Source organism: Argopecten irradians, chromosome 11, assembly GCF_041381155.1.
Source record: "Argopecten irradians isolate NY chromosome 11, Ai_NY, whole genome shotgun sequence".
In the NCBI taxonomy this organism is placed as follows: domain Eukaryota; kingdom Metazoa; phylum Mollusca; class Bivalvia; order Pectinida; family Pectinidae; genus Argopecten; species Argopecten irradians.
The window spans coordinates 28027226-28088173 of record NC_091144.1 but is presented as its reverse complement, the minus strand read 5'-3'; the positions used below and the strand labels follow the sequence as shown (position 1 = coordinate 28088173).

Here is a 60948-nt window from a genome sequence, read left to right as displayed (position 1 = left end):
GTATACACTGAATAACTAAGGTAGATAGTATTACCCATTTCCATTTTATCGTCACGATTTTTGACACAAAATAACATTCAGTGAGATATAAAATGGGCAGGTTTCCAATGTAACATGGTAACACATCACTGACATAACCAACATACCACATTCTTACAAACAATGACGAGGTTTACCTATTTTACACTGAATTCCTCTAAAGCGACGACACAATTCCAACAGCTATAGTATGCTTTTCATTCCATACACCTCAGTATAAAGAATTGATTACTCAAATTGTCGCTCGTTTTTAAGGTGCTCCACCGCTGACAAATAATATTTGTTTGCTATCGAAAAACAGGAGCAGACGAATTCGTATTTTGTGTCAGTTACAAAAGTTACTTACTTTACATCATTACCAGCATTGAACAGTTTGATCTTCTAGTTTTACTTCAAGATAAAAATATTTAAGATAATTAATTGCTTCACGACATGAAAAACTTTTTTGATATGAGTTTGGGGTTTTGTTTTCATTTAACATTATGGTGAGTGTAGTACATGTAGTTCCTTCATTTCTGCTGATTTCTTGATATTAAAATTATTTACAAAAACGGGTCAACATGAAAGTAAAATTCATCAATTTTACAAATTACTAGTTAAAATACGGCTGTACGCGGAATTTGTGATTTAATATTTACATTTCCGTTTTCTCTTTGCTATATAACCTTACCAACTGCGAAATCGTTTACACTTGCGCAAACGCAGTGATTGCCGCACAAGAATACACCCACAGGAACACTGACTTCCGCAAGTAATGTGAATGCGCATCCAGTTAGGCTTATTGTATCTGTATGAAAAATCTTCAATATATCACATTTATGAATGTAATGTAAATTTTAAATTGTATGTCAGCAAATCCAAAATTAACAAATTTTGTGTAAATGGGATGAAAAAAGATAAAGTTAATGTGGAACTATATTCTGTGTACTCCCTGAATTTGACAACATTTCCCGCCAAATAGAAGCCAGCTGTTCCTATTCTATCAATTGACCAGCTGTTTCAACAATCGTATAACATTTGGAAAGAAACAGAGTTTTATTTTATTTGAACACTTAATTTAAATGAAATGGTCGGTCGAAATGTAAATATAAGGAATGATTTTCATTGTTTGTTGTTTACTGGTGTATTTACTGCATTTTTTGTACAAATACTATAACATGACGCGCTAACGTTCTGTTATCAATGCCTTTCATCATACATTGACGCGGAATACGTCGCAGAAGACGACCGACTCTACTTCCCGTGTCCAGTGTGCGAGACTCCGATACTTCACGATAACGTCAATGCTGTCTAAGTACAGACTGTAACGAGAAGCTCTGTGAAGAGTGCAGAACCCACCACGAACGCAACAAAGCCTCGGCCTTGTATTACATTGTCTCTATGTCTGGAGACGTTGGTCTGCTCCCTGATGTTACCGTCTACGAACGTTGCCACCGACACTGTGGGAGACCGTTTGAAGTCTACTGTGTCGACCATCACGCCATGAGTTGTAGTACCTGTACGCTGGTGACTCACAGACAATGTAACAAAGCCGGTGGAGGAGGTGATTCAGAAGACTACGGCTACACCGAGTATTGTTGAGGTTGAATTGAAGGAGCTGACAGTAGAAACCAAGAAATGGTGGATGAAGTCGATGTAGGAATAACGGAACCAAACACAAAAGAAAAATAAATTTTAACTAATATTTCAGATAGAGTACAGGAAATCAAAGACAAGTCTAGTGGTATCAAGGCAATATCCCAATCGGAGATCGCTGATAAGTTCAGAAAGTGTAGGGAACAGCTTTTGTGTCGACGGAAGTGTATCAACGCATTCCACATCAATGTTGCAAATTCGGATACGTTGTTGTCATGTCAAGAACAGTTATTAGAGCGTCATCAATTTTGTCTGAGGGAACAAACGAAAACTCGGATATCGAGTCATTATCGTCGTATGAACCAAAATACCAAAAAAGAACCAAAAAGGTTTGATATTAGTCTGAAGCTAGAAGCGGTGATTGATGAAATCATGAAAATGACAATAATTAGCAATTTTGACGTCACCGCTTCACTTTCACCAGCGTCGCAGAATGCAAGTAGCTGTATAGATTCATTAATTGGATGTTTGCTGTCAACACCTCCAGCCACCAACTTCGAAGACTCGACGTCGACTTCTGACTTGGCGGGTTCTTTAGAGCGTGTAACAGTCCAGACTACAGAAGTAACGCCAGCGGTGGATGTATGGACCGGCTCGGTATCCTGTGTACATACAGTTAACGCCAGCACACTTGGAGGAGTGGATATACCTTACATATCAGGAGGCATCTTTACTGACAACAATGATTTACTTATCACAGATAACGCTAACAACAGACTCCTACTGTTTGATGACCAGTTTACTTATCAGAGAATACAAAGTTGACGGTAAACCTACAGATATAACAAGTGGACTTACCGCTGACGAGATATTTGTAAATCTACAAGATAAGTGCATATTGAGATGTACATTACGGAATGGGCAGGTTTCCGTTACCCACTTGATTAACAGTCCACATAATACCTGAGGTATATCAGTACTCAAAGAGAACATCCTGACTGGTACTCCTGACAGTGTGCATGTCATGCCTGTCGATGGGGAGGTCATCAAGTCTATAAAGAAACGTGGATACGGTACATTTCTCGCCGTATCTACGACTAGGTGTACAGGTTCTGTGATAACAAGTAGACACTTCTACAGATGGCATCTTCACATAAGAAATAGTTCCGGGAGCCGTTCATTGTAGTTACAGTTTACTGTCATAATTATAATGTAGCAATATGTGAGCTACAGAAAAAGAGGAGGGAGTATATATAATACTGATGTGTACAGGTCTAACCTGTACTATTTCTTTATACCTGTATATCAAAGTGTTGAGATGAAATTCAACACAGTTAATTTTCTCAAACTGTGTTTGCCATATATAAGCATATTGCTTGTAATCATGTAATTGTTTATCCGTTTAAATTATATTCGTTAGCAAACGTTATCTTTTGTTATTCGTATTATACATTTAGATTTAATTTTACACATTTTCACTCTGTTTTCACATATATGTTAAATATGAAGTGGATTTAAGCAATCTACAACAACTGACATTAGTTTGCTTGCCTTTTAATGCCCATATGTATACGCACTCTATTAATGATTTTTATGCTTGAAGGTGACTTTTTATTTGTGTATTTAACGGGCATAGGGCCCGAGAGCAGTTCTAGCGTATCTCTGTACCACTGGATATATGTGATCTATGTATTATCATTCAGCTGCTTTATTGTATGAGTATATGATTACAAAATTACATCCATAAACAGTGATATTTGGTATATCTTTAGTTTCTTTTTGTTTTTATTAAGAATGTAAAACCAACTCTCTTTTGCTACTGATCATTCGTATGTATGTATACGACATAGCAGTCAGATTAGGATATTTATTATATATAACATATATATATACGCTTATAATTACTGTAATAGATATATATACTTCATTCGAATAGATATTCTCTCTGAATAGATATGTTTACCTGTCGGGGTTGGATATCTGTTCTCTCTGACATAGATATCTGTACTTGTCAGGATAGGATAGTTATTCTTTCTGCCATAGATATCTGTACTTGTCAGAGTGGGAGAGCTATTCTCTCTCTGATATAAATAAATGTGCTCGTCCGGATAGAATAATTATTCTCTCTCTGACATAGATATCTGTACTTGTTTGGGTAGGATAACTACTCTCTGACACAGATATCTATACTTGAAATGGTAGAATAGCTATTATCTCTGATACAGATTTCTCTATATAACATAGTAGAATAGCTATTCTCCCTGACATAGATACCAGTACTTGTCATTGTGGGCTAACTATTCTCTCTGACACAGATGTCTCTACTTATCAGTAGGATAGTTATTCACTCTGACATAGATATTTGTTCTTGTCAGTAGAATAGTTATTCTCTCTGACATAGATATCTGTACTTGTCAGTAGGATAGTTATTCTCTCGGACATAGATATCTGTACTTGTCAGTAGGATAGTTATTCTCTCTGACATAGATATCTGTTCTTGTCAGTAGGATAGTTATTCTCTCTGACATAGATATCTGTACTTGTCAGTAGGATAGTTATTCTCTCTGACATAGATATCTGTACTTGTCAGTAGGATAGTTATTCTCTCTGACACAGATATCTGTACTTGTCAGTAGGATAGTTATTCTCTCTGACATAGATATCTGTACTTGTCAGTAGGATAGTTATTCTCTCTGACATAGATATCTGTACTTGTCAGTAGGATAGTTATTCTCTCTGACATAGATATCTGTACTTGTCAGTAGGATAGTTATTCTCTCTGACATAGATATCTGTACTTGTCAGTAGGATAGTTATTCTCTCTGACACAGATATCTGTACTTGTCAGTAGGATAGTTATTCTCTCTGACATAGATATCTGTACTTGTCAGTAGGATAGTTATTTTCTCTGACATAGATATCTGTTCTTGTCAGTAGGATAGTTATTCTCTCTGACACAGATATCTGTACTTGTCAGTAGGATAGTTATTCTCTCTGACACTGATATCTGTACTTGTCAGTAGGATAGTTATTCTCTCTGACACAGATATCTGTACTTGTCAGTAGGATAGTTATTTTCTCTGACATAGATATCTGTTCTTGTCAGTAGGATAGTTATTCTCTCGGACATCGATATTTGTACTTAACAGAGTAGGAAAGCTATTCCCTGTGACAAAGATATCTGTACAAGTCAAAGTTTGATAGCTATTCTCTCTCTGATATATATATTTATGTACTTATCAAAATAGGATAACTATTCTCTGTGACATAGATGTCTGTACTTGTCATTGTGTGATAGCTTTTCTCTCTGACATATATATCTGTATCTGTCAGAGTAGGATGCGTTCCAAGTTCGTGTTTTTTTTCCAGATTTCTTATTTCATTTAATATAAATAGCATATATTTGATAAAAATATCATCTGAATATAGACCTTTTAACGTCTGCGAATATTTAACAGACACTAATATATATCAAAATATTTGGGAAGTGTAAAAGAAATCTCGATTATATATATATATATATCCATGTAATGAAAGAACATAAATCATATTAACTAATTTTGGGGTCTCTGCATTAACATTGTTTGAGCTAGACGGGGAAAACCGCTTGTCAACGACGATTTAACCCTCGAGATGGCACATTCATTTTGACGTTGATCAGTTGATGTCACCACGTCAACATCAGTGACTTCATAAAGGTCACATTTTGGGTGTCAGTTATACCGTCATATACTTCACTTTGCCTTGGTTAGTTTATATAGTAGTAAAAGTGACAAGTAAATGTAAATTAAAAAAAAATATTGACCGTTTTTCGTTCAATCTTCTTTCGTATTTCTAACCCACCTAAAATACGTGTGAATGAAACTATAAGCTTAAGGACAAATCTCCCATGAAATGTTGGAACCGCAATGCACCCTGACCTGAGAGAGATTGTATAAAGCTGTGGTATATTGGTTTGTGTCTCCATATATAATGAATCTCAAGTCCTTTTTATAGTTCTATCTGGCTGAAGCATTATGACTTAGATAACAACATTCACATTTTTACAATTTGTGATCATATATGTAACTAAAGGGCCACATTGTTTGTTCCCCTGAATGATATTGTAGAATGGAAGGATTACAATTACTGCTCTTATCATATGATCCTATGACAAACAAAACTGTATTTTTACCTACAATGATAGTATCCTTCCCTAAAAAAGACTGCCTTGCATGGTTGAGTTTCCCACCACAGATGTTTTCACTGTATTTTACTGCTTTCTAAACAACAGCAAATCGTCAGTAAACTGTTACCGGATTGGGTGTGTTGTACGGTGTCTTTGGTAGCTTATTTGGTAAAGTTACATACAATGTATACCTCTACCAGAAGGAGACACATGCGCTCTACACATACAAGAATACTGATCTTAATTTCGGCCATGTTGATACATTACGATCTTAGGATTAAAGATATTTGCTATTGCTATAAGTGATTTCTCTTCAGTGTTTTGTGACTCTAAAACTGGAATTTCGAATCGTTCATATTTCTAACAAACAAAAATTCATGGAAAATTAATGGATTTTTTAAAAATTACAGAAGGTGACATTTTCTTATTAATTTTATTATACAATGTTTTACATAGGCTTACAATATTTGCTTTTTTGGAAGTGTTTAAATCTATCTTCAAATTTATTAGACAGCTTGCTTTGTAAACAAAATAACAGCTATGTAATTATGTCCACTCTTTGTAAAAACATTTGTAAAAAAATCGAGTTTTGCCCCATGGAGCCGCGATTTTCATGTGTAGTTTCGCGTGATGCATTAGGTATAGTTCTATGTTTCCCACAGGGGTACTTATCCAGCGATAACAATTTCGAATGTGGCAAAGATTGTCGATTAATTGGTAAATATCTGATCCAATCACTTATCGCAGTGAAAGGAATTTTTGATCTTGCTTCATAAATTGGATTGATGTTTCAAATGTAGTATGTTATCAGTGAGTAATTAATCTTATTTCCGGTATCAGTTTGATTTATTTTTATTTACACACGACTGTAACCAAAAACGTAAAATAAAGATCATAACAACATTAGAGCGATATAAACCAATAGAAACAGATAACAACTGATCCAATCTACAACCTATTTACTTAAAATGATCGTTTTATGATAAAATATTTAGTAAGAAACAACATTTATAGAATACAGATCAATCATAGTCCTGCCCAGTGCTCCGGATCAATTCATATATATCCATGCACACTTTCATTCGCGCGGTTTATAGGGCAGATATAGGGTTAATAGATGGGAAGTTTCATGTCCCACTTTAGACCATGTTTGCATTACAAACTTGTCCACTGTGACTGACGTATGGGGTATAGAAGACAAAACAGGACGGAAGCTTTGCCGATGCATCCATCTTTATCGAATTCTAGATCACAGGGACGCTTTCAATCAACGAGAACATTTGGTCAAGAGTGATTGGGTATGGCTAAGCCTTTGTGATAAAAACTCTTGTATGACTGATAGACAGGGCACGCACACGAACGCGCCTAGAACACACAATGCTGTATTCTACTGGGTTTGGGTCAATCAAATTAAGTGTTGTGTCCACACAATCTACATCACATCACTGCTATAATCACCCATACTTAACGCATTTTCAATTGACATACTTTACCAACAGTTGAATGTTAAATTTCGATCATTGCGGATTGATATTGATTTTGGGGGAAAAGAGAACGTCTAGTGGTTTTGCAGTACGTGAATCACTTTCAAATCGTTTTATTTAGTATCGAATCATGCACAGTGTACACAACACGCATTCCTAGAGTATTGCACTATTTAATGTACTGAAGATGTAGACGAAATTATATAATGTAGACTCTATAGCTGATTATTTGGTGAAAATGCTCGGGATTTTAACTAAAATTTGATTCGAGAAAAAAAATGAGAAATTGTTAAATCATATATATCCTATATGTCAGAGAACAAAAAATATAAATCACAAGAACAAGTTTTTCTCGTTTTTAATTAAAACCAGGAAGATTTTGACCTCTTAAACAACTGGCTTTCTATGTTTGTCAAACTGAAATGCGAAACTCGACATAAAAGAACTATAGTCTTTTCCCTGTCATTCGCTCTTGTATTCATTCAAATGGGACACACCAAGAGTTTACACAGGACAATTTCCTGCATTTGTTTCCTACCTTAAATCCTCTGGATAGTTGTTGAATGGGCTCATCTATACTATATTCTATACTATACTATTCTAAGACGAGTTTGTATCAATAATATCAAAACCTTTTATTATTCAAACATCTGTGAGGGGTGCCTGTTCAGTAGTTGGAAAATCAACTATTGAATGAAGGAGTCTTAATTCGGGTACAAATAATACATTCTATGCATCTACGCACTGGGCAATAAAATCACAGCGATACAATATGAATGACACAGAACCCAACATAAAGAAGACTGCCTAAAATTTATTAATGTACAGAAATCCGAATTATATCGTACAAACTTAGAAAAAATCATTTTGACAAAATGGGCCAATATGTGGCTAACAAAAAGCGCCGGAATGACATGAAGTTTTCCTTACTAAAGTTTGCAGTTCAATATTGTAGTCCTACTCCAATAGAACGACATGTACTGGGACAGGGACGGTTTTTGAAATTATTTTGTGAGCATAAAAAATCATATTCAAGATACTTGTGATTAAAAATTGATACATTTTTGATATCCTGATATTAATCGTACCACTTTTATTGTGTTTGTGTCTAATCATGTTTTAATATGATAAAGGGATTGATATCTACACCATTTGTATTTTTCTCTCAAACTTGAAAAGCAGTATACTATGCGACTTTGGAATTAATGGAACGAAAATGTGAAAAATGATACTCATCTGTATTCATTGTCGAGGTAGAACACGTTTTGTAGACTAGTTTCAGTCTCACTTTCCTCAGTTATTTCCCTTGCGGAAGCTACATAGAAAATTAACATGTGCTGTTTTCCTTTGCTTTCGGGTGTTTTTTTTTAATTAATGACATACCTGATCATTTTATATTGATTTCAGACTTATCACAGCATTAGCATGGACAAAGTCCTCATTGTAGGCCCATATCAAAATCTGCAGGTCCGTCAGGAACTATAATTGAAATATAAACGAAATAAGTGAGCGGAGCGCAACCTGGCGGAGGGGAGAGAACTAAGGGAAGAGAACTAGTACTGGTCTACACCCTTTGTGACCTATTTAAATTACAGGTGTTGATTGAGCACGTAAGCATTGCATCTCTGTTGTCTACATTGGAATGCTGCTTGTGCTCTAGTACACTTAGGTCAACTGTCAAACGACCCCAGACATAAAAATACCATTACTAAGGTGTTAAACACCATATGTATATACTTGTTTATGAAATGCTGCAGTAGACGTACTCACCTATCACCGGAAAATATCAGACATAAATTGAAGGCTATAGCAGCGATAACATATTATGATGAATCACTTCTGGTGTTAATGTTACGATAAAAAGATTTTAAAAATCGGTCGGTAATTATGTATATTGATTGGAAGAATTCTACATACTTTCTATTTATAGTTCCAATTATTTGTCAGTTCCTGACAGTCTGTCAATGGTAATCTCATAATTTTGAAGCGTTTTTACGTAAGTGAAGACATTTATTTTTTGATTGATTAGTTGGTTTACACGGCGTGCTCTTCGCGTTATTTGCAAGTGCCATATACTGCAAACTAGTTTTCTTAAGCGGCTTCTTTCAACATGCGAAAATTAGCACGCGGAATTTAAATTTTGAAAGGAAATTCCTATCAATATAGAGCTATAGATATAAACTCGCAAATATAAACTAAATAAAATTTTCTTTCGATATTAAAAAAGTAAGGATAATTTTACTTTTTATACTTTCGAAAATTTATTTTGGATTGCTAGTTTCGCGAAGGTAAATCGCTCACGAAGGACAGTTGGTTTACAGTAATGTGATGATCATGATATATCGAGATCAGTCTAAAGGAGATGGACACCTAGATCTGCCACTGTCCATTTATAATCTCTAACACATGGGTATTCTAAGTCAACAGATCGCTGCCATTGTCCATTTATAACCTCTAACACATGGGTATTCTAAGTAAACAGATATATTCAATTCGAGTCCATGGTTTTTCACTGGGAGGAATGCTTGAAATATTTGGTTTGATTAGTTTAACGTCCTATTAACAGCCAGGGTCATTTAAGGACGTGCCAGGTTTGTTGGTGGAGGAAAGCCGGAGTACCCGGAGAAAAACCACCGACCAGCGGTCAGTACCTGGCAACTGCCCCACAAGGGATTAGAACTCGCGACCCAGAGGTGGAGGGCATGTGGTAATATGTCGGTACATCTTAACCACTCGGCCACCGCGGCCCCAGCTTGAAATAAAAACCAAATAGACATATATATACCAAACAGAGAAAGTACGGCTCTAGCATGTAACTAGATATACTTACGATTTTCATTGAGATCCCCTGTCACTGAATGGAAGTGTCGTTATGCTGATTTGTAGAAATGAAGTGGTTTATTCTCCATAATCATTGCAATACTATGCATATAGATGAGCGTGCGACACAGGCCCTCTTTTACACTTATGATATATACGTAGATATATTTCAGAAAGACCAAATCCAACTTCAAATGTCATCTTATGATGGTATCATGTTAAGTACACGTATTCATCGTGTAGATTGTGTTTGTTTGGGAGACTGTGAGTGGTTTCAGAGAAACACATTTCGGGCCTGCAGAGATTTCCTTTGCAGATTACAGCTACGCAAAAGTCAAAACCACACAGTCAACCACAGTGTAACGTACGCGTTGCGTAATTGCTTTAATGTACATCACAGCACCACAACTACCTTCCCACTTCCTACAGTTGTGCTATGACATATTCCAGGGCAAGCTCTCCCATTGTTCATTGCGATCCCCACATTCACCTCTATCAACGGCTCATGGACTGACCGTCTTTTGATCTCGTGTCACAGAATATTTCATCATGGTGATTGTTAAATAAACTGTACATTGCAACCCACCCCCCCCCCCCCCCTTCCATTACATATGACGTCACAATGATTGTTTTTGAAACGATGGATGTCGTATGCAAATCGTGACTATTTATTTACTACAAGTAAATTTAGTATAACCGCAAAATAATCCATAACTGTTTTGTTTAATATTGAATGATGGAATTTTACTATTTCAAAGCTGACTGTCATTTGTGAGAAAATAATACAAAATGAAACTTAAAATATGTAATAAAAATTTTAACATGAGTCCGAAATACGTTTTTCAAGAATCTTGAAATTTCCGAGGGCCGTTTACAAAAGTGAAATGTAGGGTCCGCAATGCATCCTTGGAGAGATTGATTCCAGGGGTGAATATGGAGAGTGTTAGTAATCCATGGAGTATTAAGGATAATTATATCGATAACAATTGTATTTGTTTATCTAAGAAAAATGAACTGTAAATCTCTTAATTTCCGCGAATACAATATTTCACGTTTTTGTTATATGCGACATATCCGTAAAAACCTAAATTCGCAATAAATCCTGCAATAAAAAAATCAGTTTTATACAATTATTCGTGAAAAATTTGAATTACAAAATTGTTCGCCAAAACGAAACAATGGAATTCGCTCCTGAAATTACGCTAAAATTCGTATTTAGCAAAAATAATGTTGTTTACAGTAAATTTGTTTACTTTTCTCGTCATAAATATAGAACAGATAGGCCATGCTTGATTTCAAATCCTGTTGACATTTAAAATCTTGTCAAAACCAAATTGGGATATAAAAAAACTTATGTAAATGAAATACCAGGCAATTAAAATACCGACAATTGATGAACTTTATTTTCACCAGTACAGTACTGAGAGCCAAGAAAATGTCGAAACTGTCATTGCTTTCATTCAACAACAAACTCCGTTAGATAAACGTAGAAATAACAACAATTTTTCCGGCTTGATTTTGTCGTTGCCCTTACTGTGAAAAGGATAAAACGTCTGTTGCACATTTGGCATTGCTGATAAAAATGCATGAGTGCAAAAAGGAATCCGAAACGTTCGCGGATGATGTTCTTTAAAAGATATCTAAATGTAAAAGGGAGACTCGCGAAGTCTTGTTTCATTACTGACATGTGTTTGAATGTATCGTATATTTGTGTTTTGTAGCTTTTAACTGTTGCGTAATTGAAGACACATAGGATTAACTTTGACAGACAACTTAAAGGTTCTATCTAAAGCAAACAAAGTGTGTTGGTGAAAGGATTTAAACTGGCTTGCTTTATTTCTGAAGCAAAAATAAGATATAGCAGACGAACTTCACCAGTAAATCTGTTTCTAATGCCAGAGTGGCTTACAAGTAATTATCAGGTTAGATTGTTACAATTGTTCCGTACTGTAAACCATTCTTCTTGCTGTATTTCTAAATTTCCCGATTTTTAATTCAAAACAGGTTCGTAGAGATTAATTTTCATGAAAACTAATGAATGATAATTTATCAATATTGTAAATGTTAGGCTATTTTTGCGGAGACAAACTTTCGTCAGTTTATTTTATTTACGAAAGTAAATCGCACGCGAAAGAAGGTTGGTTTAAGAATTTAATCGGGATATATGTTAGTTGTCAATCAATTTATTCCAAAAATCAAATTTGTATAGAAATGTGTCTTGATAAAAAAGTCATCTTATTAATAGTATAAAATGAATTTGAAAAAACACCCTCACTATAGCGAAAACAAGAACTAATCAGTATCTTGAACTAAATTACAATAGGTTTGAGTTTGGTTAACTTGAGTTTTATTCACCAACTATATAATAATTGATATGGTTTTAACATATTTATTTTATGGTATTTGATTTTACAACTGAATTGGCAACAACCTATCACTTATGAAATGTTTTGCTCATTTGTTAATGAAACTATCCGGTTCATTATTCTAAAAGTGCTTTGATATATTTAACGAATGACAGGAAAGATGATTGAAAATTCATTGTGCATCATTATATGCGTTTTACAAATTCAAAATTGATTTACCAATACAGGTACCGAATCGTGTGTTTGATTGGATTTTTTTTTCTTGATATATAAAAAATAATTTTCTAAGCACATTACAAGTTTTTTGAATTACTTTGTCAGAGACAGTATCTCACATCTTGTGAGGGTCATCTTTTTTGTTTGCTTTTCAAGATATAACATTAGCTGGAGGCAATTTGAAATACATTCGTTATGAACAATGGCAGTTTTACTGTAATAAGAGTCCAATAATTGTTTTAAATATTTCGACTAGCTCTACATGTTATGCATAATCATCCAACCAGACATATTTATTAGATTAAACTATTGTAATATAAACCAATGTATTTTTGTTTGATGTCTTGGACGTTTAAAAATGATAAAAGTGGTATTTTTAAGATGATAAAAACGCAATTGAAAACGGCGATCATGTTCCGCAATATTGTCTTAGTACACTCTCGGACAATTATTTTTATTGAAAATTTCTATTCACAAGGTGAATTTAATCGACGCTTTCTTTTAAGGAACTTAACTTTATATCCCCGCTTCCATAATTATTCAAAAATGTATCCTTCTTTAACACTTTTAATGATATTGGCATTTTTCAAGTTGCTGTCAATTAATTATTCTGGGGCTTTTTATGAGAAGCATTTCATCGACGCTTACGTTAAGGAAAATTATTTCCCACCTCAAAAATAATTCCCCTTTAAATGATATCGATCACAAAATAGCAACTTCCTTATATAAATCTGTGATTTGGCTCTTTTGGTAGTCCCTCTGATTTGCCCCACTGCCGTGAACTATGCATCGCAAAAACAAATTCTTCAAAGTTAACGTCGATCGAGAAACTTAAAAAAAAATACAAGGAATCTAAATTTTAGGGAAAGCATTTTGTATTTTACATATGCACATACACAGAGTTAATGATGCGAACAAAATGTCCGAAGGCAGCGGAACAATAATGATGTTGAAAACTAAACATCGTGTTTCCGATAAACTACAATAACATAATCTTTATAATAAATACTTTATATATAAATGTTAATTTTATCTTGTTTCGTACATTGGAAAATGAACAGCAACATTATCATTATGATAGATAATGTAAATATTATAAACGTTGATTTTATCTTCTTTTGTCCGTTGAGAAAATGTACAGCAACGTATCATCCATATGATTTTTGAGAGTCTAATATCCATTATTTTCGTCAAGATATGTGTGGTAAGATATATGTATATGTGCTTAATATGAGCACAAAATAAACATTGGTACATCGTTGTCTGTTATGTAAACTTCGAATTCCAAAACATCCATTCCGAATGAAATGATGGACAGTTGCGCGTTAACAATGTCATCAGCTACTGTATAGACGTTGACTGCTCGAGGAGAAAATTTCGATTTCGTAGAAAGAAATGTTTAAGTATTTATCACTTTCTAAAAGAAATTAAATATATATGTTATCTTACTCATAATTTCCAATTGATTCGCAGGGATCTAATTTTGCGAAAATTCAAGTATAGTGAAATTTTATCCTCGCAAATAACAGCAACTATACAGTACTCAATTTAACGCAAAATCTCGTGCAATAAAGTTGTTGGTTTATCTGCGTCGGCACAACTCTTTCTTGAACACAATCTTATGAAAGGCGTTGCGAAATTCTCTGTTGAACACTGTGTATATGATAGGGTTTAGTGCCGAGTTGCAGTAGCCGGCCCAGAAACACACAATGAACACAGTTCGAGGTATGCATTTGCACAAAGAATCGATGATGTAAATTGTGAAGAACGGAAACCAGCACAATATAAAGGCCGCCATGACAAGTCCTAGAACAATTGTCGCACGTCTTTCTCTTGCTTTTGCTAATTTCTTTTTCTGTTTTTCCAGTTCGCTCATGACATCATTTTCCTTTTTCGGTGAGTCTTTCTTCGTCGGGACACTAAGTTTTCTAGCCTTGCTTTCTTGAACAGGTGGCTTACAAACCTCTGTTTTTGTCTCGCCGTTGTCAGTTCTTGTAACAGAAACCGCCTTTTCATTGCTCTGCTTATTCACAGTACCATTAATAACCACGTTGTCATCCTCACTGGGATTTCCATCATTTTTAGCTTGATTATCGTTAATTTCTACTGCGTTATTTCCTGGGATTAATTTCGTCATTTCGTCCGGATTAGATCCGTCTCCGTTCCCGTTGTTTGTTTTCTCCTTGTCGGCAGCATCATTCACAGGGATAGGCTTATCGTACATTGGCCAGGTGCTTTCGTCATCCGAATGCGCTGTTGCACATTCCATGATCATTTTGGTATCCGGTCGAACTGTCTCAATAGGACTCATCATGGGTTTTAGTTCTTGTTTATTCATTGTTTTCTCCTCTTTGACTGATTTCTTCTTCTTTTCTTTCTTTTTAGTATCTTTCTTGTTTCCACGTCGTGCTCTCAGCTTAGCTTTTCGATAAATTTGGAAGTAGACCATTACCATGATTACTGCTGGGATATAAAACGAACCCATTGCGGAATATATTATATATCCTATTTCCGAACTGACGTCACATAGGGGGTAATCTGTGACTTGAAGAGGATTTTTCCAGCCGATTAACGGTGGAACACAAATGACCGTTGACAAAAGCCATACTGAGGCAATCATGAGAACAGCTCGTGCTGGCGTTCTAAAATGTGTGTACGTGAGGGCACGAGTGATGCAGAAGTACCGGTCGATGCTGATGAGACATATGTTTAATATGGACGCTGTACACAAAAATACATCTATGATTTTCCACAGATCACACCACACGGGGCCAAAGTACCAATAGCCCATCACTTCATTCGCTAACGAAAACGGCATGATAACCAAACCGAGAAGTGAGTCGGCCAAAGCAAGTGACGCTATGAACCAATTTTGTATTGTCTTCAGGTTGCGATCTGTAAAAACGGCGACCACGACGAGAAGATTTCCAAAGATGATGAGGATAATGATGACGGAAATGATGAGCACAGTAACGATGAGATGAGGAAGGGCATAGCCTTGCGGTCCAATAAAATCCGACGAGTTCGTCGATGACAGGTTTACTGCAAACTGTTGAAGTTCCGAAATTAGAGGCATTGTCCTTGGTCTTAAATCAAAGCGAATAAATCTTCTTATCAAACAGTCGTATATCAATGCTGGTCATACGCAGAACCACAGTTCAGAAACACAAGAATTTTACTTCTTAAGTTTTAGGTTAATCAGAATACGTCTGTCAGCAGTTTGTTGCTGCTTACTTCATATTAATTGTTGTAATGGGGAAATAGCGCGGAACGAAATTCTTTAGACGTTATATCAAATCCTAAATCAGCTATATTACAACAGTCCGTAAACAACAGCAGATCACTAATGCAGTCAAGTGCGTCAGTTATCATGACTTACAATCAATCGGATTTCACTCCGGCGCTGTGTTCCATCTTTTCCAATTATCTCGCAGGAGCTTAAGGATGTTTTTGTGTAACAGAATGCTGATAGAATTAAAGGTCTTATTGCAGAGCGTATCCGATATTATTCGTAGCTTACAACTAATTCTGATGTTGGCAGGTGGTTCTTGATATATCCACAAATCTACCTAGCTGAACGTGTGTAAACTGCTGATATATAAATGTCTTTGATATCACATCAGACTAAACCCGTCAGGGGGCGATTGGTCCTTTTTAGTTCAGATAGTGATGCGCTTATGCCGTTGTTCGATAAAACAACACGTGGAAGGCTAAATATTCAGAGGCAAGGTTATCATGGATCTGCACAGTGGTACGATCTTCCACTAAATTTGTTTGTTGGCAAATACTTTTTCAAAGGCAATGTCCTTAACTCCCAACGCAAGCATCAATTTATAATAGGATCGTTCAGCTGATACTAGAACTTTAAGTGTTTTGTTGAAATACCAAAACGCTTTTAGATTTCTCGGTTGCCGGAAGATTTGTGTAACACTTTTAAAAATGTCGCTCCACGGTTTAAACAATTATTGTTCTAATTCCACAGCAGTTTTTTTAATTGCTGTGATTTCTTTTTGTTTTTCTCCCACGTCAACGAATACCAGACCTGAAACACCAAGATAAATCGTTCAGTTAAGTACGGCTATGAATTAGCTTTAATTTGGATCTGAACATGACAAACGCTTGATTACAACGAAGGTCGATCGTTAATTCACACCTCCGTAACTATCCTAACGCTTCTAAAAACAAGCGTATGATTTAAGATTATTTCACTTTAAAAACACTTTGTGATGGCAACATTAATTATTCTTTTTCGAACGTGTCAAGACAAGTTAGCGATAACGCTTATTCTCTGTAGCATTGTAAATACTGGACTTTTTATTTCACATATACTTATATGTACCTACCTCGCGTATGTATATATATATCCTTTTATCAAGGAGGGAGTCCCCTGTAAAACACAAAACCAAATATTAATAAACATCCATATCACTCTTTCTTAAGGTGGTGCATAGTTTAGAAGGAATATTAAACATTTTATGTGCCATAACAGGGTAAACATTTTGACATGTTATTTTTCATCGGTAATCGGTAGAAAAACATAAGTTTTGACGAATTGAGGTGTGAATTTCCAGTACACAGACAAACATGTAGAATATCTCGTCACTCTCTCTGAAGGTGGTGCATAGTTTTGAAGCTATTGGTGCCATAAGTACGCGGAACTTTTGACATGGTATTTTTTTAATCGGTAATCTATAGAAAATCATTAGTTTTGATGAATCAATCAGTGAAAATTATTGAAAGGCACAGACTAACAAGAAGTATACCTCATAGATAATACTAACGTAACAAAAGATGCGCTGTAAATATAAAAGTTTTCTCGTGTTCTATGAATAGTACGACGTCATTTTAAAATTACAAATAACACTGTATAAATGTAAAATTAATTTAAAATTTAGACCACAATTTGACTTCTTGGTTTGACCATGTGTACACGTTTCACCGCACTGTTGAGGTAAATAACGCATTGTTTTGACAATGATGACAATTTTCAGCTCCTATTCAATTGTTGTAAGTATTGCAATTTTCAAAATGTTGCGATTGCAATTTTATCAGTTTTCTTCAAAAACATGGGCCTAGCAAATGATCAGTGATATATCAAACCTCGTGTTGGCTGTCAACATTCGGATTTAATAGATAAAATTTTACACCAGGGACATCTGAACTATAACAGACCACATAAACTGGATTACATGCCTTAGTACCAATTCTCTCCGCTAGGCTGCGCTCATAAATACTATTTTGTAATTTCGGAGTGAAGCCAAGCGGAGAGAAATAAAACTACGGTATGTAATCCAGTCTACAGACAACACCACTACTCCAAAAAGCTTAATCGGATGAATATAGAATGATCATACACAGCCCGCATTTGGTAATTTAAATAATTCATATCGTATTTTATTTCCTCGTGGACATCAAAAAGTGCAATGACAATCCACAACAAAGAATCAATTAGCAGATTCAAGAGTCTGACAACAACAACAAAAAAGTCAAATTAATTTCAATCATGTCTGTCGCGACATAATACCAGTGATCAAAGAGATTTCCCTCAGCCCTGTACATAATACGTATGGATATAGACTTGTGTGTTTCTTTACAATGTTCTACGTCCTCCCGGTAGTAATCTAGTTGAAGCATGTCTGAGCCCATCTTAGTTTTGTAATTTCCTCTCTCCCGCAGTTCTGTTGGAACGATCGCGATATTTTGCTTTCCTCAGCCTTTGTTGTTATGGTCTCTACGACAAATCAGCGGCAGCAGACAAAATTATAATGCAAAGGCCATCACAAACTACAAGAGCAATTTAATATGTTTTTGCGTGATTTTAATACAAACCCCGTGAGATAGACTATTATAACTGCAGGTGCTAATACAACCGCTAATATATTTGTTCGTACCTGCATTGCACATTCAATAATCTCGCTGCCTAGCACGCAAACACAAAGTCTCATTCCTTCGCTCGACACATACTGCTCATGCATGGAAGATATCTAAAACGCGGAATACTGATGCGGATATTATGTAGACAACACATATCTTTTTTTCATGGTTTTATTGGGTAGTTAATTTATCGATGATAAACAAGATATCGAAACAAATTCCATGTCAGTAGTTCTTCAGCGTCTGTTTATTTCCACAAGTAACCTAAAAAATGGGTTAGCGTTGAAATGAGTTTAAAGTGAGATAATTACAAAAGAAGATGAAAAAATTACAAAATTCTGTTGTGATTGTTATTTGTCATTGTCTCCCAGCTCATCTCGTATCCATCCTCGTAACAGCTACTAAAAGCTCACAAATGGACCTCCATATGTGTAGTTATAATAATTGCTATCGGACTTAATTCTCTCTAGAGATGCTTTTAATAGTGTTGAATTATTTCTAGCATGTTTCTTCTCGACCTTGATAAACAATCATCTTATTTGCAATATTGGGCCTGTCATCGATAATGGTGTTTTTATTACAAGTTCTATGGAGAGAAAAATAATTACTAACATTACAATCAAATTATATTGATGGTAATAACCTCTCCATTGATGTAAAAACACAAAGGAATATTGAATTAAATACCAAGCAAACAACAAGGAAGGTATTATCCAATTTTTGTAATGTTTAAATTCGTGCGCCTTGTTGTGAGTGCAAACTCGATTTTTTTCAAGTGTAAAGACGTTTTCTTTGAAGGTTTTGTAACAATTACTCAGTGTCAAATATTTTAGATGATCCGTCATATCGTTCATTAATTGTACAGTTTGTTATAACGTTCGATTTTTTTGGCTGTTTAGTAATTTTTAAGCTGTTTTTTTAATTATATTTACTTAATTTCAATTTTTATTTTAATAAAGGAATTTCATAAATACAAGATCACCATAGAAATGCAATACAATAAGTTAAGAAAAACCCCTGAATATAAGATTTTCTATAAACACCTGTAATTGTTTCTATAGATAATTTTAAATCATGGAATTCATTGATTAAAGTTAAATAATGTTGAATGTTACAAAAAGAAATAATCAATTGATCTGTATTTAAGTTAAGAAATTCCATAAATTTAACGTTGATGAAATTGGGGCCCGGAGGTACACAGTCAGTTGTAGAATACCAGACACCTACATATTAGGCAGCCGGAACCAAGAGGTCGATGGCTCAAGAAATACGTCAAATGTTATACCAAGTCTAGGACCGCGACTTTTGACAAGGAAGGCTAAAGATAGAATGTCAGTCACCTCCACAATTTCGAAACCTTGGCCCAGAGATAGAGAGCTAGTGATAGAACGTCAGATATTTTACCCAGTCTAGAACCGCAATTTAGAGGGAGGCCATGGATAGAACGTCAACTGCTATACTCAATTTAGAGGAGGAAGATTCGTGATACAATGTCAGACGCATTAGCAATTTAGTATCCATGACCTAGAGAGAGAAGGCTAATGGTCGGGTATCAAATGCGGTACCTACATCACAACTGCGTCTGAGAAGTGGAAAGCTAACATTGCGTTACACAAAAATCACCGATACGCAAATAGTAATACTTTTAGGATATTTTGTACAAAACTTTTATTTTGAATTACAAACAAAAACTGTTCCGAACAAAATTATTTTGCTAATTAGTAACTTTGAAGATTTTTACATTTTACATGCCCTTTCCATCACTATTGTCTAATACCTTCACTTAGATATGGAAATATTGAAATGATCAAACAACTCCGGGAAATGACGTGCGATAACTCTTAAAACACATTATGCTTTAAAACAACAAAATGTTATTGTAAGCCTATAATTAATGAAACGATGTTGCAATTATCCTTCAACCAATTCAATTATTAAGTATCATGTCTTGATATTTATGCAATCACAATATATTTTGGAAGTGATCAACTCGGGTACTTTGATCTACTGAAACACTCATGTTATTGCTAAATTAGCACTTCAGCATGCTCCTAGCCTAGAATCGGAACATCTCAGCTCGCCGAATAATTAGCTCACTATATTTGCAAGGCGTCACCATTGTCATTATACAATACTAGTAGTGTATAGCTTGTATTAACATGTTAACATGGTCTTTCTTGGAACGATGAAAATGGTCAATAGTCTAGTTGTATTTGATCTTGATAACTAAGGCGATTCTGTAAGCGTGTTTATGAAAGTTTCCCGTTATCACGATGAACTGCGCTGTCTGACTTTTGATTCAGTAACAACATGCAACAAATCGACACATGAATAGCGTCATCAGCTGATAGTTTCCGGTGACAAGAGGGATCGCGAGATTTCGCTCCTCTCATCAGTAACATCAGCTGTAATGCCAGCGAATTATCGACCGCTCAAACGTCCCAATATCATTTGTTCTCAACAGGGGTTCGTCAACCTGCAACGTCATTTCCGGTATCTGATCTGACAAGCGCTTCTGTAAATGAATTATCGCTAACACTGTCTGTAATCCTGCCTAGATACAGAGAGTAAAACGGTATATCAACACTCAACGTTTGGATAAGACACAGTCGATCTCATGTAATGTTAGTTTGGTAATTCATATAAATCGCTTCCAGCGAATACAATGTATCAAGATTTGGTACCTCTGCTGTAGCCCGATGTTGAGGAAGATATAATGTCCTTTGTAAGAAATTTAAGGTAGATTAAGATTGGTATTTGGTTAACTTTATCATATAAGAAATTTTCCTTGCAAATCAGCCAAGATAGGTCAGGAATTTTGCATTAACGTCAAAATCACCTGGAATTGTTTTATCGGCTTTCACCATTTCGCTCCTGTAATGCGGAGCCAAAACCGGTAAAAATATCTTTATCAGGATTTTACGTTTCGGACATACTTCCGTACCAATGTAAATTCAGTGATCTTAACAAGACATTCTTTTTCTTTTCAGGATATACACCTCTGAGAAGTCAAAATTTTCTTCTATTAAACTTTTTTTCTCATATAGATTTTTGGAAATAGGAGTTCATACCATACAAGAAAATGGAAGAAAACACATATGTCGGTGTGCTTGCTTTTGAGCTATTGTCACTCAAAGATACCAAGTTGACAAAATCTTAGATTTTTGGGGAATTTTGCCGTTTTGACCATATACACAAGAGTTTAAAGCCATAATTTCCTAATGAGATGTTTGATATGTATGGAAGTTTGAAGTATTTATTTTCCTGTAGTCTTCTTTAAAAAATATACAAGTTTTGATTAATAAGACTCATATTTTCTCTCAGAATAACAACATATGCTACCCCTACCCCTTAATTTTGAGCTACAAAATACACCATTTTCAGCCATTTTTGCCAAATTTAACCCTTTATAGAAACAGTTGTGGTATTAAAATTTTGTTAATATTTTGCATATCAATAGGGAATGGGTTGTTCTTTCTAAATTAGGCAGAAAAATAGGGGTCAGTGTGCTTACTTTTTTGCCCCATTTGAATATGTGTTATTTTTCAGTATTTTAGAGTAAAAAATAAAAGTGCTCAAATTACCATTAAATGTAAAAATAAAGTGATAAAAGCGTATCACTTCACGCAATAATGCTCAATATTTTCATAACCACGAACCTAGTAAAGATTTACAGCAAAAATTAGCTCGATACAGCTAAAAATGCTGGTGCAGTGATGATTTCAGTAAAAACAATTTCAATAAAAAATGGTTAAACTATGGCTCTACTAAAAGAGGAAAAAGACACGATTTCAAAATGGCCGCCAAATGAGCCATTTCTTAAAATCCCTGTATAAAATAATCTACTGAATATAGAAATGTAATTTTTCGACAAAATTTGCATCTGGCAACTTGCTACAGATATTGATAAAATATATTTGAAAATCTCATAACTTCTTTGATCTTTGTCGAAACGAGACTTCAACGGGACTGAAACCTCATAAAATACATCCTTAAATGATAAATCGATGCCTATTTAGTTCCATTACATAATTCTCCTGATATCCGATGGTTTTTTCACTAATGTTATGTTACCTGGAGCGCTATGCATTGGCTGGGAATTCATTGTAACGTCATGACTTGGCGGCAGTAACAATGACGTCAGAACCTTCGCAGTCGTAGTTAAAGCGCAATTAAATCGACGTTAATAATCAATGTAATAGTTTTGGGGGCATATTTCACTAATGTAGTATAAACTGGAGCGCTATGCATTGGCTGGAAATTCATTGTAACGTCTTCATTGTAAAGACTTGGCGGCAGTAAAAATGACGCCAGAATCTCCGCAGTCGTAATTGAGAAATTAAATCAACGTTAAAAATACCGAAATAATGAAAACCGCGAAGATGAGTTGGTTTACAGTAATACTAAAACAAAACTCTGATGTTTTCAAGCGGATAGAACCAATGAAGGCTTAAACAAAATGTCATATATCTGTTTTCGGTGGCTTTGTATGAGGTTCGCTTGCCTGTTTCTCAACCAACAAAACAAATCCCTCGTCGACTGAACTGCAATAGACGTTCATTGCTGTCGAACATCTGTCCAAAAGCATCTAACATAATGATAATACCCTTAGGGATATCGTTTGTTAATCAGACTCACTCGTTATTCCACTGTCTTGTAGGCACTTTGAAAATGTATCATTTATACGATATACAACAGACAGTTAGTCAATAATTGACATTTTGTGGGAGATTATTAACCAGGAAGGAAGTTGAAGTTTTGTGGTGAAGATCATCAATTATTCTACCGACAGTAATGGAGTTTTAATAACTCTACTGAGTGATTTGTCGGATGCATAGTTCAAAACACCAATGAATTAAAAAGATTGATAAATTTATCAAGAAACCATAATCAATATGCCGTAACAGAATGACCTAATTTATTTTATACAGATTTTATTTTTTATTTATTGTTTTTTAAGGTTTTTTTTTTCTTTTTTTTTTTTTTTTTTTTTTTTTTTGGGGGGGGGGGGGTTGCAGACCTAACTTTGGTAAAACTGTGCTTTATATAGGTACTGTTAAGAAATTTTTTGGCGGCTTCTAAATTTAGCGATTTCTGTTTTCAAGACAAGAGTGCGATGGTTAGTATTCGCGGATTTAAAGATTGAATGTACATCATTAGCAATATACTTGATATAAATATCAGTTTACGTAGATAAACTTAAGTGAATTCACTTTGATCGTAAGATTTGCTAAAGTAAATCGCACGTAAAGTGAAGTTGGTTATTTCTGTGATTTTTTTTTGAGTATTCGATTGCTGTAATGTTAAATTGATGGCTGTTCATAGCCATCAATTATATGACTAGATAAGCATTCAGATATGAAAACAAAGCTACAAGCATTAAGAACCTAGAATAAATCTCACACAAATTGCTAGAAGTTTCAATACCAGTAAAATTATTCAGAGTTATTTAGATTAAAGAAAAATGAGATGATTCTTAAGCCAAATAGATTATTGAATAAATTTGCAGGCGTGTGAGTGTTAGCGATAATCTTAAACATAGTAACATTTCTTTGATAAAAAGGTTTAGGATTATAAACACATTATAGATAAACAGACAACACTTTTGTTTGATAGATATGGATATTTGTGTCGATAAAACATGCATATCTTTTTACTGCTGAGACAAAGCCTAAGCATTTATATTGTATGTTGTAAATCATCGATATTTAAAAATAAACGTTTAAACTCTAAAGATATTTGTCATTCATAAAATGAAAAGGGAAAATTAAGCTACCACCATCATTGCATACTTGTTAGGCACTGATAGTTATCTATGAATTGTGAATATTATAATGAATGTTTTAAGACTCTTTCATATGTGGATATTAAGAATAGAGATATTCTATCCGGGGGTCACAAAATGTTGAACCCTATGTTTATAATTTCTAAAATATCAGCAAAAAGAAAAGAGCTCATTTTAAGAGACAGATGATTCACAAACGACAACGAAAACAAAAGAGCTCATTTAAATAGACAGATGAATCGGTCTAGTAAAACACCAGACGTGCCGAAAGTTTCTCAACATTTTGTGATCCCGAGTAATTTTCTCTCATACCTAGACGTTTTAGTACAATATTACAATGATTTTTACTCATAAATTTTAAGAAACATGGATATTGCATACTATGCTATATATAACAAATTCTTATGGGATTTGATATCATTACAAATACCGTTCGTTGGTAACCTCATTTACCAAATTACCTCTATCTAATACGATACACACTATAAAGGAAAATTATCTATTTTCTTGTGGAAACTAATTGATCACTGACACAGTATCCATCAGAGATATAAGATCATCGTATGCTAACGTTGGGGATGATTTACAGTTTCGGATAAATAAGCCGTGTAGCTGACACCGTTTGAGCTTAAATGTGATAAATGCAGCGAGAGCAATGAGCAAGTAACGCTACCAAGTGAACATCGTTGGCCACAAGGGTCGGCCGGCGGACTTTGTTAATACTGATCAATGTCAGTGGTCATTCTCGGACGTGGTATTGAAAGAACTAACCAATTATAGGATAAATACGGAATCAAAATTATTGGGGCGCCTCTTGAATCAACAAGGCTACCCTCAACATGACCTCAGTGTAAACTCTAGCATGACACCTACATTCTGAAATCTACATTTATATGGAGGTAGGCTTATCCCATCAAACGTCAAAAGCAAATATTAGTGCCAAAACGATGTACATAAAAATGTTCAGAAAAACACGTTTATAATGAACGCGCCTTCAACTGATATTCATTTCATGTACATGTAAAAGTTCCTGTAATATATTTGTAATATACGTATAACGAATTATATATATATGCTTGTAACGAAGTAATGTCGTTGGTTCCTGGAATTTCTTTATCATCTTGTTTTGCTGTATGTCGGCAACGAATAGGCGATCTTATAATCTCGAAGTTTGAAAAGCTATAGATAATGTCGGAATAATTGTTGTGAGAACATCGCTTCATATTAAAGTAGGCATTTAAAAAAATCAGACATGTATTTATTTTACTACGATATTTAGTGGCAATATTTTGCAAAGACAATTGACAGACTTGTTTTTATTGCTAAACAGCTTATCAACAGCAAAAGTTATTTTGCAATAACCTTTTGTGCAATGTTTGATTTGCCTGTGTTCTGGAGGCTTTAGATAATTCGCATTGTGTCTCCATGTGATAATGGAAACTCGCTTATCTGACAGTGTTACATGCATGTACTTGATATTGCTATACTGGATACGATATACCACACTGGGTCAACTATCTGCGATAAGCTATGATAGGAGTAGAAAAAGTCCGTTTAAAAAACAGACTTTCCTCATGTCGATAATTCTAGATAAGTTATTAGGAGACAAGGGAATGAGCATTGCGTAACCTAATCGTAAAGCTGTCAGTTCTCTGCAACAGCGTTTATACATTTTACATGTGTACTAGATTCCCTCAAAAATGAGAAGGGAACTTTCTTTACTTTAAAGAGGAAATATACACAGGTTTACTACAACCTTTATTCAACTAAACTATTGACGCGTAGGTTTTGTTTTGTAGAATCCGGCTTAATTTGAATATATTCATCTTTGACGGATCCTATATATGTGCGGTACAGAGCTGTGAAGAGAAATTAGTAAAGGCATTTGTGTTTTGTATGTCGTTTGTAGTATTACATCTTGAAATGTCCATTTGAATAGTTCAGACGAATATTTCCGGACTAGAATCATCGATACAACCCGTCGATTGCTAAATGCTAATACCAACACTTTGAAAATGGCCCACGAACGAATAAAGCAAAAAAAAACATTTCCATCAATTCATTTTATGACTATGTTATTTCGTTGGATGTAGTTTTCATTTACGAAATAGATTGCCCTGATCATGAAAGCAGTCATTATCCCTTAGCTGCTAAAGGTTGTGATAGCTAAGTACGGAGTAATGCTGCTGCCAAAACGGAATTACAGGGTCGTGGAATATATGAGATGGAATGAAGCACGCCTTATTGCCGCGGCCTATATAGACAGTACCGTCAGTTGGAATGTCTTGTTGATGATTGCTGACATAGCCCTGTATTAAGGTCGATCCGGGAGAAGTCCGGAGAATTGGTCAATAATGTCCGAGTCATTTACTTTAATGGTGGTCACTAGTGTGGTATGGACCGTCCCTAAGCCCTCGCCATGTCTGCGAAACATGTCGCCGTACAAATGTCATTGATGTTTGCCATCAACTTCCGTTTATCCGTAATTATTTGCTATCCTTCATGGTGATAGTTTAACTTTGTAGAAAGACCAAGGCTTTACATTTATATGTACTTATATCTATGATAGGTCGAAAGTATCATCTTATCGCTTCAAACTATAGTTATCTCAATAACGAGAATATTTTTGTGAACCACGACGGCTGTCTATGATGCTTGGAAAGATATCATTATTTCTGTGTCAGCAATCAATAAGACATTAAATGTCTTATCTTTAGAGATTTATTTTTCCTTTTTTTTCGCGATCTATATCAGGAATTATATGTATTCTTTCGATAAGACAGTCGAGATTAATGAAACGTTCGCATGTTATACCCCATATTATAACGATATCCCTTAATCTGCAGTTGACGAATATAAAAAAATATTCCAATCACCAGACGGTCTCGTCTGCCACTACTAGGACTTCTGCTAGACATTGTAATAAGTTTGTAGAACGATGCTGTCTTCAGCTTTGGTCCCTCTAGAAAAGTCACTAACGAGACGTATATGCTTTATTTGCATCATGGTAAATCATTGTTGATATATTCCCACGAGTTCCATATCAGACATCTTTTACAGCTTACACAGACTACCCGGTTAATGACCTTGATATGTACTTTTGTTAAGAGTACCTCATTAGGAATAATTTCAGTGTTATATAGGTCAATTGGACACAAGTTGTCTCGAATTATTAACAAAGTCCTGATTTCGATAGACACCATTGGGAATTCTGGTGAGAAAAAAATCCTGATATTACTAACAAATTGGTGGCCTCAGCAGCTGGATTCGTCATTAGCTGAAAACACGGAATGGAGAATCTATCATTTCAAGTATACGAAAACTATTCATAAATATCTGTCACCCATGAATACAACCATTTCCAAAACAACTTCACTAATGATAATTGAATTGCACCTTATATGATATAATACTTTCGCAATGAATAGTCATTATTCAGAGTTTTTTGTAGTCATATTGCTTGCAGTTTGCTAGCTTGGCCTTAAATGACCTTAGTTGTCAATGGGCCGTAAAACTCAAACAGACAAACTTGCAGTATGCCTTTGTACCGTACAGAAATATGTATATTTCAGAGCGCCCTTGTATTTGACAGTCGACGAGAAAGAACATTAAGAACAATCATCTGAAATAACTCAATTCGATACCGGGCACATGTTTCTCTGATATACAACAGGTGAATATCTAGGCCTGGGTAATTAGTCACTAATCATGTTATGATATACACATTATATAAATAAGTCGGAACACTTATTTGCGCCAGGATACATATGCACCATTGAATGTCTTTATGACTGTCAATATCCGCCCAAGTTGGCACACAGTCACTATTTTTTAACTCCGATCTTTTCTATTTTTCCTACCGCACGTAAAACATTGCTTCTTCCTCATCCAAATTTTATTTGACTCTTTTGCGTTCATATCATGCTACCTTTATTACTAAACGGTGACTGTGAAGTTGTATTTTATAAGAGTTAACTGGAGTTATAAGAAGGCTTTTGGTTATCTGTTGCAATTGAAGTTAACACGGTTATACGGATGCACTTACCGATCTAGTTTTCACACATCCCTGGTATTGTTTTGGTTTTGTTTGATCGATGTATCGTACTTTTAAGAGCCAGGGTCATTTAAGGACGTGCCAAGTTTATAAAGTGGGGAATATTTGGAGAAAAAACACCGACTTTCGGTTAGCACCGAACAGCTACCGCACATCATATTCGAACTCGTGACCCAGGGGTGAAGAGTGAAGGTAATCTGGTCATCTTTAAACCACTGGACCACCGCGACACCTCTTTGTCACACATGACATTGTAACATAAAGATGACTTTAAGGGCACACTGATGCAAAACTTTTTGCGATGGATGTGACATCACAGTGGTGACAAAAGAGGTTTCATAATGTTTTACTGTACCTACGAACATTGAAACTTTCCAAGACGAAAAATTTTCGCGACTATATATGGACGCTAAAATTAGCTTGTTTACAGTATGTAGTGAATGAATGCCGATTTATCGTCATTTGTTAACTGTTATGACTTGTAAGTTCGTCTGTTTTAAACGCCATTCACTACGATAGAGTGACATGATGTCTTGCCAATACTTATTATTTGATATTAAACACATGTTACTAATATTAATATTAAATAACTACAAAACAACACGACCTATCATCGCCTAAACCCAATGCGACACCGTCCATCCACCAAGATTTTAACATTGGAGAAGGCCTCCTAGAAATCCCCGACAGCGGCATGGCACTGCTGACATCGTAATACCTGCAACAATTACCAATGTCCTTGGGAACGTCAATCTTCTTCAATTATTGTCCTGGCACGTGACGGACCGACGGTTGCTGGCCAAATCTAATTTTACGTGTCCAGTAATAGAGCGCAATCTGTGTAAAAACAGTGCTAAGATGAGTCGAGTTATTAAATCTGGGGTGACCGACTGTCTGGATTTTGTTTTAATAGCATCACGTTCCCTCTGGCCTCCTCAACAATCCTCAAATATCCTCCAATCTGATTCGGCGACATTTAATGTGACACTGCAAACCTCGATATGTCGTTAATTATAACGCATCATCATCGTTTTATCACCGAATACAGCAGCTACATTGTAAGGTGGAAATCCTGGGGTCAGAAAGTGCAATGTCAGCTGATGTGGTCATTTGAAAGAAATATGGTAGTTAATTAATTGAAAAAGAAACATTAAAACTTTGAACGCTTTCAATAGTAATACGCAAATAGTTTTAAACCCATGAAAATGAAGCATTAAAATAAAGAAAATTATAAAAATGAAGGAATAATATAATTTATTCTGCCAAGGTCAAACAAACTCGAAATAATAAATGTCATCACGAAGGTATTAACGAATGATCATGGTGAAATAAAATTGACATTTCACTTTCGTGTTCTTATTCTTTTTAGTTTGAATCTTGTCACACAAGCATTAATCAGTCATTTCCAATCAAATAGAAATGACAAAAAAAATCAGTTTTTAAAGGGGGAAAATGCAATCCTTTTTAAAAGCTGTCGAAAGTGTGATGGAATTATTGAGTGAGATTTAGTAACGCAATGTTAACAAGATTCTGTGTCACTTCTGCTGTGTATTAATCCGCCGTGGTCGTTAAAAGGTGCAGAATATTACTCCGCCACCGGTCGTAAAAAGGCGCTGTGTAATATTCCGCTGGGAGCTGTAAATAGGTGTAGGCCGGAAGTTTTAACTGCGCATTGAATCCTGTGGTAATTATTTCAGCGTTAAATCAAAATCGGGTAATCATACCATACAAATAAAAATGGTGAATTTTGTTGATTTAAATTGTTTTTGCCTCCATGGAGATTTTAGATGTTCGTGCCTAAAGATCAGAGGTATTTTCATTGATAAAGCCGTATGAGACTTTTAACATTAAGATCCAATGCAGTTAATCGTTCGGCAAAAGTCCACAGGGAAATCCAACACACATAAACGTCCTTTATCATAGTCTTGTATCAGTCAAGATACACGCGTGTGTTTCGCTCACGGCTATATTCTTCGACAGAAAGATTATTGAAATGGATAGAAAGAAGAACGAGTAGAAAATCCCATCAAACACAAATTAAAATTATACTCTCACTGGGATAAATAATTTTACCGTTTTATGGATGTGGCCACAATATTGCATATTTGGGGTTTAGGGACAGGCAAGTATACGCATAAATTGAATTAAGAGGATATAAAAAGCAAAATACCGGACTAATTATTTCCATGTAAAGGAAATGCAGGTTTTTTTCTGGAAATACATTCATGGTCTTCAAGTCCTGTCAAAATGGGAAAAAATGTTTATTATTGATAAACGCGTTGTTGATTGGGAGAAAATCCGTGGTATACCTTAAATAACGACACAGATGACAAAAACACTACCGATTCCAATAAAGATATATCGAAATGCTTTGGAAAACAACCAGTCAGAAAAGAGACAATGAAATTGCAAGGGCATGTCCAGCAATGGTAGAAGAATGCACTAAATATCTCAGTGGGTGTTGTTAGCACATGCTACACTTTCTACAAGGCACACACATAGCTTGCAGATATGAAGTTGGATATTGTGAAAACCACCGATATGTGCACCGATTAACTACAGCAACCAACATGAGAATGACACGATTTATTTAGTAACGGAAATGAAAATTCTAAATGGTACCATAAAGATTTAGAAGCGCGACAATGCAGATAAAGCTGTCTAATTGGATTAGAAAGTAATATGCACCGAGACTGGTTAAATCCTTGGCTTTAGATAAAATGGTTCTAAAATAGAGTCAAATGTCCATTAATATCTCTGGATATTAGATTTACGTCATTTTGTCGAAACTGATAACATCTGTTGCTGAATATTATGTCAGGTTTTTTTCCAGATTAAACTACAGTCCAATCCCAGTATATTTTGCTACGTCTCTCTAAGATATCCAAGCGTAAATGATATACCGCTATTGAAATGACTTCCAGTCAACTGAAATCTGAAATCAGTTATATACTTGTAGCTGTTCTAGTGACGCTAAATTTTATACAATCTGTTGTGGCCAATCTTGTATTGTTAATCCAACAGTAAAATAAATTCCGTGATTGTTCAGCGTTTAACAAAGATTCATCGACAGTGGGATACATACTATAGGTTTTGGGTGCGTTTTGTTGACATAAGTCAGAATTAATTTTAACTCCTAACTTTTTTATAGTTGTATTATGTTTTATTTCTAATAGGCATTATCTCCATGTAAGAGTATCTCAATTTGAAATGTCATGATACAGATAGTACTATGTTTTGCATGGCTGCTTATTTGTCAATTCCTCAGTTAGACAAGTACATACCCCATAGTAGAGATGTGTTTAGGTATTCAATGCGTTTTTCAAACAAATGTTTTTGCAGTATCAGTAGCGAATCTGTATTTGTATATTTTAATGTATTGTCGGAAGAGCAATCATTTAATCATTTTAATTTAATTGTTCATGATAACAACGCCGCAATATGTATCTAACGATTGATTTCGTGTGTGATTATACATAATATAATTAAAAATTCCACACAAAAATAACATGCCATTTCAGTCTAATGGATTGAAATTCCTCTGTTTTGAAAACAGAAGGAAAGCTAAACATCTGGAAAAGAAAATGGTGAGATATGTAATGATATTGTGTCGGAGGTAAGGTATGTAATGTTATTGTGTCGGAGGTATGTAATGTTATTGTTTCGGAGGTATGTAATGTTATTGTGTCGGAGGTATGTAATGTTGTTGTGTCGGAGATATGTAATGTTATTGTGTCGGAGGTATGTAATGTTGTTGTGTCTGAGGTATGTAATGTTATTGTGTCGGAGGTATGTAATGTTATTTTGTCTGAGGTATGTAATGTTATTATGTCTGAGGTATGTAATGTTATTGTGTCGGAGGTATGTAATGTTATTGTGTCGGAGGTATGTAATGTTGTTGTGTCGGAGGTATGTAATGTTACTGTGTCGGAGGTATGTAATGTTGTTGTGTCGGAGATATGTAATGTTATTTTGTCTGAGGTATGTAATGTTATTTTGTCTGAGGTATGTAATGTTATTATGTCTGAGGTATGTAATGTTATTGTGTCGGAGGTATGTAATGTTATTGTGTCGGAGGTATGTAATGTTGTTGTGTCGGAGATATGTAATGTTATTGTGTCGGAGGTATGTAATGTTATTGTGTCGGAGGTATGTAATGTTATTGTGTCGGAGGTATGTAATGTTATTGTGTCGGAGGTATGTAATGTTATTGTGTCGGAGGTATGTAATGTTATTGTGTCGGAGGTATGTAATGTTATTGTGTCGGAGGTATGTAATGTTATTGTGTCGGAGGTATGTAATGTTATTGTGTCGGAGGTATGTAATGTTATTGTGTCGGAGGTATGTAATGTTATTGTGTCGGAGGTATGTAATGTTATTGTGTCGGAGGTTTGTAATGTTATTGTGTCGGAGGTTTGTAAAGTTATTGTATCGGAGGTATGTAATATTATTGTGTCGGAGGTATGTAATGTTATTGTTTCGGAGGTATGTAATGTTGTTGTGTCGGAGGTTTGTAATGTTATTGTGTCGGAGGTATGTAATGTTATTGTGTCGGAGGTATGTAATGTTATTGTGTCGGAGGTATGTAATGTTACTGTGTCGGAGGTATGTAATGTTATTGTGTCGGAGGTATGTAATGATATTGTGTCGGAGGTATGTTATGTTATTGTGTCGGAGGTATGTAAGGTTATTGTGTCGGAGGTTTGTAATGTTATTGTGTCGGAGGTATGTAATGTTATTGTGTCGGAGGTACGTAATGTTATTGTGTCGGAGGTATGTAATGCTATTGTGTCGGAGGTTTATAAAGTTATTGTATCGGAGGTATGTAATATTATTGTGTCGGAGGTATGTAATGTTATTGTGTCGGAGGTATGTAATGTTATTGTGTCGGAGGTGTCGACGCGTTGAAAGACAAGTGAATGGAATTGTGAAATTTGTGTCAATTTTCAAATTTCAATCTGCAGGCAATATCAACTATAGGATTAAATTAATTATTTTCAAATAGATACAGTGACATTGTTATAAACCTTTCATTATCTGACCGACCCTCATATTACAACAATGCATTCGTACAGAAATGAAGTAAAATCCGGTTTAGGGAGGTAATCCTAATACACGGCAACAAGTAAAGGGATTATTAATATTTTAATGTATTGTCAATCATTTAATCATTTTAATTTAATTGTTCATGATAACAATGCCGCAATATGTATTTAACGATTGATTTCGTGTGTGATTATACATAATATAATTAAAAATTCCACACAAAATAGAATATAACGCATCTTAAAAAGAATGCTTTATTTCTCACAGGATATAACGAATCTCAAAACGAATGCTTTATTTCTCATAGGATATAACGCATCTCAAAACGAATGCTTTATTTCTCATAGGATATAACGCATCTCAAAACGAATGCTTTATTTCTCATAGGATATAACGCATCTCAAAACGAATGCTTTATTTCTCATAGGATACAACGCATCTCAAAACGAATGCTTTATTTCTCATAAGATATAACGCATCTCAAAACGAATGCTTTAATTCTCATAGAATATAACGAATCTCAAAACGAATGCTTTATTTCTCATAGGATATAACGCATCTCAAAACGAATGCTTTATTTCTCATAGGATATAACGCATCTCAAACGAATGCTTTATTTCTCATAGGATATAACGCATCTCAAAACGAATGCTTTATTTCTCATAGGATATAACGCATCTCAAAACGAATGCTTTATTTCTCATAGGATATAACGAATCTCAAAACGAATGCTTTATTTCTCATAGGATATAACGCATCTCAAAACGAATGCTTTATTTCTCATAGGATATAACGCATCTCAAAACGAATGCTTTATTTCTCATAGGATATAACGCATCTCAAAACGAATGCTTTATTTCTCATAAGATATAACGAATCTCAAAACGAATGCTTTATTTCTCATAGGATATAACGCATCTCAAAACGAATGCTTTATTTTCTCATAGGATATAACGCATCTGAAAACGAATGCTTTATTTCTCATATGAAATAATGCATCTCAAAACGAATGCTTTATTTCTCATAGGATATAACGAATCTAAAAACGAATGCTTTATTTCTCATAGGATATAACGCATCTCAAAACGAATGCTTTATTTCTCATAAGATATAACGCATCTCAAAACGAATGCTTTATTTCTCATAGGATATAACGCATCTCAAAACGAATGCTTTATTTCTCATAGGATATAACGAATCTCAAAACGAATGCTTTATTTCTTATTTCTCATAGGATATTACGCATCTCAAAACGAATGCTTTACTTCTCATAGGATATAACGAATCTCAAAACGAATGCTTTATTTCTCATAGGATATAACGAATCTAAAACGAATGCTTTTTTTCTCATAGGATATAACGAATCTCAAAACGAATGCTTTATTTCTCATAGGATATAACGCATCTCAAAACGAATGATTTACTTCTCATAGGATATAACGCATCTCAAAACAAAAGCTTTATTTCTCATAGGATATAACGCATCTCAAAACGAATGCTTTACTTCTAATAGGATATAACGCATCTCAAAACGAATGCTTTATTTCTCATAGGATATAACGCATCTCAAAACGAATGCTTTATTTCTCATAGGATATAACGCATCTCAAAACGAATGCTTTATTTCTCATAGGATATAACGCATCTCAAAACGAATGCTTTATTTCTGATAGGATATGACGAATCTCAAAACGAATGCTTTATTTTTCATATGATATGACGAATCTCAAAACGAATGCTTTATTTCTCATAGGATATAACGTATCTCAAAACGAATGCTTTATTTCTCATGATAGGATATAACGTATCTCAAAACGAATGCTTTATTTCTCATAGGATATAACGCATCTCAAAACGAATGCTTTATTTCTCATAGGATATAACGCATCTCAAAACGAATGCTTTATTTCTCATAGGATATAACGCATCTCAAAACGAATGCTTTATTTCTCATAGGATATAACGCATCTCAAAACGAATGCTTTATTTCTCATAGGATATAACGCATCTCAAAACGAATGCTTTATTTCTCATAGGATATAACGCATCTCAAAACGAATGCTTTATTTCTCATAGGATATAACGCATCTCAAAACGAATGCTTTATTTCTCATAGGATACAACGCATCTCAAAACGAATGCTTTATTTCTCATAAGATATAACGCATCTCAAAACGAATGCTTTAATTCTTATAGAATATAACGAATCTCAAAACGAATGCTTTATTTCTCATAGGATATAACGCATCTCAAAACGAATGCTTTATTTCTCATAGGATATAACGCATCTCAAAACGAATGCTTTATTTCTCATAGGATATAACGAATCTCAAAACGAATGCTTTATTTCTCATAGGATATAACGCATCTCAAAACGAATGCTTTATTTCTCATAGGATATAACGAATCTCAAAACGAATGCTTTGTTTCTCATAGGATATAACGCATCTCAAAACGAATGCTTTATTTCTCATAAGATATAACGCATCTCAAAACGAATGCTTTATTTCTCATAGGATATAACGAATCTCAAAACGAATGCTTTATTTCTCATAGGATATAACGCATCTCAAAACGAATGCTTTATTTCTCATAGGATATAACGCATCTCAAAACGAATGCTTTATTTCTCATAGGATATAACGCATCTGAAAACGAATGCTTTATTTCTCATATGAAATAATGCATCTCAAAACGAATGCTTTATTTCTCATAGGATATAACGAATCTAAAAATGAATGCTTTATTTCTCATAGGATATAACGCATCTCAAAACGAATGCTTTATTTCTCATAAGATATAACGCATCTCAAAACGAATGCTTTATTTCTCATAGGATATAACGCATCTCAAAACAAATGCTTTATTTCTCATAGGATATAACGAATCTCAAAACGAATGCTTTATTTCTTATTTCTCATAGGATATAACGCATCTCAAAACGAATGCTTTACTTCTCATAGGATATAACGAATCTCAAAACGAATGCTTTATTTCTCATAGGATATAACGAATCTTAAAACGAATGCTTTCTTTCTCATAGGATATAACGAATCTCAAAACGAATGCTTTATTTCTCATAGGATATAACGCATCTCAAAACGAATGATTTACTTCTCATAGGATATAACGCATCTCAAAACAAAAGCTTTATTTCTCATAGGATATAACGCATCTCAAAACGAATGCTTTACTTTCTAATAGGATATAACGCATCTCAAAACGAATGCTTTATTTCTCATAGGATATAACGCATCTCAAAACGAATGCTTTATTTCTCATAGGATATAACGAATCTCAAAACGAATGCTTTATTTCTGATAGGATATAACGCATCTCAAAACGAATGCTTTATTTCTGATAGGATATGACGAATCTCAAAACGAATGCTTTATTTTTCATATGATATGACGAATCTCAAAACGAATGCTTTATTTCTCATAGGATATAACGTATCTCAAAACGAATGCTTTATTTCTCATAGGATATAACGAATCTCAAAACGAATGCTTTATTTCTCATAGGATATAACGAATCTCAAAACGAATGCTTTATTTCTCATAGGATATAACGCATCTCAAAACGAATGCTTTATTTCTCATAGGATATAACGCATCTCAAAACGAATGCTTTATTTCTCATAGGATATAACGCATCTCAAAACGAATGCTTTATTTCTCATAGGATATAACGCATCTCAAAACGAATGCTTTATTTCTCATAGGATATAACGCATCTCAAAACGAATGCTTTATTTCTCATAGGATATAACGCATCTCAAAACGAATGCTTTATTTCTCATAGGATATAACGAATCTCAAAACGAATGCTTTATTTTCCATAGGATATAACGAATCTCAAAACGAATGCTTTACTTCTCATAGGATATAACGTATCTCAAAACGAATGCTTCATTTCTCATATATAGGTATAGAGCATATCAGCACTTATGCTCTACTTTTATTATAGGATATAACGCAACTCACAAACAATGTTTTACTGCTAGTAAGATATACCGCATCTGAAATGTAATGCTTGAATTCTAATAGGATACAACGCAAATCAAAACTAGTACTTTACTACTAACATATATAACGCAAATCACAGCAAATGTTTAACTGTAAATAAACCATAACGAGAATTATAAAATAATAGTTTTCATGAAAACTTCATTAGATTTTTCCTTGTTATTTGGGCACTGAGACTTAGTTAAGCCACTGCCATCAGAAATAATCAAACATGGCGGAACTTGGATCAAATAGGCCGATATTTATAAATGTCGACACGTATAATCGTGTAACCTCGGCTGAACTTGGAACAGGGGGATAAGAAGCAATCCTGAAATTCTTCAGGGAACCGGTCATTGTTAAGGGATCAATAAAAGAACGGAGAATTTATCGTGATTGAGAACTTCCATGTCGTATATAACTAAATGTAATGAACAAGCAAAGAGTCTGCACATAATCGCGTTACCTCCAACTTCGTTTAAGGCGTATAACCTTAATCACCCTGTCAGGGGTTTCTACCAGGATAAAGGGTCCGATATCGACTAAGTTGATCTTCAATAAAAGCCTCATGAGTCAAACCGTCGTCAGTATAATGTGACCGACACGAATATACCACAGCCTCCCAAACATACATACATTCATGCACCACAACGCATTGCACACACATAAATGACTGTGGTTATTGATAGGACGTACAACTTTATAAACTTAAGTGCTAAAGTAAGCTTAGTAGATTTTTTTTATAAAAGTCGACATGCATTCTAAGCCCAGTAAACTTAATAAAATGATAACTAATCATAATATAATAAATTATTATATTGTGAGGTGCAGATAGACAAAACGCATTGAGAAAAGAACTAGCTTACTACAGTTTCCCAAAAATACACTCACTTCGGACATGCACAACATTCCATATATAAGGGTCGTCCATAGATTACTATAGTTGTTATATGAGGTTTATCTTAATCAACGAACTACCATTCATTCCATGAAACATAGCGGGTATAGTAGTCTTCAATGGAAATTATATGAACGTATTGTTTAATAATGTAGTATATAATATGCGTGCTGTGAAATGAGTAATGTTTTCATCGTACTTCTCGATTAACAGTGATTAAGGTTGTGTGAGTTAAACAGATGTTCCAGCGTTAGTTCAATGTTGACACACGAATACTCACTCGCTCGAAGGTATGCAAAGAAATGAGATGATTAAGGGTCGTTCGTGATAGCACGAAACAAATCTCTCTTTTGTAAAATGGCATTCCCTACAGCGTAAAAAACAATGTAAATGATTAATTGATATATCGTACATAAATACGAAAGGTAAAAGGTTTCTCCTGCTCAGTATCGGGTACAGAGATTATAAAAACCTTTATGGCATTCATGGATATATGAGTAAACATTCACAAAAGCGCCTCAGTAACATTGATTGAATCTGTTTATTTTCATAGGTTACAAACGTTTGCACTATTCCCAACATATGGATCTAACATTGATTTCATTACATATGATGCTTATCTTTGTTAGTTATCTAATGCGCAGGGTATTTTAAGTACAAAAAAATCCTAGTGAAGTGACATCGCCGCAGGGAAGTAAACATTTTTTCTTTGATCTTTGTTTCAAATATGCCAAAGGAAACACTCAGTAGTAGAAACTTCATGTCTATTCGATGAATAGACATAAAATGCCAAACTATAAAAAAATATTATCTTTTGTATTTTCTTCTTATGTTTGCATGATTCAGAAGCAGACGCCACCAAGAACAAAATCTTCAGAATTAGTATTTACACAAACCTGATCGTATCACTGCTGGCGGCCTGCATGTATTTACTCGTTTTCCATAATCAAATCTCTTCTAGGATTTATATTGACATGCACTTTGATAGAATTAGATTATGAATTTACATGTTGGATTTGAACTTGTAACCCTCAGTTACAGTGAATACAACCCGTATTTCCAGTTGATGACATGGTTAATTGTTTGTTACATAAATTCATTGAAAACTTGAAAGCTGTCCACGATTTCTCGAAACTGACTGAAGTCTTTAGGTTACTTAAGTCAACACAAGGAAATGACTTAAGATGGTATTTATTCCTTCAAAATATGCAAGGCCAATCCAGGTGGATTTTTTTTCACTTTCTGTAGCTTTAGTCTACCTCTCTTACGGAGGTGTGTTCAGAGGGTTTTATGTGTAACCTGCAAGAACGTTTGCTCAAATTATAGTGCTTCTTCACTGTAATGTACCGGCTAAAATTATAGTGCTATTTCACTGTAACGTACCTTCTCAAATTATAGTGCTATTTCACTGTAATGTACCGGCTAAAATTATAGTGCTATTTCACTGTAACGTACCTGCTTAAACTATAGTGCTATTTCACTGTAACGTACCTTCTCAAATTATAGTGCTATTTCACTGTAACGTACCTTCTCAAATTATAGTGCTATTTCACTGTAACGTACCGCCAATAACACTGAACTTTATATCCTGTCTGATGTTATCATCCATCCAAACATCGTTCATAATGTATGCATTAAATGAATACGTCTACTAATTTGCTTGTGTTTCCTTAGTCTAGGCAATGTGATGTTAAATAATGTATTTTTTCAAAATGAATAACCATTATTTAGGATGTTTCAAGACGTATCGAAGTTGATGAATAAACAGATCCGTTGAAGCAGTCTTTCAGTATTTGGAATACAGATGATGCTAGCAAAGCGGTTTTCAATTCCATTACCGATTGAATAGAAGGAGCATCCATATATGTAAGATTAGATTTCGCAACATTAGACGATAGAAATTTGAGATGCAAGAGTGTTCTTTTACACTTCCATGTCTAATTCTTATTACTCTGAGAGTTCTGTAAAGGGATTGTCAGCGGAATCTTATCAGGCTTGGCGTCCGTAAAGCTATTCTGTTGCTTTTACATTCAGTACATTCCAATGTATATGCATTCTGTCTTATCAAATCGCTATCATCTGCTGATTTATAGAAAGCAAGCTCCATATGAAAAAAACGAATTCCATAAATCCACGAATAAAAGTTGCGCTGTCTGCTTGAAATGGTGGCATGTTTAATTTGCTTCTCTGTTCATTCACTGCATTTTTGTAACAACACTAATTGATGTTACGTACTTTGTTCACCTTCGTTTTTAAAGAGCATCTGCAATGTTCTGCAATCTTTATGAAGCTGCAGCTTGAAATTGGAAGGCACATTTAATGAATATAAATTCATGTTACCTTACCAATTTAAATAATTTGTTTTTACAGTATTTTATCTGTCAGTCTCTTTATTTTCAATTTCGGAGTGAAGATATTTAATTGGGTATGTATGCTGAATATTGCTTTATTTAATTGAGAAAGGAATAGTCTATCGAAGATTCCCTTAAAGAATACAGATTGCGAATTGTTCTTTCTATTTTTTTTCTTTTAATCTAAAAATGAATTAAATTTATCTTTCTTCTTACTAGAACGGAGACCAGATTTCTGAAGAAAGATGTACAGGAAAACAGATGCTTTACGATGTAAACTGCATCTCACATCCTTTACATGTCAGCAACTTTTGCTAAAGCTATATCACCAGTATCGGTACACAAAAAGAAAATAAAGCCAATGAGATTAACATCAATAGAAAGAAAATCATTTTAACAATGTAATAAAATGATTGTTGTCGATATACATTGTAGGATGAACAGGTAAGGAGTGTTGGTCGCTCTATTTGGCGGTATGCTGCAGTGAGACAGCACTATAAAGAATTCCACTATCACAAGGAGACATATTAAAAACATACCGTGACAAGACAACCATCCCACAAAACACACCATATCTATGTAGTGGGACCCCGTCGTTAAATGACCTTGGCTGGTCATGGGACGTTAACCAAAATCAATCAACCATAGATTTTAATAAGGTTCAAAGTGTTTGATAATTGTCTTATCCATCTGATATCACCACTCATAGAACCTTGGGTTGTGAATCCACCCATATGTGCTGGATTTGTTGGGCGATTAACATCAAAGTTCGGTCAATCTTTATATTACTGAAGCTTTACCATGCAATGTAAGTTAGATCAATATTTGTTCGATTTTTAGATGAATATGGAGTTAACATTTATAATATATATACATATATGATAACAAATATAATTTCTTCCAAGGTTGACATACAGTACTTCTTCCTTGAAGGCATCTGGAAAAGCTGTCTTTCAATTAGTTTAATAATAATCTACGTCTTTATTCATTGTAATAAAAACACGAATTCACTCATATTTGTTCGAAGGATATAATGATAATATATTTAGGCGAACGTTCAGACTTATCTGTCGGGGCATATATCATTGTATCGTATATTAGCAGATAGATTCAACATTTGTGTAGTGCTTCGTTGTGTATATATACAATCTTCAGATAAAGGTCATTGCTTCATTTGATTTAGAATTCCTAGACTCTAGCTGTTATACATCATTACGACATTATACGCCAATGTGGCGTTCAATGTTTTCTTGTGGATAATTGGCTGGAGTTTCCGTTCTGTATGAAAACACTAGAGGGAAATATGAGGATTAGAGACAACAACAAAACCTTATCGTGTTTTCATCTTGTTAATACCATAGCTGTTAGGTACTAATGATAATAGGATGAGACTTGATTGCCTTCATAAACATGATGCACTGTTGAATGTGTTATCGTAGACGCTTAGAAATTGGCACTAAGTACTGCCCATATACGCGAATTAATTTTTATTATCAAAACCCGTCCATGATTAAAATGGCGTTCATTGATTTAGTTATATGATATTACTTCATTACTTTTTGGGTTTCGTTTTATACTGCCAAACCTTGTGTCTAAAGCTTAACTCATTTAAACACGGTCTTCCCTGTTTACAAAATGTATAATTATTGAAGTAATGTGTGCTGGAAGACCTTGCGTATTTTTGTTGTGTCTCTTTATGATAGCGACATTTCCTTTGTATTGCTACTTCTATGCAGGGAAACGTAGTATGACGGGAAAGCGATTTAGAATTTCAGGTTTTTTTTGCACTTTATTTGTGCTTGGGCTTATGAGTAAAATACCTGTGTTTTTATAATTGAAAATATCATAACAACCCTGCAATCAAAACCTTAAAAAAATGACCGTATGGTGACAGTTCTCTCAAGTCTGATTATCACAGGCGCTCACTTCCTCTGATCCTAAAGAGACAAAAATTATATATCACACTTGTGTACAATGCATTGAAAACGCCAACGAGGTATATACTGGTACGACGCGGATCACATCTATAGTTCAGCCGAACTGAAATGATAAAAAGTAACAAAACTGGTTTGGCAATCAATATTTCATAAGTTATAAATGTCAATTCACTATATGATACAATATAATTCTCATAGGTTTTAAATGAAATATTTCAGACACATATTTTACCAGTTTTACGATTCAGAATGGCGTGAAAGATCTACCTCCGATGAGTCGGTCGATGAGATGAATGATGAGAGAACGGGGTTGCTTGTACTAAGGATCATTATCAAATACACCGCTAGGTTTTCTAGTGTTTCCAACAGACAGGCGCTGACCATGAAGACAATGATTGATTGTCCTTGTCGCAAACATCGACAACATCCCTGTTGTCAAAATAAATAAATACGACAAAAATCATAGGATCTACTAGATGATGTTGATATGTTAGAAAATCAATAAATAATAAGACATTTTGTTTCTCTCTCATCCTTGTGGCAACTGCAATAAATTGTTTAAAATAGCACACATAATACTCCTGCAAAAATATGACATATCCCAGACTTCTTGGCAATGTTATACATGGAACGTTTTTTCCTTGTCGCCTCCTGGAAATTCCCATGGCGCTCTTTATCATTTTTAAACCAGACGTTGATCAAATTGTTTTACATATTCTTTAATAATAACAGTCTAGAATCTAGTAACTGTCGTTTTATACTTGTATTATGCAATAATTTTGTAATAATTAGATTTTATGTGAATTTAACTACATTAAAATAACAATTTTATACACGGCGTGATTAAATTTAAAATGATAATTTTCCATCAATTATCGCGTAATACAGCACTGAGTAAATTTGTATTGCTATCTAAAAATATCAAGTCGTATGTCTCAAAGGTCAGAAGTATATATTGAGATGACAAGGGGTATTTCGCTTGAAAATGTTCTCTTATTGGGGATATATGTATATAAAGTTAGATATTCCATAATCAGACGATATTATAAGCTTGCCAACCTAAATAAAAGTTCTACTGTATCGAAAATGTAAAAATAGTATTCATTAATAGCATGTAAAGTTATATCTGTTATCAAATGTTGTTTTGAGCATCTGTAGATGAACATATAGACTAATTGACATTAAGATGGACTATGGGGGTCAAGTGGTCAAGAGTATTTTTACATCATGAATAATAAGAATATATCCAGTGAAATTTGCAATGAGAATAGAACCAAAGTACAGGTCACAAATTTACTCAGCAATTTTACTTCGACTGGATTATTTACTTTTAAAAAATGTATAATGTAATTATTAATTAATTAATGTATTAGAAAGAATGTAATCAAACACATATAAACATCGTCAATCCTATTAAGTCTTCATAAAATAACACAAGGATGAAATAACAAGGAAAAACAATTTCCTGGAAGCATCACAAATCACTACCTTTGAATACACACCACGACACGTAAAATATACGCTGAAAACCAAACCGTTTCAAACTAGATCTAGTATGGATGCTGTTTTTAAGAAATATAATTAGAAACTGTCTGTAGCATGCTTGTGCGGCTGCTCACTTTATGTATCTCCGGTCGTTACGTGGTGCTATCTTTGATGAATGTTCGTGGTTTGGGATTTTTTTTCCTTGGGAACAATTTTTCGTGACGTCTGGTGCTACTCAGTGAGCAGCGTGATGCATCTCCTGTGGTATCAGATATTATATATTGCTACTATTTAAGAGAGCAGATGAAATACAATATTCATGTGCAGAGTGTCTAAACTATAATTAGCTTGTGATAAATGTTCAGAGGTGACGCCTTGGGTGCATTAACTTACATGCTTAATAACCGATCGATATTTTGATTACACACGCATTAACAATTAATGATATGTATATATAGTGTTCAAAAGCAGATGATATACATGTAACAATGATTGATGATGCGGTGAAGGCTTCCTACCGAGCCGTTTATCGACATTTCCAAATTTAACATAAGGCAGTATTACGTGGATAGATTGGAAGATACATATCATTCGTATTGCAAATGATTTCATACATAATTAATTTGACAACACAAGATGTATGGCGGAAAGTCTACCTCAAACGAAAATGATCATCAGTAATATTGTGTTTTGACGCACAATTAAACATTTTAGAGATCTAATGGCAAGGCAAGGTTGTTTACATGTAGTTACAAAGGTCATTACGACTTTGCATTAGATAAAGCTTACAAAAATCTGTTTATTTCGCCATCGGTCGATTTTCATGTCTTCCATCACCAGAAGATGTATACGGGTCCATAAAAATTTATTTATTTAGTTTTTTATTTAAAGTCCATCTTTTGTTTGTTTAGGTTTCTTTTTCTATTGATATTTTTGCTTGTTTTATGGAGGGTTCTTTTCATTTGCTTATTATCGTTACGACGGTCTGCTGAGTAAGCTTGGATGGTATTTTTGCAATATACGATGGTAGACGCTATGGTTTAATTCAAAACGTTTTTAGCTGGCTTACACGACTACTGATTGGTATGTTGTAAGCATTGTATTTAGGGGCGAGCAGCAAACATAATCCTATACGTCTGAGACCCATATCTATCAGTTCTGGTGGTACTGCATTTGTAAGTAGGGTCATCTATCCGTTTGCGTAATCCTGACAACGATATATTCAGCTGTCAAACTAATCATCAAGTGAATAGCTACATTTTATAGACTGTAGTATAAGCGTATTGCTTATTTCCGGAATAAGAATAAATATCGATAAGTACTGAGCTAGAGACATTTTCACAAGAATAAATGTTCAAAACGTGCATGATTGAATTTTTTTTTTTTGCTAAATCCCTCTTTCGACAGCCCGAGTCTTTGTTGACGGCTTTCAATCATGCTATGATATGGTTGGCAATAACGAACGTATAGGAATTTAGTATGACAAATGACAATTTGTCTCAATTATTGTTGGCAGAGATGATATCACAAATGATAATATGCCTCAATCATTAAAAGCAAAAATGACATCACATACAAACACTTACTTCATTCGTTTTGAGCAGAGATGATGTCACAATTGAAAATAATTTATAATAATTATGAGCAGAGATACAGATTAGTTGATTACAGATTTGGGACAAGTTTTGTATTTCTGTATTTCAACACAAAGTATTTTCAACTCAAGGCAGTTTCACATTCAACGCAGAAGTTCCCTGAAGTTCAAATGTTTTCATTATCTTGAATGATTTAATAACTTTTGAACGAGAGAGCAACATAACGAAGTTGGCAACATTCTAGGCATTTACTTGCGTCAAATGCCAACTTAAAGTTGTTCAACATATTCTTGCTAGATTGCTTCTCGTTTGAAACTCGAACGACCATAAATCATTATCGTACTGTGTCGACTTTTCTCGGAGATATAATTACAAATGTATGAAGCATACACTCTCTTGGAAAGGATAACATATTGCGGCTATCAGTTATCCTTTAACTACAAAGTCATTTGTAGTAAACATTGATTGATACGGTTTAGCTTGTGAAATGTCAGAAGGGGACTTATTCACGTACCACGTGATACCCGATAACGTTTGTACGGGACTAGGATCTCCAGTGTGAAGGAACGTAACTCTTTGTAATCTTTCCGCTGAAATGACGTTAGTGCGGGATATTATCTTTGACGTCATTCCATCACCAATAGAAATAATAGCCCGCACAAACGTTATATGGTATCACGTGGTACGAGAACTATTCCCATTTATGTTTCTATTATATATTGACACCACCCTTGCCATTCGGTCGCAACGAACAATACGAAAATGTGAAATGCAGATTACAGGCTATATATGCTAGTGACCTGACTGAATGGTATTACTGAAGTAATATTTTCGAAAATTAATGAAAAGTCACACCCGATAGTGTTGATTGGTAACCGATTCTCAATGTTCTATTTCCGGTTTTAATCATATTACAACGATCATGTGAGATATCAGCCATTCGTGTTTCACCTGAGTGTACTTAAATAGTCAAGAGAAATATAACTTGATTTCTAGAGGTGCTGAATACCAAAAGTCAACTCGGAGCATTGACTTGTCATGAACGGTCGCTTAGGAATTGTCCATCTCTTTATTACGTAGTAATGAAAGCGACATAAGTGTTCCTCTCTCATTTCCAACACGTATGCAGCGCGAGAAAGATCAAAGATAGCGTGCTATACGTCTGTATCTTCCCTGAATTAAATAAAGCACAGTAAAAGACATCAATTATGCAAATGTTAATTGTCTAGCTGTCCTCTTACAAGTGAACGTCACATATTATTTTACATTTACGGTTTACCGAAGACATCAGATAAATTTCTTCAGCGCAAATCGACAATATGATTACGTAAGTGAAGGTTTGTTATGTAAAGTCGAAGCGACATGTCTTTCCTACAGTAACTCCCCATTAGGTCGTCTGGGTAGGATCGTGTCAGGTTCCTGAAATCGTGTCATGAATACATGTATCACCTACTGAAACAGCTTGGTCTGCTTTGCTTGGTAATAAAGTGTGTTTCTAGAGCGGCTTCATTCAAGCGAGAAGAGACAATTAGCTCAACCGAGAAGGAGCAATTCACTTCAGCAATATTCTCCAAAGTTGTCTGTTAATGCTTAGCAATGCGTTTCATTGAAATGTGTTTTTCCATTATACATAAAGAATCACATCAACAGAGGTTCAAAAATCTTCCTCGGAATGCTTTTCAATGTAAAGGATTCAAACGTACAAAAGCAACCTATTTAAATCGTATATGTGCTATAGTATTTACGAATACATTTTCACGGCCATTCTTGATGGTCGGTAAATTTACCATTAAACAGAATATAGCTTACGGTTAACTGATGAACACTTGGCGTAAATCCATTTGGCTTCTACAATACATCGCTGGAAGTGTACTGCATATTTTCATTAGTCTGTGGCGTTTTCTGGCTTAGAGCTGGCCCGTTGCGGTATATCAAGGCAAATTTATTGACATACCTTTTTAAATGAGGTTTTGTTAGTCAATCTCCGGCCTGAATTTTTATTTCTGTACTGATCTTTGTTAAGCATGACAATATATGGTAATGCAATGTTACGCACTATTATATAAGTGTACGTTTGTTTATTTGAATTTTGCATCATATTCAAATAGAATCGTTTTTCCAATGACACAGCTGTAGCTGAATCTAATTCGATGCTGACATACAATGTACTTTTTATAAGATAAAAATGTGTAGATTTTGGCAAATAATTTTTGGACAGGAATACATCGATATTCCAAAAATATACCTTAAATACATACAGTATAGGGAAAAAATAGATATCACAATCACCATTGTCATTTTTCCATTTACATATTTAAGATAGGTACACAATAATAATTTAATTATGGTAAAATAGATCACAGCGTTAATTGGTAAAGTACCATAGATTTAAGCCAAAATGAATGATTTTGAAATATTAAAAACATAAACAATTAACTGTTGCATTTTTCTTTAATGAAAGGTTTTGTCCTTGCGTTGCTTCCAATAGAACTTATTCATTATAATGGTGCATACATATGTTTATTAATAGGAAACATCAAATGAATAAAAAATAACACTTTTGGTTTAGTAAACAAAACAATGTACGCTTAATGTAACATATGCGTCTTCCAATTTAAGGCCCCGGTTGTAAATAAACATGTGACAATATATCTGACAATCATATAATCATTGTAAAGACATATTTATTCCAAAAATGCACAATACGATTAAAGTAAATTCATTCTTTGCTTCCAATTCATTAACAAGTTATAACGTTTTTTGTCCTTTTATTCATCTACTGCTTTTTATTCCCAAACCTTTCCATTCATTCATTCATTCGAGTTTTCCTGTTTGTTCTGCATAACATGAGATTATAAAAGTCAATTGCAATTAGCTATGGCCATTCATGCTCACGGTTCGTCGGGTTTTGGTGTTCAACAGACAATGAAGATGCTTCAAGAGCCGTCCCCTAATGACAAAAATGGCAGTATACCAAACTACTAAGCCACTACTAAGTAATTAATATCACCTCAACAACGAACGGGTGATTTTGTTCTCGCCAAAGGTGAAGCTTCTAAATGGACCTACTCGCTACCAACCTCTTCAGGGCGACAGCCAGATGTTGTTGCCATCATTACAGGAGTACACATGTAATAGGTAATACGGATAATACGTATCAAAGTCTCGCCAATCCGCAATTAATTGAATTTGTAAGACTGAATTGGAGAAATATACGTGGTATGTAATGGCTTTAATCTATTTTAATGGAGGTTTGGTGGACAGATTGGTTGATTTGTAGGTTAAGCTTTCATATATTTGAACAGAGAAAAGTAATTCTCGAGTATCGTTGTACTGCGGGTGATTTGGGAGACTGTGGTATTACGTGATATACATTTTGTACCTCTTTGTGATAGTGGAGCATTTCCTGGGAGGCTGCGGTATATTCATATTGCGTCTCCTTGTGATAGTGGCATTCTTGCCATACTCACTGAAGCGACAGAAACAAACCTTAGACATCTTAGAAGAAATCGTGGTATTGTTTGCCACATCACGAGCGAAAAAACATTATGAAAAAACAACTGCAGATTTGGTTATACAGGACTTCAGAGGATAACATCTTCACCACAAATCTGATGTCATATTCTGATTTGTCTTTGGCAACTGAAAAATCAAGGACACAGTCGTATGACAATAAATTATTTTGGCAATGGAATCTAATATCGCCGACATTAAGTAATCTTTTACAAAATAGCGATAGCCTACTGATTATATTAGCCCAAGTCGCTCCGAAATACAAAGTTATTGACAGGATTCCATTTCATATGACACTTCGATAATTCAGTAAATCTGTGTCATCATGGGAAGTGTATTAAGCCTTGACAAGCCTTGAGGTCATATCGTCATCGCTGCATCTTAGTGGAACAGCCATCCAGACCGGAGGCACATCATTTCCACTGCTGTCGGGATGCATGATGAAAAGATTAACGAGAAAGGCATTACCCTGCACAGTAGCGTCAGAGATTACGTATCCATGGACTTGTGTGACACAGATACGGACCCATAAATCTCTTACCCTACGGAGAGATCTGACAAATGACCTTCAGATGATGCGGACAGAACATTATTTGTGATTGATAAGAAAATAAAAGAATCTCCAAAAATATGCATGCGGAACTGACAAGAGGAAAAAATGGTATCTTTCAAATTGTTCACGCCGTTTATTCGCTCGTCTATATCCAGCGGAGATTCTCAGGCAGACCGTTAAACAGACAGTTTACCAACCGACACAGTGTAACGTGGCGTGCAATATCGACATCGGCAGACGACGAACTGACTGTATTGGTGAAGTCTCAGATAGGACCGGTTCGAGAATTACTACCGGACCGTATACACCTCTTCTCACTTACAGCATCCCTAGCTATTCACGAGCATCTCACCAGTCCAACATCAATAGAAAGCCTTTCAGCTTGTTTAGATATCAATATCTACATTCTTACTGGACTTTAATCAATGTGGTAGACAATTAATGTCATATTTATTTACAAAAATATTCTGCCAATGTATGTTAAATAATACTGTTTCACTATTGATAGCATTTAGTTTTTTTATCGTCCAAAAGTTTCATTCATATCAATCCCCTTTCAAATTCATTTTGAGATGGATCAATGGTTGTTTGAGGGGGAAACAACTACAAATGATATACATTGGGGGAAAGAAAACTTCTGAATAAAATAAAGTCAATTTAGTTTTATTTGTAAAATAGAGTAAATTGAAAACAGGAAAAAGATGGTACGGTAATCCTTCTCATTAGTGGAGCAGTAAATGAATTATAACAATCCCATTTTTCTCTGGTATTCCTGTGTAAGCGCACTTCTTACAGATGAAAACCAGCCCGGGGAGATTCGGGGTTACACTATAGAGATGAGATGACAATTAGTTCCAACAATAATCAGATTGTTTTATATCAAAGGGAATGTTCTGGTGTTCTGATGATATCAAAGCTTGCAGAGGCTGCCATCCCATTTGGTTTTAATCTCTTTGGCGTCAAAAAACCACATGGTTAAATAGAAAATAGTACAGAATTTGGGTTAAGGTACACAAAATGTTAGCTTTGGTAGTCATTCTGTAAGAAATGGGATGGGCATAAAACATTCATGCAATGAAATATGAATGATAGTTAACCGACTTATCAACATCGCTACCGGACATCGTTCACACAATTTAAGATGCGGATTCTTCCGTGAACGTGCTGAAAATCGATATAATATTGTGTTTTGGATTCAGCTAGTTTGTCTTTTCCCTCGCCTTATAGAGGGTGATGGGCTAGTGAGAAGGAGAGCATATCCCCACCACTGCTGGTCCCTAGCCCCGTAGAGAGAGAGAGTAACACCTAGTCACTAACAAACACCAAAAAGAGGTTACTGTAAACCAATTTATTTTCGCAGTGTCTTAATTTTGAGCGTTTATTATGAACGACCTTTCCATGATGGTTTTTTATTTTGCGATTTACCATTCAAAATATATGTTGTCCTTGTATTTGACATCTTTGTGGTGACGTATTTTCGCGAACTGTATAGCGAGTGACATACGAGAAATTAAATCGCACGCCAAAATACGTTGTTTTACAGTATAATATTGTTACTTTAAACATCCGAACCAGACAATCAGGAAGTGCATACGTAAGTCAGATCGTATCTCGTTCTCATTTCATATTGATGCAAGATTATGATACGTTATTCTACAGAAACACCTTCCTCGTCGAATTAAAGCTGGAGTAAAATTTATACAACATACATATTTTTCATTACACAGGTAATATTTTCACGTGAACATCACGTGAACCTGGGCAAAAATTTCACGTAAGATTTTTCATATGAATATCATGTGAAACCTTTTCAAGTTAATTTCAATGGAATAATTTCTCGTGAAGAAATATTGCCTGTGTATGCTTTATCAATTCTGTTTATTGGATACTGTGCATTAACTTATTCTCGCGGAAATTCAGTTTCGCGTTTTCATAAACTATCGACTTTTTATGACGATTGATTTTCATGATCTAGACTTCCGTGCTTCTTTTTTTCTGTATTTAAAACATTTTCGTAGTGATTTAATCGCACATTTTCATATTGCTCGCGAAATTAATTCTCACACGAAAATCAGTTAAGTTTTCAGTATTCGCCGTTTAACGTGACGTCATGTCATTATCATATCAGTTTAGATAGCGTGACGCACCGTCATTGATACGCTCTGATAGACACATTGTTATCCATCAGACAGCCAAGACTTTGATTACTTCGGCTGCATATCCTGTCTCACAACTCCATGAAATATTCATTACGAATCAAGACCACCAAGATAATTAAAACATGGAAACAGGTTTACCATACGTAACTATACAAAGCTAAATTCGAGAGAAAACATCTACACAATCGAGTCAATTAAAGCATTATTGAATTAGTCTGTCCCGCACAGCACAATTATGTAATTGGAACCGCAGTATTTAGTTTAATAGTACGACACTGGGGAAATGATGCTCCCATTGATTTCAGTTAATTTTATATCCTGATATATCTGCAGAACAACCTGTATAAGCCGCTTGCCGTAAAAAGTATTGCTCTATTTAGTGGTTTTACATCGTGAGTTTTTATACATTAGTATAATTTTACATGTGTAGAGTCATGTTGATACAATTATCGTCGCTACATATACATGTACATGCATTTTACTAGCAGTCATTAACTTCAATATTTTCCCAACATTTGTATTGTTTAAAACAAAACATTACGTACATTAATTTTCATTAAGACCTGCGGATGCTTCATGCGGGATTCGAACTTGATTGAATAATAGAAATAAATCAGTACACATATATGTTGTCAGTATAATGAGATGTTTCTGTGTCACGTTTCGGTAATGATGTGGCAATAAAAACAAGGTGAAAGTAACGCTATCACAAACGATCTCTGAGAACACACATGTCAACACCACAATCACTGCAGGACGTTTATAAATGTGTTTGTATAACATGGATATAAATGTTATTCGAACGTGAACATTAAACTTACTCAAAATCCTGAAAAATAGGGTCCTTATTATGAACCAAAAGATATTTCAATTCATGCAAGGTATAATTTTGATGATAAATCCGGTCTGTAAACTGTTTCGATATCGTAGTGTTTCGAAAAGTCATCGATGCTTTTAGGTTGCATTTAATTCTCATATTAGTCGAATTTGTTTAGTTCGAGCTTAGAACTCATGATTTATCTATACTCTGTGATGATGAGGATATTACGCATAAGGTATGTGGATCCTAATAGTTCTTGAATAGAACAAAACAAACTGTTTCAACAGTATTGTTTTGAAAGCAATTATCTAAGCGTGGAAGTGACTGCTCTTATCGAATGATAACGTGAGTGGATGGAAGCTGTCGCGGTAAATGCTTTCCTGTGTTCGGTATCCTGTTTGAACGTGCGAAAGATTTGTGTCATTCGCCCGATTCTTTTCTGTATGGCATAAGAGATCTATTGAATTCCCAGTTATAGTTGATAGTTAATACAACTTGTTTTGCAATAAACGGTAGATATAAAGTAGACGGAAATGTCCAAAATTAAACCTTAAATGCTATACATCAAATGAAACAAAAGATGTTCAGATCGAAATACATTGTATAAAATCTCGTTTCAAAAACGAATCTTTTTTCAAGGGCAATTAACAACCTGTTTTAATGCCATGCTGAAAAGGATTAAATATAAGTCAAAATATTAAAATTCGTTTAGTGATTTTTTTCGACTTCTTATCATGAGGCTTGTTTCCTTATTTCTGTTCATAACAGGTTTTATGTAGTATGTTGGATTTCAAAAAGGTTCATATTTTTGTTCCTAGCACACATAGACAAACATCCTTGGTGTTGCAGTACATATAAGATAGCTAAAACGTAATGATTTCCTGCCTGATAATTTGTATCACTGATGGTGTAACACTTCGCTGACTTAATGACCATCAACGTTATGCGCTCAAACTCATATCGTCTTTTCTTCAAAGGTGGATACACACAGATCGCATAACTCTTCACGAGACGCGAGAATGCACATGCTTTTCTAACCTGAATGCACGTGCTATTCTAACCATGCGCAAATCATCATTAAGGGAATTTGTAACATGGCGCACATTAACCAAGAATGACGCGTTAATGAAACCCAGATGTATGTTGAAGCCACGGAAAGCTTATTGTTAACGATCACAACTACAGCTTCTGACAAAATCTATTAATTGCTTGATTTGTTGCAACATTTTCACTCTAAACCATCTTAATTTAATTTTGGTGATTAGTATTAGTATAGAAACATTTATTAGCATAAACGTATCTATTCTTATATAAAACGTTATTCATAAACGTATCTATTCTTACATAAAACGTTATTCATAATCATCACAAACTGTATCCCAAACTTAACAAAAAATATTCGTAATAATCTTATTAAGTGAACGGCCCAGCAGAGTTAATTTTCAAATAATATGCAACCTACATGTATCATGTTCTTTATTTGGGATATGATTTATAAATATTTCATCATGAAATACGTGCCCAATGCCCAATATGATTAATAAATATAACAATTTGAAATACGTGCCCAATGCCCAATATCATTTATGAATATATCATCTTGAAATACATGTACATCCCTAACGCCAAACATGAATTATAAATATTTCATTTTGAAATACATGCCCATGCCAAATATGATTTATGAATATTTTATTTTGAAATACGTGGCAAATGCGCAGATAACATTATTCTAGAAAGACATAAAGAGAAACTCCCCAGTCCACCAATATTGTACTGATTCCACCATTACAGATAAAGAACAATATAACTACAGCTTGTCATGTTATTATTTAACGATAGTTATAAAGCATCCTAACCGCTAGCTATACGTTATCGTTTAGAACATAATCATGGTATCCCGACTAACCGTGCTTACTTTATCCGCGTCTTCACAATTTAATTAACCCCTTTGGCGCATTGCAAGTAAAAGATATGCATTTTCGTTTTAGTTTCTGAAGCATTTAGATTTCTCTTGCGACTAAATCGTCTAGAATGAATTTCAACGTGAACAAAAAGCGAAGGCGTAATGACTATGCTGGGATTTCCACTGCTTCCACAACTACACCCTAACGTAGTTAGTCCCTTGACGTACAAAATGTACTTAAATATGCCCATATACTTGGACGTGTTAATTACAGTACATATTTTCTTATTTTGGTGCACATGGACAGGGTTTGTACTATATCTCGCGTCTGTTAGGTAGGCGTTAAGTTAATATACATATATGTATATATAACTTTAATTTTATATTGGTAATGGTGACTCTAAATTTACTCTTCCATATTCTCGGACACTGTTTGTTATTGTAGGCCAAGTTCACTGATATTTTTTTAATGCGTACCAAAATTTGATGGTTTTTTTTAACATTACAACCAAACTTACTGAATTTGAATGGTCATACCAGTAATATTGTTTTCACGTGAAAAGATCGCCCAGTGAATTTTACATAAAATTCACGCGAATTTCACGCGATGAATTTCGTGTTAATTTCATACAGAAAAACATATACATGGAATTCATGCCAATAACTGCCTGTGAAGAATTGCTTCAGAAGAATTGTCCGTGTAGCATTGCAATTTTAAAGAACTATCCGGTAGAACTGCAATCATTTGGCTCCTGTCAAATTGTATTAATCATAATAATTAACATTGATAATAGATTTAAGTTGGCTTACCTTTTTAATCTCGTCCCAAAGAAATCGCAGAACCGTTAATCAGTCCTAGATGATACACAATGTCCAATAGTCAAACAAATGTTCATTTTTAGACAGAGTCGTATATTCGGACGATTAAAAGCTTTTAATACTAGAACGCACTTTAAAAGTCTTGTTGCAAAGAACACAAACCAACATTCAGCGTCTGCACGTGACTGTATCTATATATCGATAGGTCCTAGTAGAGATAAGCACGTGCAGTGTTGTCACTCGTAACACTGGTAAAGATGTCTTTATTGTCGCCCCTTATATACCTCTCCACCAATCAATAAACGCCGATGCTTGCCTTACTAACACTTTCATCGAGGGTCGACGCTAATTCGATATACAGAAGAGATAGATATGATTTTTAAAGAGAGAGGCTGGATCAACTGAAGATTAGATATGTTAACGATTTACATAAATTGTGGTATTTAAACTGGACAGATCCGTGTTAAGTGTAAAGGTTTAGGTCAACACTCGCATTAGGCTTGACATCTGTGGTCAGTTGGTTGTCTCCCTTAGTTTCCCCACAAAGGGTCATGTCTACTTTCTATATAAATCAATAATCAATCTCTTAGATATTGAAGCTCGTACAGGTCCGTGTTGAGTGCAGGAGTTTAAATCAAAATTTCAATCCGTCTGTAGTCATATCTGAATGTGTTAGACTTGTCACCGGTGGTCAGATGATTTTTCCAAAGGAGCTGTCCGCATTCTGTACAAATCAACCATTAATTTGTACAGATTTTACGTTTTTGTTTTATGACTGATGTTATACTGTGTGTACGGATTAGGACATTACCTTGATAAAACTCTGTAACTCCAGCAGTGTCAGTCTTGCTCTGTTATCATAGTCTGGTAGCAGTGGCATTACTCAGTCCGTATAACACAGAAAATGTACACATGCTGTGTGTTGTTGCTTAGATTAATACCACACCAAAATTGTGAATTTGTCGACCAATACAATTCTATATACCCAATATCCGGTGATGGAATACTTGATTCAATGCCATGTTTTATATGTGTACGTCCTGCAGTGAACGTGTTAGATAATATAAAGAGATATCGTAATTTGTAAGGTTCATTGAACAGGTCATCGAGTTAATAGTATACAAACTGTATTTGACCTCACTTCGTATGTTATTTAACAAAAGAAAACGCATTTATGTCAACGTGTAAATTAATGAACCTTTGTTTAGTTTCATAATGTTCAGTTGACTAATTGTTACCACTATATACTATTTTGTTGTTTTATGATCCGCGCCGCCATACCTGCAATTTTAAAACCATGACAAATTCAATTGAGATAAATCCTAAATCAGATATATACATGTAATGTCAAACATTTACTTATATCTAAAGGTTCTTATATGCAAATATCAAAGAATTTTAATTGAAATGCAAAGTGAATTTTTTTGAAATATAAGTTAAACTTTGTGTCTTTTATGAATGATTTTTGTAACGTTGTCTTTGTCTATAAGTCTCCTTTTGTTTAACATTTAACAGTGTCAAGGACTGCAGGATACGTGTATCTATGTAGATTTCAAGGCAGACTCCATACTAAGGCCATCATAGTGCAAACGAACCTAGTTCTCGCGCTAAAATCGGTATCGCCACACAGATTTTTTTTAAATGGTGAGATAACACATCACTTCATTATCACCATTGTTAAGTTAGTATTGATTTTCGCTTACCCTGGACTTCCAAGGACATACTATATATTGGCAGTTTTTGTTAGAACGTTAATTCGCTAAGGATACCTGTGACGTAATTGTTATTGTTACGATCAATAAGTGGTAAATTTTATGTACAAAATAGATAGATGTTAGTCACGTGGAGTCAAACGAATGTTTTCGTTATATGACCGGATGTTGTGTGTGTGTGTGTTTATTTGATGTCCATGGTGACATGCTTCATTGAAATGGAAATGAAAGGACAAACGCTTTCGCTAAAGCAAAGAGACACAATCCCATGCAATATACCACAGTCTCCCAACACTCCCACGCATCCAACACACCGCATACAAGAAAGATCGTCCTTAAATGACCATGGTTGTTAATTTTACGTTTACATAATCACCTTACTAATAATCTAATCTCAATAAAATTAAGAAAATGAAACATTATGTCAAACATTTAGAATGCAAATCTGCAAGTCACACCAATGTTACTTTAAATAACAAAGAAACAACTATTTTTTTAATCAAAATATGACCTTTCTTTCAATCAATGACTGTGTTAAGCGTTCGTAAAGCGTTGACGTTGGCTGGTTGCTTGACGTCCAGTTGACAGTCAGCTAGGACCATCTAAGGACAGTCTCCCGTGTATATGCGATGTGATGCAGCGTAATATGCGTGTGGTTTGGGAGACTGTGGCATGTTTATGTCGCCTTATAACTAAATAAACTCTTTCTCATTTTATACAGGTTTACTAGTAGTCCCATTCATTGTATACTGCATGCTAAGTGTCGGAAAATATCAACAGAGCTACACATCATAGCTTGATGTTGAACTAAACAGTCAAAATACCTTTAGGGCACAATGTTTCCATTTCATGTTATTTATACTCCATTGAATAAAAGATTCCATTCATCGATGGAAGATTTTTGCTTCAGAAAAAGCACGATCGAACCAGTTGGCTCGCAGTGATTCAATGCACATGAATAAGTGCATTTTCCCAGAGGCTATCATTAGAAGCCTTTTGATGAAGTATCCAATTAAATTATCATTTTCATAATTAGTTGATATTGAAAACGCTAATGAGTGTATAATTGATCGAATGCTAAAACGAATAGCCCCCATCGAGTATTTTATCGATTGTGTTAGCGATGCAAATAATACCATACCGTTTCCTCGCCCCATGTCAGTGACCCTTGTGTAATTTCCTCCAATTCTATAAGCAAGACAATAGTACAATTTATATGATTAATATGCAGTAAATAGGAAGAGAAATTCGACTGATTTAAAACCCTCTAATATAGAATTTGTTTGAGCTTTGCTCAAGAAAGATTTAATCATCTAAGAATGCATAAGATGCGGATGAAAACTACATACGCCGAATGTGATGGATTACACAACATGAATATAAATTGACAATAAATCACACGAAGATACACTATTTTAAAAGGTTAAAAGATAAAAAATCGCAAAACCCCAAATCAGAAAATTTTGAATAAACCAAATTAAGATTCAACTATAGATACAAGCCACCGGAATCATATACTTACGCATTGCACGTCTTTCAGTTGGAATTCATTGTCCATATAAATGCCAATTGGACAGAGGCAAATTCCATGAAGCGCGCTAGCTAGATGCTAACTGTTACAATTAGTTACAATTTTATAATGATTTTGCATCTAAAATGAATTAATCATTCGGTATCGTCAAGAATGGAACAGCCATTTGAACAGCCATTTTCCGTGATCGCTGGCACGACAATTGTGACGTCACAATGATAATGATGTCAAACTAAGTGGTAAATTTTATGTACAAAATAGATAGATGTTAGTCACGTGGAGTCAAACGAATGTTTTCGTTATATGACCGGATGTTGTGTGTGTGTGTGTTTATTTGATGTCCATGGTGACATGCTTCATTGAAATGGAAATGAAAGGACAAAGGCTTTCGCTAAAGCAAAGAGACACAATCCCATACAATATACCACAGTCTCCCAACACTCCCACGCATCCAACACACCGCATACAAGAAAGATCGTCCTTAAATGACCATGGTTGTTAATTTTACGTTTATATAATCACCTTACAAATCAACTAATCTCAATAAGATTAAGAAAATGAAACATTATGTCAAACATATAGAATGCAAATCTGCAAGTCACACCAATGTTACTTTAAATAACAGAGAAACAACTATTTTTTAATCAAAATATGACCTTTCTTTCAATCAAGGACTGTTTTAAGCGTTCGTAAAGCGTTGACGTTGGCTGGTTGCTTGACGTCCAGTTGACAGTCAGCTAGGACCATCTAAGGACAGTCTCCCGTGTATATGCGATGTGATGCAGCGTAATATGCGTGTGGTTTGGGAGACTATGGCATGTTTATGTCGCCTTATAACTAAATAAACTCTTTCTCATTTTATACAGTTTTACTAGTAGTCCCATTCATTGTATACTGCATGCTAAGTGTCGGAAAATATCAACAGAGCTACACATCATAGCTTGATGTTGAACTAAACAGTCAAAATACCTTTAGGGCACAATGTTTCCATTTCATGTTATTTATACTCCATTGAATAAATGATTCAATTCATCGATGGAAGATTTTTGCTTCAGAAAAAGCACGATCGAACCAGTTGGCTCGCAGTGATTCAATGCACATGAATAAGTGCATTTTCCCAGAGGCTATCGTTAGAAGCCTTTTGATGAAGTATCCAATTAAATTATCATTTTCATAATTAGTTGATATTGAAAACGCTAATGAGTGTATAATTGATCGAATGCTAAACGAATAGCCCCCATCGAGTATTTTATCGATTGTGTTAGCGATGCAAATAATACCATACCGTTTCCTCGCCCCATGTCAGTGACCCTTGTGTAATTTCCTCCAATTCTATAAGCAAGACAATAGCACAATTTATATGATTAATATGCAGTAAATAGGAAGAGAAATTCGACTGATTTAAAACCCTCTAATAAAGAATTTGTTTGAGCTTTGCTCAAGAAACATTTAATCATCTATGAATGCATAAGATGCAGATGAAAACTACATACGCCGAATGTGATGGATTACACAACATGAATATAAATTGACAATAAATCACACGAAGATACACTATTTTAAAAGGTTAAAAGATAAAAATCGCAAAACCCCAAATCAGAAAATTTTGAATAAACCAAATAAAGATTCAACTATAGATACAAGCCACCGGAATCATATACTTACGCATTGCACGTCTTTCAGTTGGAATTCATTGTCCATATAAATGCCAATTGGACAGAGGCAAATTCCATGAAGCGCGCTAGCTAGATGCTAATTGTTACAATTAGTTACAATTTTATGATTAAATTGCATCTAAAATGAATTTATCATTCCGTTTCGTCAAGAATGGAACAGCCATTTGAACAGCCATTTTCCGTGATCGCTGGCACGACAATTGTGACGTCACAATGATAATGATGTCAAACTAAGCGGCTGTAGTTCATAGACACTATGAATGCAAACTGTGTTTGTTAAGGTTACATAGTGGGACTGAAGTGAAAATTTAAATATAACAGATAATACTCTATTCCTTCATTCTTCTCTCTGAACATTACTTGTAAAAATAAATATATTTTGTAAAGTTTACACCGACTAATGAAATATTCATGGATACACTGTATATGCCATTCTTACGAATCATAATATACATTATGAATTGAAGTCCACTATAATCTGTTTCAAGTATTCTGAATTCTGGTTCAATCCTAGCCTATCAGCATTAGGCTTTGTTAGCTTTAATATACATGTATATTG

The 60948-nt window shown here is 34.6% G+C and overlaps 1 protein-coding gene and 1 pseudogene across 1 annotated transcript; one reads left to right on the top strand and one right to left on the bottom strand.

Annotated features, from left to right (window-relative positions):
• Positions 1-1195: 1195 nt before the first annotated feature.
• LOC138334522 (uncharacterized) lies at positions 1196-3276 on the top strand (annotated as a pseudogene).
• Positions 3277-13560: 10284 nt separating this feature from the next.
• On the bottom strand, positions 13561-17057 carry LOC138335187 (alpha-2A adrenergic receptor-like). The gene is made up of 2 exons (XM_069284165.1): positions 17012-17057; positions 13561-16710 (listed from the first exon to the last, which is right to left on the bottom strand). The coding sequence occupies exon 2, from the start codon at positions 15742-15744 to the stop codon at positions 14251-14253; it is 1494 nt and encodes a 497-aa protein (XP_069140266.1). The 5' UTR covers positions 15745-16710; positions 17012-17057; the 3' UTR covers positions 13561-14250.
• Positions 17058-60948: the final 43891 nt, after the last annotated feature.

What these genes read in the sequence shown, in the direction of transcription:
- LOC138335187 (XM_069284165.1), bottom strand. Translation starts at nt 15,744, where the DNA reads ATGCCTCTAATTTCGGAACTTCAACAGTTTGCAGTAAACCTGTCATCG.